Here is a 72,089-nt window from a genome sequence, read left to right as displayed (position 1 = left end):
TAGACCAGATCGTTCAAACCTGTCCGATAAACAGTAAAATCATCTCAACTTCAGAAAATTTTCAGTAACTCAAATATGATTGTTTCAACATCAGAAAGTGTCTAGAAACTTCGCAAACTGTCATATTATTGAATATAACGTTCATATCATTCTTGGAGACCATAAATACAATACTTTGAATATCAAATATAAGCTTTTGATGAAGATTAAAAGCATGGACAGATTATAAAAGAAAAACAAGCTAAATTGAGAGCAAAGCCCAAGGTGTGAAAAACAAGAAGAAAGATGAGCGTTCACAGTCAAATCCTTCACACCAAACCCATTTTATAGAACACTCTTCCATGTTCAATATCTTTGTATATTAGTTGAAGAGAGCTCACTCACACACATACGAGAGATGTGCTTTGAAAGATTAGTTGAGTGAGAGTCTTAGCACAAAGACCTTAAAGATTGTGTTTGTAGTCTTGGCATAAGAGACGTTAAACATTATGCGAATTGTGAGGTTGAAACCTACAATCGAGTGTGCTAGGAGTTCTTGTTTAGGCAGTGGGTAAGTCCTAGGCCGGATTGGATTTGTACAAAGAGTTGTGTAAATCAAAGTCTTCTAATGGACTCTTCCAACAAGAAGAAGGGGTGACGTAGAAGTTTTATATCCGAACATCTATAAACAAATTTGTGTCTATTTATTTATTGCATTTACTATACTATTGCTACTGTTTTGGATTGTGTTGTTGAAACATTTTATGTGTATGATAAAATACCAAAATCTTGCTTTACAAAGTGTTTGATAAAATGCTTCAACCAAACTGTTTTTATCATTTTAACTTGTATTCTTTTCAAACGATTTTCAATTGTTTAAATCAGTTTCTAGAGGGATTATTTTGAGTGATTTCCGCTTGGTTTGAAAATCAAACTCGATATAATCTCTCGGTGCTCGGTTCATTTTTGAAAATTTTAAAAACGAGTCATTGTAGCTCCAAAATATTTTTAAAGTGTGTATTCACCCCCCTCTACACACGCTTTCGATCCTAACAATATCATAACTTAATTCCCCAAAAAAACCAAAATTATTAGACAAATTAGTCATATTATATGGTCTTCTCTATTTTTAGCCATTAGATTTTATCTTATTTACCAAAATGACACTCGCTATCTTTGTTTGTATTTTTTAATTTTTAGATTAGATAGTTATCACTCTTAAACTTTTAAGTATCTAATTTATCATATGAGTTTTAAAAATAACATGAAAATTAATTAACATAAAAAATTATGTATATGTACGCATCGCGTGCAAGAAATGCTAGTCATAAATAATAACTCAAATTATAGTACCTAAACCTTTTTTTAAAATCATTATAATATCTGAACTAAAAAGTAATTTTAAAACCATAGATTGATGCTTCTATTGATCTCATGCTTACTCCAATTTTTAAAATAAATTATCTATAATTATATTTTATATGTTTATATTTATTTTTCGTTATACCAATTTTTATATCCGCGTACACACATGATATATTTGATTTCAAACTAATAATATGAAACTCAGTAATTTATTTTAATTTATTTTATTTTATTTTATTTTATTTTATTTTTAAGAGTTGATTTTAATATTTTTAAATTGAACTAAATTTTAGATTTAATTTTATTTTAAAAATATTAAAATAACTTAAAAATAAAATAAAATAAAATCAATTATTGAATTTCATATTATTAATTTGAAATCAAATATATCATGTGTGTACGCGGATATAATAATTGTTATAAAAATAAATATTAAAAACAAAAATTATAATGAATAGATAATTTATTTTAAATATTGGAGTAAGCATGAGATCAATAGAAGCATCAATCTATAGTTTTAAAATTATGTTTTATAGTTCAGGACTTCAGGTATTATAATTTAAGCTATTATTTATGATAATAAATTTTAATCATTATTTAAAAAAAATCAATCAATGCATATAAAATATTTTTATTTAGGACGATTATCTAATTTGCATTTTAATATAAAATATGTCAAGTGTTAAATAACTTAAAGTCTTTCAATACATTAAGTTTGATTTAACATTTTATCATCTATTTACAAATTCTCATGCAAATTATAATAAACAAATAAAAAAATAAAAAGAAGACTCTGCCCCTGCCGCACGCTGACAGCGGAGCGTCCCCTGTCAGTATGTGCGGACCCTGAATTTTTTTGTGAGGTTCGTTTTCCGTTTTGATATATTTTTGAAATACTCATAAAATCAAATTTATTTTGAATTTATTTTGAAAAATAAATTTTTAATTAAAAAAAAAACCTCACAGATGACATACTTAATAGTTGAATAATTATCTATACATGAGAATGTATATATTTTTAATTTTCAAATTGATGATTTTCCATATTTTTTTATTTAAGAATAATATAGTAACCTAAAATTTTTAAAATATAGTTAACATATGATTGAAATTATAATATATGGATAAAAATAAGATTGTAATATTTAAAAAGAAAACTAATAATTTAAGAAATTAAAAAATTAATCAATATAGTATGAAAAGTTAGTTAGTATAGATGTATCATCTTTAATTTATAGTATCTTTGCATGTAGCATACTTATACAATTGAAATATATATTTAAATATGATAATTTTTTATTTTCTAATTAATTTGTTTTCATAAAAATTTTAAAATTATGAACTAACTAATGTTTTAAAATATAAATAAATTTCAAAATAGATTAATATTTAAAAAAATGATATTTTCTAAAAAGGAAAAACAATAAAATTATATAACAAAGATATCATAAAATTTAATTAATATAAAAACTTCAAATTTAATTTTAAAAAAAGAAGAAGATAGGCTAGTGACATAAGATTAATTATTTACATATAATAATTAAAATAAAAATCACTATGAAATTTAATGAAGTCTTATTTAATATTATAATTATAATTTTATTGTATGAATTTATAATGATGAGATCATTTGTTTTCTTTCTGAAAAAGTGTTTATTTTAATATTTTATTATATATTTATTTATATTTTTAAAATCAATAATATGTTTATTTGTATTTTAAAAAAATTTTAAATAACTATATTATATCAATGTTAAAGTAAGAAGCTTTCAAGTTTTGGTGATGTGAAAAGTTATCTGGACAAAGACAAATTGACCTGAATGAAAAAAGCAAACAAGGATAAATTATAAGAGATCAAACTCAACATGATAACAAGTTATCTAGACTGAAATGAAAATTGGTCTAATAAGTTGATCCAAAAGAAGAAAATCAATCTAAATATTTTGAATCAATCTAACCAGTACACTAAATTTTAACTTAATCGGATCAGATAAATCTACTCAAAGACGAAGTAGAATAATTTTTGAATATTGGTTATTCAAAAGTGATTTGAATAGTTGAAGAAAAAGACAAATCTTGAATAATGCCGTTGGTTTTCGCATTTAGCTACAATCCAAAAAGTCCTGCGCCACAATACTATTTTTGGAAAAGAAGAAAAAGAAACGTGGCATGACTGCTTCATTGTTGGCTATTTTTGGAACAAAATTACACCGACTACTTTTATAGAATTTGGAATCTTGCCTATAAATACTTGAAGACCAATAATAAAAAAAATCAAGAATTCTCTGCAAATCTCTCGTACGAAGTTCAAAAGCATTCAAAAGAAATCAGCTCAAATTTCAAGATGCTAGCTAGCTCATTTTTACTGTGATATCAGATCAACATTGTGATCAAACCAGGTTACACATCAAGCATGCGAAGCTCTGAAATTGGAATTTGTTGGAGATTTAAGTTTCGGTGTTTTGATATAAATTGATTGGATTTTGATATAGACTGATCAATCCCTTAAACTGAGAGTGCCAAAAAACTGAACTAATCGAATTGCATCGTCAAAATAAAGTGGCCGAATTAAACTGCTCAAAAGATCTACTAAATAGTAAACTTCTCGAATGCACGACTGCAAAATCACATCAGTTTACCAAGTTACTTCAGTTTATCTTTCAAGACTTAGTTTCTAAACTGCTTCAACATTTATCTACTCTAAGTTTATATCTATTACACGAGACTGCAACTATCATTAAGCTGAAGCTCAACTAAAGCCCAATACTCAGAGAATATTCAGGCTTTCTTCCAGTTTACCTCAACAGATAAGTTCTTCCGTACACTGACATTTCTGCAAGAGACCGCCGCATATTCAGAGTCTACTTTTTGCAGAAGATCAATGTTGACATGAAAAATACAAACAGTGCAACGAGAAGATTTCAAGGATTTTAGTGTATATTTAAATTTATAACCGTTAGCACCCAGGCCTATAAATAGGCATCTTGATCAGTTATCTATCATTGCAAGCAAGTTCTCAAAGCGTTTTAAGCTAAACTGATCATGAAACTCGAAGCATACTTTCCAGTTCTTATTTGATCATATAAGGATCAATTTATGCATTTGTAATCGAGTTGTAATACTCTTAAATTTCAATCAATCAAGGACTGTTCTTCGTGTTGTAACTAGGAGTTCTAAGATAGACAATTGTGTATAAGTCCTAGTCTTGGAGTGGGGTTTTGCAAGTTGATTGTAAAATTCAAAGTTTTCTAGTGATATTTCGAAGAGGAAGAATGAATGACGTATGAGTTTTTTAAATCTCCGAACATTCAGAAACACTTGTTGTGTTATACCTTCAGTTTATCATTTCACTTCAGTTATGCACTTTTTTTCACTTAGTGTTCAGAATCTGTTAGTTGACATATTTTCGCACATTTCAATTGTTTGTCAACTTACATCGACACCAAGATAGTAGGAATTCAGTCACTAAACCGATTGAATTCTATTTGTTTTAGTTAAGAAATTTTTTGTTGGTGTATTCACCCCCTATCTACACTCAACTGATCCTATCAAATGGTATCAGAGCACATGATCTTTCTTGACTCTGAACATTATTTCAAAATGACGTCATTCAATAAAATTCTTATGTTCTTCAAAGAAAATTTTGATGACTGGAAAATTAAAATGTAATCTCATCTATCAACATTAGATGATGACATGTGGTATGTCATCACCGATGGTCCCATTACCATCACCAAAGCCAACACTACAGTTGCAATCACAGGAGGAGCTCCGCAATTCATTGAGAAACCAAGGAACGAATGTACCACATAAGACAGGAAGAAAGCCAATCTGGACAACGTTTCTAAGGATATTTTGTACAAAACTCTTGACAAAAACACATTTAGAAAGATCAACATGTGTAAAATAGGGAAAGAAATCTGGGAAAAACTTATTCAGTTATGTGAAGGAAACGAGAAAACCAAGAAAAACAAACTGTCTGTAGCAACATAGAAATTTGACAACATTAGGATGAAGCCTGGTGAATCAATGTTTGAGTTTGATGATGGAGTCAGTAGCATTGTTATTGAACTTAATGCTCTTGGAAAGACTTATCCGAACAGAGAAGTTATATTGAAGTTAATAAGAGGTCTTCAAAAGGAATGAGATGTAAATACTAAGGCCATAAGAGAGTCGAAAGACTTGAACAAACTTGAACTCCACGATTTTTTTGCTGATCTTAAGGCATATGAGTTTGAGTTAAATGTCATGGAAGAATATCAGTCTACCTCGCAGTTGACTAAGGCACTGGTAGCAGTCAAGATAGAGCCTCCAATTCCTGTGGAAAGTACAGCAGAACAGTTTAGCAGTGATGCCATGCCATTGTTTGTGAGGAAATTTGGGAATTACATAAGAAATAATCAAGGAGGGTCTTATAGAAGAAATTTTCAGAAAAAAAAGACTCAGTCGAGGATCCGAGAACATGATTCAATTGTGAAAAGACAGGACACTTCATAGCTGACTATCCAAATCCAAAGAAATATGAACGGAGATCAACTGAGAAAGGAAATAAGCCCTAAGAAAGAGAAGAAGCTCAAGAGATGACAAGCAATCATCCAAAAAGAAGCATGAAGCTCTTGTTTCTGAAGAAAGAAAAGCCAAATGGGCAGACACTGACAGTGACTCATGCGAGTCCGACTGGTCCTCAGGCTCAAGCGATGATGAAGAGAAAATCACTTGTCTCATGGCAAATGATCAAGAGCTGGCATCTACCAGTGAACATGTATTTGAAGAATTTACATGAAATGATTTAATTATTGCAATTCATGAAATGGCATATGAGTACCAGAAACTGTCCATATCTTAAGAAGATGTCAAAGCAAGGAAAAATGATCTGAGAGACACCTCAACTGAGCACAAATGGGAACAGTCAGTCGAGAAAATAAGTCTTGAAATAGAAATTGCTAAACTTCAAACTGAGAATGAGCAGTTGAGGACAGATCACTTGAATCTTACTACTGAGAATCAAAGATTAACTAATTTAGTAAGATCATGGAGTAAGTCCTCAAGCCTGCTGACAGAAATGCAAGATTTACAGAAACCCGCAGGAGACAATAGTATGGTCTAGGGTTTGGTAATACTGATTGCATTAGTGAATCTAGTACTCTCCCAAAACTTAAATGTGCAAAGGTAAATACATACACTTTGTAAGGTCCAGTATGACAAATGAACATGGAAAAATCTATGAAAACCCAATCCTTAAAATTGGAAGGCCATTTGAGCAAACAAACGGGAATAAGTTTGGAATTGGGTTCAATCCCAAAATGTTAAAGTTGAGCCAAACAAAATCCCTAATCGGATCAGTAGGGCTCAAACAAATCCTATGATAGGAAATCAAAGCCAATATTATAACCAACAACCTGATCAAAAGCGATAAGAGAGTTCAATAATGTGGGAAAGGGTAAACAACATTTTGTATCAACTGCTTCTCATACACTGTAAGACCCGGGATTAATTAAATTAATCCGAACTTATTTAATTTTAATTCGAGTATATTTAATTTGGGAATATTTAGAGTTTTTATTTAAATTCTAATATTCTTAAATTATTTAGGATTGAAATTAAATTAAAAAGAGGGCCGAGGACTGAATTGCAATTTATGAAGTTTTAGGGACTAAATTGCAATTATTTGAATACATATCCAATTTTTAATATATGTATCAGCATGTCACGTGTGAAATGCATATTGAATTCAGAAATCTACAGAAGCAATCCGATACCCTTCTCTTTTCTTTTGATTTTCCGATTTTTAAATTGCCGTATCTTTTGATCCGATCGTCCGATTTTGATTCCGTAAATTGTTCTGGAATCCTTGTGACAAGGGATTCGATCTCGTTTTCAGAGTTTATTCGGAGACTATTGACTCAAGAACCTCAACTTCAAGTTAAAGGGAGAAGTGACGAAGATTTGAAGTATTCCGAACCGAGAGAAACAAAGGTATAATGACGACATAGCAAGTCAGGGATTTGAAACTCGAGAATGACGCTTCTTGAGTTGTCTCGCCAAAATCACATACTTGTTTATCGCTTTGATTTTATATGATGTTGTCGATCCATCACAGGTAGTGGATCTTTGAGTTTGAGTCGATATGATGATGATATGATATGCTGTTGAATTGATTCTATGCCAAGGTCTGAGGCGGCCTTATTTTCGAGTCAAGAATGACTACGATAGATGGATATCCATGTCAAGATTGTTTACGAATCTTGATGGAAACGACGTTTTATGAATCAATTCTAGATCGATATATGCGTTATTTACTCTATTGTTGAGTCGATTATGAATAGAGTTGATGTGTTTATTTAACGCTTTATATGTTGATTATACTAAGAATGATTTCTTACTGGATTTTATCCGGCTGTTGCTTTGTTTTGTATGTGTGCATGGCGACAGAGGGGGCAGGAGCTGGTCAAAGACGACATTGATAGCTTGGGAGAGAGTTTAGAAATTATGGACTCGGGTTATAACTGAAATTAGAATGTTTAGAAGCATCAAACATGATATTATATTGTAGTTTGAAGTACACTTTTGAGAATTGCGATAATTGTGTCGTTTATTGCTTTTTGAACGACTAGTTTGATGTAATAATCGCATGGTTTGATGCTGGGAACTTACTACATGTATATATGCATGTTTTAGATTTTATAAATTATGATATGAGTTGGGTTTTGATTATTTTGGATTGAGTTTTCATAGTTCACAGCAGCAAAAGTTCTGCAGATTTTTCTGGAATTGGAACGCGCTCGAGCGCATGAACTCACAGGATCGAGCGCGGCCCTTGATTTTCAAAAACAGAAAATTATGTTTTTGGAGTGCGCTCGATCGGACGAGTACGTGGGATCGAGCGCGGCCTGAATTTGAAAAACAGAAACTTTGAACTTTTGCGTGCGCTCGATCGCACGAATTGCTCCGATCGAGCGCAGGGCCAAGTTTTAAAAAAAAATTTTGATCCTTAATCCTTCCTTGTTTAATTAATTGTGCTTATTTATTAATTATCCCTTAAGATTTGAGATTAATAATCCGAGGCCCCACAACAGGTGGTATCAGAGCTTAAGTTTCTCGGACTAAGAAAAGATGAGCGGGTAGATCGAGTCTTCTAGTTTGCTTGTCTATTTATTCTTGAAGCATATTTATTATCTGTAATGATTTACAGCTTTAAGAATTGCATGATATTTGTTATCTGATATGATTGGAAGCATGTTGGACTGCGTATGAATCAGAAATCGATCTCTTGACTACGCATGAAAATGCTAATCAGAGGAGGAACTTAAATAGAAATATGTTATGATATGATAATGAACTGTACACTAATCTGTTTGATTATCAGATATGCCTCCCCGACCAGCACCGAGAGTTAGACAGGCATTGGCAGTAAATCAGCCTGAACAGACTAATGCTACACAGATACCAGTGATAGCACCTGAACCTGGACAGAGTAGTACTTCTGCTGATGTGTTTGGTGATGCTAATCAGATGGAGAAACTTCTAAAACGATTCCATTCATTCAAACCACCAACGTTGAAAGGAACTGAAAATTCTGTTGACTGTGAGAACTGGTTAGAGGACATCGAGCAGTTATTCGAGTCCCTAGATTATACAGATGATCGTCGGGTTAGACTAATAATTCATCAACTACATGGTCTTGCGAAAAGTTGGTGGATAGCGACAAAGAGAGCATTTGAACAACGAGGTACTGTTATTACTTGGGATGTCTTTAAAATTGCTTTCTATCATCAATTCTTTCCTGTTTCTTTTCGAAAGGACAAGGGAGCGGAGTTTGCAAGTTTGCAATAGGGACACATGAATATTGAAGAATATGTTGCAAAGTTCACCAGTCTACTGAAGTTTGCACCGCATATCGCTGTAAGTGATGAAGCTCAAGCCGATCAATTTATAAATGGCTTGAATCCAGATGTGTTCACTCTTGTAAACTTGGGAAGACCGAATACCTTTGCTGATGCTTTGAATCGTGCAAAAGGAGCTGAAGCAGGTATATTGAGGCAACGAGGAGCACAGTTTGTGCCACAGCCGATGAAACAAACACAAGAGCAGCCACAGTTTCCACCACCACCTCGATTTAATTCTGGAGGTAGCAGTAGTGGTAAGAAAATTTTATTTAAGGGAAAGAGTAAACAATTTAAGAGGTCTGGTAGTAGCACTTCGAGTTCGAGTGGGTCTAGGCAGTTCAGAGGTGGACAGAAATCCGGTACTTCTGATGCGTACTGTACTAAATGTGGAGGACGCCACACCAATGTTCAATGTAGAGGAGTGTTTGGCACCTGTCACATTTTCCAGCAATCGGGACATTTTGCAAGAGTATGCCCACAACGAGGTTCTGGAAGTACTCAGGGTGTTGGATCATCTCGATCAGTGACACAGCCAGAGAGGCAAGCATCATCAGTGCATTCATTCCAACCTCAGCCATCATCACAGAGCCATACTGGAGGAAGTAAAGCTGGGAGCCAGCAGCAGAGGCAACAGGCTAGAGTGTTTGCATTGACTGAAGAGCAAGCACAAGTTGCACCAGATGATGTGATTGCAGGTAACTGCTTTATTTCTAGTTATCCTGCCTATGTTTTATTTGATACTGGTGCATCACATACGTTTATTTCCGAGCAATTTGTTGCATTACATGAATTGCCTGTTGAACCTTTAGCTACTGTAGTGTCTATTTCATCTCCTTTGGGACGAGGAATTATATCAATGAAGTCTGTCGGAAATTGTACATTGCAGTTTGAGGGTCATGAGATTGAGATTGATTGTATTGTGCTTGGGTTGTCTGATTTTGATTGTATCATTGGTATCGATATGCTAACCAAGTACAGAGCCACAGTTGATTGTTTTTAGAAGATTGTAAGGTTCAGACCGGAGATGGCTGACGAGTGGAAATTTTATGGTAAGGGTTCACGAGCTAGAATTCCTTTGATATCTGTTCTTGCTATGACTGATTTATTGCAGAAAGGAGCAGAAGGATTTCTGATTTATGCAGTAGATATGATGAAAACTAGCCCGAAATTGGCTGACTTGCCAGTGGTTAGTGAATTCTCTGATGTTTTCCCTGACGAGATTCCGGGATTGCCTCCATTTCGAGAGGTAGATTTCAGCATAGAATTGATGTCAGGTACGCAACCAATATCGAAAGCACCTTACCGTATGGCACCAATCGAATTGAAAGAACTGAAAGAACAGCTTGAAGATCTGTTAGCCAAAGGTTATATCAGACCGAGTGTCTCCCCTTGGGGCGCTCCGGTATTATTTGTAAGAATGAAAGACGGATCGATGAGATTATGTATTGACTACCGGCAATTGAATAAAGCAACAATAAAGAATCGATATCCTTTACCTCGTATAGATGATTTATTTGATCAATTGCAGGGTTCGTCAGTATATTCGAAAATTGATTTACGATCTGGCTATCATCAATTGAGGGTAAGAGACGAGGATATCCCTAAGACTGCATTTAGAACCAGGTATGGCCATTACGAATTTATAGTCATACCTTTTGGTCTAACGAATGCACCAGCATTGTTTATGGGATTGATGAATAGAGTATTTCAAAAGTATCTAGATGATTTCGTGATCATATTTATCGATGATATTTTGATATACTCTAAAAATTTGTGTGATCATTCTAACCACTTGAGAATAGTTTTGAAGATGTTGAGAGAAGAGAAACTGTATGCTAAGCTATCCAAATGCGAGTTTTGGTTGAAACAGGTGGTATTTTTGGGTCATATTATTTCGGAAAATGGTATTTCAGTTGATCCAAGCAAAGTGGAAGCAGTGATCAGTTGGCAGAGACCGACATTTGTGCCATAAATTCGAAGTTTCATGGGCTTGGCAGGATATTATCGTTGATTTATTCAAGACTTCTCGTCTATTGCAAAGCCTATTACGCAGCTTATACAGAAAAATGCACCGTTTGTGTGGTCTGAAGCATGTGAATCTAGTTTTTTCGAGCTGAAGAAAAGATTGACTACAGCACCAGTCTTGACAATCCCTTCAGGTACTGGTGATTTTGTTGTTTATTGTAATGCTTCTCACCAAGGTTTGGAATGTATTTTGATGCAGATAGGAAATGTTGTCGCTTATGCTTCTCGACAACCGAAACCACATGAAGTCAGATATCCAATTCATGATCTTGTATTGGCAGCTATTAGCTTTGCATTAAAGATCTGGCGACATTACCTGTATGGAGAAAATTTTGAAATCTTTTCTGATCACAAGAGTTTGAAGTATCTGTTTTCACAATCTGAATTGAATATGAGACAAAGAAGATGGCTCGATTTATTGAGATATTTTGATTGTGAAATCAAATATTATCCAGGGAAATCGAATGCAGCGGCAGATGCCCTAAGTAGGAAGGTATGAGCTTTATCCTTGTCTACTATAGGTGTATCGAATTTGATTGAAGATTGCTGTATTTCTGGATATATATTTGAGACAGATAGGAGACCGATGAGAATTTGTGCTATCAGTGCTGAGCCAGAACTGTTGATTCGAATCAAAGAAGCGCAGAAATCTGATTTGAATATTCAGAGGTCGATTGAAATGATTAGATCAGGACATCAGTCTGAGTACAAGGTTAGTGATGATGATATCTTGTATGTTAATAACTGAATTGTTGTTCCCGATCTTTCAGAATTGAGACAGAATATTTTGAAGGAAGCTCATTGTAGTCGATTCAGTATTCACCCTGGAGGCAGGAAAATGTACAATGATTTGAAAAATCAGTACTGGTGGAAACAAATGAAGTCTGATGTGACTGAATTTGTGTCAAAATGTCTAAATTGCCAACAGGTGAAGGGTGAAAAAAAAAACCAGGTGGCTTATTACAGAGTTTGTCTATTCCTGAATGGAAATGGGACTACATTTCCATGGACTTTATGACGAAATTGCCACGATCATCCCGAGGATGTGATGCTATTTGGGTGATCATTGACAGATTGACGAAAGAGTGTTCTTGAAGATTTCACCATTCAGGGGCACAGTTAGATTTGGCAAGTGAGGGAAGTTGTCTCCGCGATTTATTGGGCTGTATGAGATACTCTAGAAGATAGGCAATCTTGCTTATCGACTCGCTCTTCCTATTTCTTTATCTGGTATACACGATGTATTTCATGTCTCAATGCTTCGAAAGTATCAACCTGATGAATCCCATATCTTGCAACCGGATGAAGCTGAGTTGGATGAAACTCTTAGCTATATTGAACAGCCGATTCAAATACTTGATAGAAAGGAAAAGCAACTCCGAACGAAGACTATTCCATTGGTAAAGATTCAATGGAGTCGGCATGGAGTTGAAAAAGCGACGTGGGAAGTTGAAGAAGACATGAGGCAGAGATTTACTTATCTATTCCACTGATGTGAGTTCTTATTCCATTTTCTGTTATTCTTTATTCTTATGTGTATACAGACTGCATATCTAGATTGTTTATGAATTCGAGGACGAACTCATGTCTTAGTGGGGGAGAAATGTAAGACCCGGGATTAATTAAATTAATCCGAACTTATTTAATTTTAATCCGAGTATATTTAATTTGGGAATATTTAGAGTTTTGATTTAAATTCTAATATTCTTAAATTATTTAGGATTGAAATTAAATTAAAAAGAGGGTCGAGGACTGAATTGAAATTTATGAAGTTTCAGGGACTAAATTGCAATTATTTGAATACATATCCGATTTTTAATATATGTATCAGCATGTCACGTGTGAAATGAATATTGAATTCAGAAATCTGCAGAAGCAATCCGATACCCTTCTCTTTTCTTTTGATTTTCCGATTTTCAAATCGCCGTATCTTTTGATCCAATCGTCCGATTTCGATTCCGTAAATTGTTCTTGAATCCTTGTGACAAGGGCTTAGATCTCGTTTTCAGAGTTTATTCAGAGACTATTGACTCAAGAACCTCAACTTCAATTTAAATGGAGAAGTGACGAAGATTTGAAGTATTCCGAACCGAGAGAAACAAAGGTATAATGACGACATCGCAAGTCAGGGATTTGAAACTCGAGAATGACGCTTCTTGAGTTGTCTCGCCAAAATCACATACTTGTTTATCGCTTTGATTTTATATGATGTTGTCGATCCATCACAGGTAGTGGATCTTTGAGTTTGATTCGATATGATGATGATATAATATGCTATTGAATTGATTCTATGCCAAGGTCTGAGGCGGCCTTATTTTCGAGTCAAGAATGACTACGATAGATGGATATCCATGTCAAGATTGTTTAAGAATCTTGATGGCAACGACGTTTTATGAATCAATTCTAGATCGATATATGCGTTATTTACTCTATTGTTGAGTCGATTATGAATAGAGTTGATGTGTTTATTTAACGCTTTATATGTCGATTATACTAAGAATGATTTCTTACCGGAGTTTATCCGGCTGTTGCTTTGTTTTGTATGTGTGCATGGCAACAGATGGGGGAGGAGCTGGTCAAAGACGACATTGACAGTTTTGGGAGAGAGTTTAGCAATTGTGGACTCGGGTTATAGCTGAAATTAGAATGTTTAGAAGCATCAAACATGATATTATATTGTAGTTTGAAGTACACTTTTGAGAATTGCGATAGTTGTGTCATTTATTGCTTTTTGAACGACTAGTTTGATGTAATAATCGCATGGTTTGATGCTGGGAACTTACTACGTGTATATATGCATGTTTTAGATTTTATAAATTATGATATGAGTTGGGTTTTGATTATTTTGGATTGAGCTTGCATAGTTGACAGCAGCAAAAGTTCTGCAGATTTTTCTGGAATTGGAGCTCGCTCGAGCGCATGAACTCGCAGGATCGAGCGCGGCCCTTGATTTTCAAAAACAGAAAATTATGTTTTTGGAATGCGCTCGATCGGAAGAGTACGTGGGATCGAGCGCGGCCTGAATTTGAAAAACTGAAACTTTGAACTTTTGCGTGCGCTCGATCGCACGAATTGCTCCGATCAAGCGCAGGGCCATGTTTAAAAAAAATAAAAATTTTGATCCTTAATCCTTCCTTGTTTAATTAATGGTGCTTATTTATTAATTGTCCCTTAATATTTAAGATTAATAATCCAAGGCCCCACATACACCATGATCCCAAGCACATAATTATGCACAATCTTTTAGGAATACTGAGACTGGTAAGTTAGTTAAACTGATCTAGATTTGGGTTCCTAAAGGATTAATCCCTCGTGGACCCAAATAGATATGGGTACCAAAATCATTCAACTCTGTGCATGCAGGTAACATGAGTTTAAGAATCATATGATGCAGTTTTGTACCTGGACAGTGGATGTTCTAGACATATGACTGGAAACGCTCAATTACTATCTGAATTAATTAAATGCTCTGGACCCAAGATCGCCTTTGGTGACAACTCACAGGAAAAAACCGTGGGTAAGGGTAAGATTATCCATGGTAACATCATTGTTAAGGATGAATAGTTAGTTGAAAATTTGAAATACAATTTGATAAGTATCAGTCAACTGTGTGACTATGAGCATTTAATTGAATTCAAGAAACACTCATGCCTTGTCAAATATCTTTCTGGTAATATCATTTTGATAGGAAACAAGTGTGGGAACACTTACAAAGTATGCTGGAATTCTTAGTCTACAAAACCAGTTTGCCTCATAGCTTCCAATCTCAATCGTAATTGGTTGTGGCACAAGTGACTAAACCACCTTAACTTTAAAGCTATTGTCAGTCTGAGTAAGCTTGAGTTAGTAATAGGCCTAACTAAAATTGAGTTTTCTAAAGACAGTATGCTCAGCTTGTCAGTTTGGGAAGCAAGTTAGGTCTTTTTAAAAAAAATAAAGGGTGTAATTCATCAACCTGATGCTTGGAACTGTTTCATATGGATTTATTTGGTCCTATACCAGTAACAAAATTAGGGAGAATGAAGTACACTCTTGTAATCGTTGATGACTACTCTCGATTCACCTGGGTCATCTTTCTAAAATCTAAAGACCAAAATGCTCCTCAACTGATCAAGATTTTCAAAAGAATTTTCAATGAAAAAACAAAAAAAAATTGACAAAATCAGGAGTGACAGGGGAACTAAATTTGTAAATCAAAATTTACCTTCATTTTTAGAGCAACATGGAATCAGACACAAGTTCTTGGCAGCTAGAACACCACAGCAAAATGGTGTTGCATAAAAGAGAAATCGAACTCTAAAAGGAGCTGCTAGAACAATGTTGGCTGACTTTGGGGTGTCTCAAAGGTTTTGGGCAGAGGCAGTGAACATAGCTTGCTACACTCAGAACAGATCGATGATATGTAATAAACATATGAAAACTCCATATGAGCGACAGTAAAACTAATTTGACTGATTTACCAGAAAAATATCTCTAGACTTTATTGGTCCAATCAGGATGTTGAACAGTAAATAAAATATAGTACAAACTAGCATTGTTGTTATATGGACCCAGTATCCACGATATATTCTAGGTATCACTGTTGTAATGATTTATGCAATCATCCAAAGTACAGTTGATACAAGTTTTGACATGTGTAGAGAGACCTTATTGACTACCGATGATTATTTGGATTACAATGAGATATTGGAAAATGATATGAGAGAATAATAACCTGTTGTTCTTATTCAAGTTCATTCGGTACTTAAGATATCATTTCGATGATGAAATATCTTAAGTGGAGGAGAATGTAGTAGTCCGGTTCTATTTTACAAGATTAATTTGCTAATCATGTTTAGATTTAATAAAACATGGTTAAGAGATTTTTTATATATGATTAAACGGACCAAGAAATCAGACCCAAAACACCCAAAAGTGGTTAGTGGACCTAATTGGGCTCGGAGGGTTTGGATGGTCCGAACCTAAGCTCTTGATGATCGGATGATCCGATGGAGATCGGACGTTCCGATCAAGAGATCGGACGGTCTGAACTCTAGTGGACAAATGTCCAAATCTAGTCAGATGGATGATGTCATGGCTGACATCACTTGACCCGATCGGACGATCCGAAGAGGGATCGGATCATCCGAACTTGCATGCATGCGACGTGGATATCATGCAAAGATCGGATTGTCTGAATTGGGGATCGAACGATCCGAACTCCGTCTATAAATAGGGCAGAGATTTCTCAGTTCAGATGCAAAATTGAATCTTCTCTCTCCCGTCATGGCTCTATTTTAAGGGTTTTGAAACTCTTTCTTTAATATTTGTAGTAGGAAGTAGTATTTTTATAATGGACAGTGTCCGTAGTAGTGGCCAAGCGGCGGAGCTCTGGCGAGGTTTGCAGGAGTCGTAGCAAGGCTGTGCCCAAGCTCTGGGACATTCGAAATCAGCGGGCTGACGACGGATGAATGTATAACTCTGACTCCTTATAGAAAATAGGGAGTATGTCATAGTTTAATTAGGGCTTTTAGGGCTTGATAGATGATATTTGGCATGATAGATAATGCATGAGTATTTTTGTATTGTAGTGCTGCATGGTAGGCTTGGAACCTAGATGGGAGTTTATAGGATCTGCCTTAGAAAGGTACGATAGTACTGTTTGAGATACCCTGACTGAGTATGCATGTATTATGTATTGCATTGTTTATTTGACATTATTTTATCTGCATATATTATGACATGTTATTATGTTGCATGCATGATCATCTTGAGCTTGTATCATTGTAATATTCTGTAGTAGGGTGTTTACCCTATCCTGTTAGTGGATGGTTGGACACATGGACTTGTGTCAGGTCACCATCAGTTGGGTATGTAGGTCACCTCCTGAAGCGATGGCACAACGTGCTATATACCCATGACCCAAGTCTGTTCTTGATCAGATATTCTCGACTTCGTGTCTTGGTACCCGTACACATGCATACATGCACATATAATATTGTAGACTCATATTCTCGTACTGAGCGTTTTATGCTCACGTCCTCGTACTGTTTTTGGACATCCTATTCGACGGAGCAGTTGCAGGTAGTTTTCCTAGGGATTTGGAGATCGGGGGGTGACCAAGGCAGGGTTGCAGGGTCAGCCACTAGGTTTTACCATGTTGGTATTTTAGTTATTTTAGTTTTCGCAGTTTATCTCTGATTATATTTGATTATTGTTCAATTGCATGCTTAAGCTTCTGATTAGTAGGTGATCACGGTGTGGGTCACTACACTGAGAGTGTCGAGGAACTGAACTAATCAAATTGCATCGTCAAAATAAAGTGGCCGAATTAAACTGCTCAAAAGATCTACTGGATAGTAAACTGCTAGAATGCACGACTGCAAAATAACATCAGTTTACCAAGTTACATCAGTTTATCTTCCAATACTTAGTTGCTAAACTGCTTCAGCATTTATCTACTCTAAGTTTATCTCTATTACACAAGAATGCAACTATCATTAAACTGAAGCTCAACTAAAGAGCAATAATCAGAGAATATTCAGGCTTTCATCCAGTTTACCTCAACGGATAAGGTCTTCCGTACACTGACATTTCTGCAAGAGACCTCCGCATATTCAGAATGTACTTTTTGCAGAAGAATGTTGACATGGAAAATACAAACAGTGCAATGGGAAGAATTCAAGGATTTCAGTGTATATTTAAATTTATAATCGTTGGCACCTGAGCCTATAAATAGGCATATTGATCAGTTGAGAAATCTCCCTAGGATTTTTGAATACTCACGCATTATCTATCATTGCAAGTAAGTTCTCAAAGCATTTTAAGCTAAACTGATCGAGAAACTTGAAGCACACTTTCCAGTCCTTATTTGATCATCTAAGGATCAATTTGTGCATTTGTAATCAAATTGTAATAATCTTAAATTCCAATCAGTCGTGGATTGTTCTTCGTGTTGTAACTAGGAGTTCTAAGATAGGCAATTGTGTATAAGTCCTAGTTTTGGAGTGAGGTTTTGCAAGTTGATTGTAAAATTCAAAGTCTTCTAGTGCTATCCTTCCGATGAGGAAGAAGGAGTGACGTAAGAGTTTTTGAAATCTCCGAACATCCAGAAACATTTGTCATGTTATACCTTCAGTTTTATCTTTTCACTTCAGTTCTGCACTTATTTTCACTTAGTGTTCGGAATCTGTTCATTGACATATTTCCGCACATCTCAATTGTTTGTCAACTTACATCGACACCAAGATAGTAGGATTTCAGTCACTAAACCGATTCTATTTGTTTTAGTTAAGAAATTTTTTGTTGGTGAATTCACCCCTCTCTACACTCAACCGTTCCTATCAAAATTGTTGTTGTTCTCATAATTCTATCAGGAAGTGTTCTGATTAGAAAGAGTCTGTTTAGACTAATTTATTAGGAGTTATAATCGAGAGTCAATTGAACTGAGTTTATATAAGAGGTTGTATAAAACCAAAGTTTACTAGTGGAAATCATTAATTCTAGAAACAGAAGAAGGAGAGATATAACAGCTTAGCGTTCTAACTTCCATAAAAAAAATCCTTGTGTTTTTACGTTTACTGCATTTCAGTTCATTTTACTGTGATCAGTTCAACTTTTGTTGCAAAACTTTTTTGCACTGACCAACTTATTTCTTGCACAAATTTATTTGTTGAGTAAACTAAACTTTCAATTCGGTCACTTAGCTTAATTGTCACAAAATTCAAAAATATTTTAAAAATGTTTATTCACCCTCTCTATGTTGGAAAACGTGTTCAGATCAATTAAGAATTGATACTCGGTGCAGCGAAAGTTTAAAAATTTTTATTTTTCTATATGAAACGATTCCATATCATGGGTATCAAAACTTTACGATTAAATTATGCAAGTAAAAATAAAATCACAATTAAATTTTTATCTCTTCAAGCAACGGCTTGATTATGGACACCAACAGAATTTAATCTGCTCTTCTTGTATATCCCGGGAACCGATGGCTTCACGATCAATCTCCGGAATAAGGTCCACGAACAGAAAACAGAAATCCTCTGATTGATTGCACTAAAAATCAATCAGATGTTTATCGATGAGAATAAACAGATTTGATCTGTTAATTCAGAATGTAATTTTTTGCAAAAATCACAAACCGAATTTTCTCAAAAAGGAGCAGAGGATTTTCGAAAATCCCCTTGAATTATTTTATGTGAATTTCGAAAATTGCTAGAATTAATTGTGTCAATTTTCGAACACTACACATGTATTTATAGATAATTTCTAGACTAGATTAAGTTATAATTGTATTAGGACTCTAACTTCTTAGGGCCCACAATCCATAACTTAAGCCCAACAAGCCAAGCCCGTTATTATAGAAATTAATATAAAATTCATCATGACTCCGATTGATAAACCGATTTCACCAATGTGCACAGAAACCATTTCTGCACCTTTTAAAGTCAAGATAATTTTTCTGAATCCGAATTCAGTGATTTCCAAAAATGCCCATCCCTATGTCATTTTAGGAAATTCCACTCCCTTTTAGTTAAGAAGTCCAACTTCTCTTTCATTAAATTTAATTCTTTAAATTTAGCTATCTTAACGGGGTTTAGTAATCCATTACTTGTGTGACCCTCAATGGTTCAGGGATACAACTAGCCGTGGGCTCACAACTCCTTGTGACTCGGAACAAAAATTTCCGACTTGCCCAACGAATCATGGTAAGAGCGTCTAGCAACATCGCCCCATGATTTCCTAGGTATCACTGATAGTGCCTGCAAGAACCAGTAGATTTTGGTTAGCGTACAGTACGGTCCATTCATCCATATATCCCGATCGAATCAACAACCATTGGTGCATCGAGAGTCGTTCGAGATTCGATAACTATGCATTACATCTTGGAGATCAAATAGTGACATCGCATGTGTTACTAGGAAAATCGAGTAACCTAAAACACATCATGTACTCTGGCCAGAGATTCGTCACACTAATATCTCCTCAGGTCGCATAGGATATCCACACTCGCAAGTATATGGTGAATCCTTGACAACAAAGCATCGACTCCTATATGTGTCGTAACTGTACCCAATCCCGACATCTGATGACCCCAATAGAGTCGGTAAACGAGTCAAAGTACAGTACTAGCATATAGAGTCTCAATGATGTTTCAAGTAGTAAGGACTAATGGTGTACAACCAAAAACCGCGAACTTTATCCACTCGATAAGTGATAACCACTTGGAAAGTCCGAATAGGGTAGTTCAATCATTCATCATATGAATATCCATTTGCATGCTTTGAATATCTCCATGGCCATTACCAATGAAACGTGGTACTTGGCATTACAAATGCTAGTCTCAATCTCGAACGATCCTTATCCTTATTAGCGGACGGCTCAATTGACTAAGAACTGTTTAGAATATACAGTGACTATAAGATGTGTTTCATAATAGTGATCTCTCTTTATTCACTATCTCATCTTACTTACACTATAGTATATTCAAGGTCTTTATCAAAACATCAATATTATATCACAATATAACAATATGAAGAAAGATAAAGAAAATGCCATTAATGAATGTAAATTATATTAAACAAAGATTGTTTATACATAGAGTCATAAAAGCCCTTAGCCACAAGTTGGCTAACCGGACACCCACTCTTTCAATCTCCCACTTGCCCTAAAGCCAACTAATCACACTACGCAATCCCATTGCTTCGCGATGTTTGTCAAACAATGGTCCTGGCAAGGGCTTAGTAAGTGGATCAGCGATATTGTCTGTAGAGGCCACTCTCTCGACAGTGATGTCTCCTCTTTCCACAATCTCCCGGATGATGTGGTATTTCCTCAGTACATGTTTGGATCTTTGATGAGACCTTGGTTCTTTTGCCTGAGCAATGGCACCAATGTTGTCGCAGTATACCGGAACTGGACCAACAGCTTCAGGAATTATGCCCAACTCTTGGACGAAATTCCTCATCCAAACGGCCTCTTTAGCAGCAGCTGATGCTGCAATGTATTCTGCCTCAGTGGTGGAATCCGCTGTGGTGTCTTGCTTGGAACTCTTCCAAGAGACAGCACCGCCATTGAGCATGAATACAAATCCAGAGGTTAACTTCGAGTCATCCACGTCGCTTTGAAAGCTAGAGTCGGTATAGCCTTCCAATTTTAATTCTCTTCCTCCATAAACCATGAATATATTCTTAGTCCTTCTCAAGTACTTAAGAATATCCTTCACGGTTTTCCAATGCATTTGACCGAGGTTGGCCTGATATCTGCTCGTGACACTCAGAGCAAAGGCTACATCCGGTCTGGTAGATATCATCACATACATAATACTACCTATGGCTGATGCATATGGTATGTGTGTCATTTTCTCTATCTCTTCGTCAGTCTTGGGACACATAGACTTGGATAGAGAAACTCCATGACACATAGGTAGATGTCCTCTCTTGGACTCATCCATAGAAAACCTTTTCAATATGGTGTCGATGTAGGTTGCTTGAGTGAGTCCTATCATTCTCTTAGATCTATCTCTATAGATCTGTATCCCTAGAATATAGGAGGCCTCACCCAAATCCTTCATCGAGAATCTACCTGATAACCATATCTTTGTTGACTGCAACATCCCTACGTCATTTCCAATTAGTAGGATGTCATCAACATAAAGCACTAAGAACGTCACCGCATCCTTAACTACTTTCTTGTACACGCACAGTTCCTCCGGGTTTTTGATGAAACCAAAGTCCTTTATTGTTTCATCAAATTTCTGGTTCCAACTTCTTGATGCTTGTTTGAGACCATAAATTGATCTCTGAAGCTTGCATACCTTATACTCTCTTTCCATGCATGTGAATCCCTTGGGCTGCATCATATAGATTTCTTCCTTAATGTTTCCATTAAGAAATGCAGTCTTCACATCCATTTGTCATATCTCATAGTCATAACATGCTGCTATGGCAATAAGGATTCTTATGGACTTGAACATTGCGACTGGTGAAAAGGTTTCATCATAGTCAACTCCTTGTCTTTGAGTATAACCTTTTTCTACCAATCGTGCCTTGTAGGTAAGTACCTTACCATCAGGCCCAAGTTTTCTCTTGTAGATCCATTTACACCCTATTGGAACAATTCCATCGGTAGGATCTACTAAAGACCAAACTTGGTTCGTATGCATCGAGTCTATTTCCGACTGCATAACTTCAAGCCATAAATTAGAATCCGCATCAGAAATTGCTTCCTTGAAGTTTCTTGGATCACATCCAATGTCGGGTTCACTTTGATCCCCTTCAAGAAGAAGACCATATCAAATAGGAGGTCTAGAAGTCCTCTCGGATCTCCTAGATATAGGCGTGTCCGTTGAAGGTTCTTGAGGTGTGTGGTCGTTATTTTGTATCTCGGGTTCTTCTCGAATTTCTTCGAGTTCCATCATCTTGCCTTTCTTATCTAATAAGAACTCCTTCTCCATGAAGGTGGCATTCCTCGAAACAAACACTTTTGTCTCATAAGGATGATAGAAATAATATCCGATTGAATTCTTCGGATATCCTACAAAATAACATAAGGTGGATCGACTATCCAACTTATCTCCCACTGTCTACTTTACGTAAGCAGGACATCCCCAAATCCTTAAGTACGAATACTTAGGAGCTTTGCCATTCCATAACTCGTATGGAGTTTTATCTACTGCTTTAGTGTGGACATTGTTCAACAACAATACCGCCGTTTCAAGCGCATAGCCCCAAACCGAAGGTGGGAGCTCAATAAAGCCCATCATAGATCGAACAATGTCCAACAAAGTTCGACTGCGACGCTCCGAGACACCATTCAGCTGAGGTGTCATAGGAGGAGTCCACTGAGAGAGAATCTCATTCTCTTTTAGATAGTTCAAAAACTCGGTACTTAAGTATTCTCCACCTCGATCCGATCGAAATGCTTTAATACTTCTACCTTGTTTGTTTTCTACTTCAGCCTTGAATTCTTTGAACTTTTCAAATGATTCAGACTTATATTTCATTAAATATAAATACCCATACCTCGAATAATCATCAGTAAATGTAATGAAGTAGGTGTGACAAAATTTAGTACCGATACTAAATGGTCCACAAACATCTGTATGGATCAAATCCAACAGATTTTGACTACGCTCAGGCTTCCCTTTGAAAGGAGATTTAGTCATTTTTACTTTTAGGCAGGACTCACAAGTAGGTAGAGAGTTAATATCAGACATATCAAACATGCCCTCTTCCACTAGCTTGTTCATCCTCCTTGAGGAAATATGACCTAGCCTAGCATGCCAAAGGTATGCCGGATTTTGACTATCGTTTTTCCTTTTATTTGTTGTTACCGGCTTATCAACATAATTAATTGGAACGTTTTTTAATTTTAAGTTATATAGATCGTTTTCAAGTTGTCCATTTCCAATCAAACATTCATTCTTGTAAATATTGCAAATCTCATTCACAAAATTACAAGAAAAACCATTTCTATCAAGCATAGAAATAGAAATAATGTTTTTAATCGAATCTGGCACAAATAAAACGTCTCTCAAAAATAACTTAAAATCGTTCTGCAAAACTAAATAAATGTCTCCTATAGCTTGGGCTTCAACTCTAGAACCATTTCCGAGTCTTAGCTGGGTCTCACCCTTCCTAAGCTTATTACTTCTTGTCATCATTTGCAACTCATTGCAAATGTGAGATCTACATCTGGTATCCAATACCCAAGAAGTAGTATTAAGTAAAATATTTATTTCAATGTAAAACATACCCTTTGCAGTTACGTTTCCAATGACCGGGTTTCTTGCAGTGATGGCAAACTTGTTTAGACTTGTCCAATTTTGCATGTAACATTTGGCCTTGAGATCATGGTCCAACCATTTCTCTAGTTCGGCCAACCTTTCGGCAGTTACATCAGCCGGGGCTGTTTTCGGAGAAGCCTTTTCTAACACTTAGAAAATCTTTTCCGAACTCTGGACAATCTTAACTTATTGAACCATTCCGTATAGTTGCGCCAGAAAGTTTATTTTGTTCGAGAATTGAAACATGTGGATTACGAAGATTCATCATAATGATATACTGAGATGAAACAGACAATAATCGATGATTGTTTAATTAATTTACTAAGACATAAAATATGGCGAATTTTAATTTTATGAATTACACTCCCACTATTTTAACGATTTCACTACCCTCTAGTGAAAACGGGAAACTCATTTCCTTAGTGGGAACATGGAGTCCAATTGTCAAATCATAGTCCCAAATAATATCAGTCAACCATAATTTTCAAAAGGTAGAGCCCAATTACTTCCAAAGTAACCCCCATGTTTTTACCTCATGTCCAATAAGGGCCCAATAATATGATGCCATTTATTGTGACATGTCAAGATAACCCATCAATATTAAGTTGTGATAGACGGTCGCCATGTGGATCCCCCAATAATATGAGCCAATCCCATGGGAGTTCCACTCAACTTACAACATGTGTCGATCCAATGTACAGCTTTCCGACGAACGGGCCCCCCCAATAATATGAGCCGGACCGTATCCGCGGGTAGCATCTCATACATTGATCGTTGATGGAAGGTAGGAACATTTAAACAATATTTAAATTTCCTTTTATAAATCTTGATATCAATTTTAAATCATATTTAAAATGAGGGATTTTAATTTTTGAAAATTTGTCTCATCATGCAATTTATGTATGCTTGCGGGATTCATACAATTTAGTCTAAACATGCATACATCAATAATATCATATATTATTTAAGGATGATCGATCCCATTATCTAATCGACCCGTGGTTGCCAATCATGAGTCTAAGTCCAATCCTAGGTGATATGCAAGTATGCAATGCAATCCTATTACATTGAGCTTCCATTTACATTTCTTCGGTCTTTATCGTCTGCTGGGCCCACCATTGTCTTCAAATTTTTATCTCCCACTAAGTCTAACAAATTTACAATAAATTTCGATGACAAGTAGGGGATACATATTTAAGGGGTGAGAACGGGCCATAAACCAAGCCCACTTTTTATTACAAATGACAATTCAAATTGGGCTATAAACCAAGCTCATTAATAAAACCCAACAACAATAAAACCAAATGTAAATAACCTAACATACACCTACAAAATTGATCATGGCAATCGATCATCCTTTTATCCAATAATTAATTCAATAATTAAATAATTGGATAACATGCAATGGCATCAAATTTAAAAAGATAAAATCAAATTTTATCTTATCCTTTCATAAGATCATATCTTATCATCAATTGTATCAAAATAATTGATTTTATAAAATCTAATTTACCGGATAAAATTTATAAATTTTTCAAAAATTCAAATTTATCCAAAAATCAATTTTAAAAATTTCGGACTCGAACAATTCGATTCGATGCCTCGTGAACCAATCAAAAACAATTTTCGATCGGACCAAAAACTAAAATTTCAAAATATTAAAATTTTAATTAAAAAATCAATTTTAATTTTTCCCGGGCTACCCGGTACAATCCCGGGCAGCCCACGCCCCAAAAAGGGGCCCGAGCAGGGCAGCAATCAAATCGCTGCCCTGGGCAGCGATCCAATCTCTGCCCGATGTGCCCATTAAATTTTAATTTAAAATTTTGTTTTTTTGTTTCAAAAACCCGAGGCCAAAAATTTTGTACAATCGATTAATTTAATCGTTTGATCTGAGAGCAACCTTGCTCTGATACCACTGTTGGAAAACGTGTTCAGATCAATTAAGAATTGATACCCGGTGCAGCGAAAGTTTAAAAATTTTTATTTTTCTATATGGAACGATTCCATATCATGGGTATCAAAACTTTACGATTAAATTATGTAAGTAAAAAAAAATCACAATTAAATTTTTACCTCTTCGAGCAACGGCTTGATTATGGACACCAACAGAATTTAATCTGCTCTTCTTGTATATCCCGGGAACCGATGGCTTTACGATCAATCTCCGGAATAAGGTCCACGAACAGAAAATAGAAACCCTCTGATTGATTGCACTAGAAATCAATCAGATGTTTATCGATGAGAATAAACAGATTTGATCTGTTAATTCAGAATGTAATTTTTCGCAAAAATCACAAACCGAATTTTCTCAAAAAGGAGCAGAGGATTTTCGAAAATCTCCTTGAATTATTTTATGTGAATTTCGAAAATTGTTAGAATTAATTGTGTCAATTTTCGAACACTACACATGTATTATAGATAATTTCTAGACTAGATTAAGTTATAATTGTATTAGGACTCTAACTCCTTAGGGACCACAATCCATAACTTAAGCCCAACAAGCCAAGCCCGTTGTTATAGAAATTAATATAAAACTCATCATGACTCCGATTGATAAACCGATTTCACCAATGTGCACAGAAACCATTTCTGCACCTTTTAAAGTCAAGATAATTTTTTTGAATCCGAATTCAGTGATTTCCAAAAATGCCCATCCCTATGTCATTTTAGGAAATTTCACTTCCTTTTAGTTAAGAAGTCCAACTTCTCTTTCATTAAATTTAACTCTTTAAATTTAACTATCTCAACGGGGTTTAGTAATCCATTACTTGTGTGACCCTCAATGGTTCAGGGATACAGCTAGCCTTGGGCTCACAACTCCTTGTGACTCGGAACAACAATTTCCGACTTGCCCAACGAATCATGGTAAGAGCGTCTAGCAACATCGCCCCATGATTTCCTAGGTATCACTGATAGCGCCTGCAAGAACCAGTAGATTTTGGTTAGCGTACAGTACGGTCCCTTCATCCATATATCCCGATCGAATCAACAACCATTGGTGCATCGAGAGTCGTTCGAGATTCGATAACTATGCATTACATCTTGGAGATCAAATAGTGACATCGCATGTGTTACTAGGAAAACCGAGTAACTTAAAACACATCATGTACTCTGGCCAGAGATTCGTCACACTAATATCTCCTCAGATCGCATAGGATATCCACACTCGCAAGTATGTGGTGAATCCTTGACAACAAAGCATCGACTCCTATATGTGTCGTAACTGTACCCAATCCCGACACCTGATGACCCCAATAGAGTCGGTAAACGAGTCAAAGTACAGTACTAGCATATAGAGTCTCAATGATGTTTTAAGTAGTAAGGACTAATGGTGTACAACCAAAAACCGCGGACTTTATCCACTCGATAAGTGATAACCACTTGGAAAGTCCGAATAGGGTAGTTCGATCATTCATCATATGAATATCCATTTGCATGCTTTGAACATCTCCATGTCCATTACCAATGAAACGTGGTACTTGGCATCATAAATGCTAGTCTCAATCTCGAGCGATCCTTATCCTTATTAGCGGACGGCTCAATTGATTAGGAACTGTTTAGAATATACAGTGACTATAAAATGTGTTTCATAATAGTGATCTCTCTTTATTCACTATCTCATCTTACTTACACTATAGTATATTCAAAGTCTTTATCAAAACATCAATAGTATATCACAATATAACAATATGAAGAAAGATAAAAAAAAATGCCATTAATGAATGTAAATTATATTAAACAAAGATTGTTTATACATAGAGTCATAAAAGCCCTTAACCACAAGTTGACTAACCAGGCACCCACTCTTTCACTCTAAACATGTTTTCGATCATAACAATCAATCAAATAAAAAACATAAATGAATTATTAATTTGAGAAAAATAAAAAATAACGTTTAGATAATTATTTCATCTATATAATCATGCAATATATTACAAATTTAATTAAACATTCTCCCAATTTCTTATTCAATTGTTCATCCAAATTGAACTATTATACATTTTTTTTAATGTCGGTATGAAACTAAAATCTCTCGGTCGAATTTATTGTTAATTTTTTAAACGAGTCTACCTGCCTATTTATTTATTTATTTATTATTATATATTTATATTTATCTTAATATCTTATTATAGTAGAGAGTTTTTAATTAACTAAAGTTAAATTAATTGATGAATTTTGAGATGAAATTACGATTATATCTTAATTTAATTACCAACAAAACCAAAATTATTATACAAATTTAGTCATTTTATATGGTCTCCTTATTTAGCTATTAGATTTAATCTTATTTACTTACCAAAATGATATTTCGCTATCTTTGTTTGTATACTAAAATTTGTAGATTAAATAGTTATCACTCTTAAATTTTTGAATATCTAATTATCACGTGACTTATAAAAATAATATAAAAATCAATTTATATATATAAAAAATTATGTATATGCACACATCGCGTGCAAGAGACACTAGTATTTATCGTTCTGGATAATGATTTATACATAATTACATGCTCTAAACACACACATATAATATTGTTGAGGTGCAATAATTGTCCATGTTGGGTAGAGCGATCGAACCATGGCTATTGGACTGCTGTGTAATTTAAAAGATTTGAGTTGTACCATTACCAGCAGCTATAGATTTTGGTAAAGCGGCAAGCGTCCGGTCCTAAAATTGGTATCAGAGCCAAGGTCATGGATTCGATTCTCATTGATTGCAAGGAATGCAATTATTGGGAGGGAGATTATTGGGGTGTAATAATGGTCTCTGCTAGGTAGAGCGATTGAACCATGACGCTTGGGCTGCTATGCGGTTTAAAATATTTGAGTTGCAATATTACCACCAGCTATATAGCTTTTGATAAAGCGGCAAACGCTCGATCATACAAATATTATACTAGCAAACCACACATGCAATAATTCTCATGCACAGATTTTCACGTGACTAAATATATTTTTAAAATCTTTAAATTTATTTTAAGATAATATTGTTTATGATTAGCAAATCATTTATTTAATTTTAAAATGTACTAAAATATGTTTATTGTAACAACTTTTAGGTAGTGTTTGAGAATGTTTTTAAGAAGCACTTTTAAGCTTTTCATTCAAAATTTGTGAATGAAAAACTCAAAAGTACTTTCTAGAAGCATTCTCATTCCAAAATTTGTGAATGAAAAACTCAAAAATGCTCCTACAAGCATTCTCAAACACTATCTTAAGACCATGTTTGGTTCAGGTGATATGATTATTGAATGATTCGTAAACAAGTGATAAAAAATGACAGATAAGGATGTGTAATATGTGATGATAAAATGCATTATGTTTGGTTTGATTTTTATGAGTATGATTAAGTAAAGAGGATTTGGTATTATGACCAAAATATCCTTGGTTTTTTTTAAAAAAATTAATAAAATAATTTTCAAGCCCTTATTTAAAAATATAATAAGGTCATTGTTGTCAATGGTTTTTTAAATCTAGCAAAATAAAAATTCAATGATGGTTTAAAAAATATTCTCATTCAAAACATATTTATATTAATTAAAATCAACTAAGAATAATATTTTATTTTTAAATTCAGGTTTTATGCAATAATGAATAAGCTAGCTGAGCAATGCTTTTTTTTTTGGTCTCGATTTCTTAATTTGGATATTTATTTTGTAAACATATTTTTATTATCATATGTTTTAATATACAGTTTCAGTGGCCAAAAGGAAATTTCCTATAAATTTGTTTATTATTATCAAGTCAAGGAAATGGGTAAAAAAAAAATGTAAAATAATATGTATTATTATCAAGCCAAACAAAGGACATTTTGGGAAAAAAATTGGATGTTTAAAATAAGGATTCTTAGTCATTGGGTTGTAGGTGTGTTTAATTGTCAACTTTTAGTACAAGTTAGTCTTTTATTGACATGAAAAAATGAGTTTGGGAAAAATTGAATCAAATATGGGTTTAGGCTCAAAACAATCTCCTTATCCTATCTTAAGCCTTGTACCAAACACAAATGAAATAAGGGGTATTTTTGTCAATCCATTAAATTACCAAGGTAATTATTATAAGGGGTTGGTGCATTATTATATAGTATAGTATAGTATAGTATATATAGTATAGATGATATATCTCACGAGTCAATTTTATAAGACAGATGTTAGTTCGATGCATGAAAAAAAAGTTACTTTTCATGTCCATAATAATATTATTATATTTATTTTCAAAAAAAAATTATTATTATTATTATTTTGAAGTTGATAGAGAAAATTAATATCATTACATATCGAATTCGAGAACTTGATACCGAACAAACCGAGATAAAACTCATTTTGGTCCCTCTTATTTTTCGCTTTCCCAAAACGGTCTCTCTTCTTTTCGGACCGCTAATTTGGTCATTAATGTTTCAGAATGTTTTCCAAAATCATCCCTCCCATTAGCGGCCTGTTAAAATAACGGAATAAAAACCCATGTATCCCTTAAATCACATTGATAACCGACGCCTTCACGTTTTTCCCAAATTTAAAACCATATAAACAAGCACGCAATATCGAGGCACACCAAATCGAGAGGATAGCAACTTGAAGACCCTCAACATCTCTCTGGAATAGGATGGTTATATGAGGCTTTGATCGAAATTCTTCAGCAATCGTAACATCAAGCTCAGGTTCGAGCACGACGGATAATTGTTTACTGTCAATATCTGCACTTAGCTCATCCATTTCAGGTACCTTTCGTCGAACCCCAAGTCTTCTGATATCAACCCGATAATTTTCAGGCTCAAATTCCTTCTCTCAACTATGTATGTTGAAAAAAAGATGTTTTTTTTTGTGTGTGGGGGCGACTAGATGTTGCCAAAAAACCGTGGCAAGTTGTGGTGGTGGAAGAAAGTTAATTCCGCGATCTACATTTTTTCTTCGGTTCAATCTAGGGTTTCGATTTGGGAGAAATGATCATGAGATTGTATTTCAAAAACCTTTAATTTAGAGATGATGAGATTTTTTCAGTTAAATTTTAACAGACCACTGATGGGAGGGACGATTTTGGAAAATATTAACGAACAATTGGTCATTCGAGAAGACAAGGTACCATTTTAAGAAAGACTGAAAATAAGAGGGATGATTTAAAAGCATTGTAAAATATTAGGGACCAAATTGACGGTTCGAAAAGATAAAAAAAAAAAAAAAACCATTTTGGAAATAGCAAAAATCAAGAGTGGCCAAAATAATGGTAGATGAGATCCTAGCATATGAGTAATATCCAAACCATGCATCTAACCGTTCGTATTTTTACACATAGGCGTAATTAATTATATATTGTTGACGTGACAAATCATAAGACATTAGATCTATCATTAAGGTATTATCCATATGTTATGTTCTAATCTACCCAAAATAATCCCCCAACAAACCATACGTCATTTATACGGTATATTATAAGGTTCCACTTTATATATTCAATAATTATTTTTTGCTTCAAAAATGAACGGGGATATCTCCTACTCAGCATTAAATGAGTCTAACCAGCATATCTCCTCCTCTGTTTTTATAGTCTCAGTTATCATAGATATTCGCACCCATCTTTATACACTAATAATGGACACCGCCGCCGCTGCACCGGCGCAACCGGAGTTTTCGGCGGACTTGGAATATCAGTCTGGATTTGGAAACCACTTCTCCGCCGAAGCAATCGCCGGAGCTCTTCCCCACGGTCAGAATAGCCCCCTACTCTGCCCTTACGGTCTTTACGCCGAGCAGATCTCCGGCACGTCATTCACCTCTCCTCGCAAACATAATCAACGCAGGTTGTAGGATACGTATCTGATCCTGTAATCATATCTCCGTTGATATTCTTTTTTTTTTTTTTGGTTTTTTGTTTTTTCAAATGATTGTAAATGGCTGGTTGTTCGCAGCTGGCTATATCGCGTGAAGCCTTCTGTCACGCACGAACCGTTTAAAGCTAGAGTACCGACTCATGGTAAGCTCGTGAGCGAATTTAACGATTCAAATAGTTCTGCGACGCCAACTCAGTTGCGGTGGAAACCGGTGGAAGTACCTGAATCTCCGACCGATTTCATCGACGGCTTGTACACTGTATGCGGTGCTGGCAGCTCCTATCTTCGCCATGGTTTTGCGATTCACATGTAATGTTTTTTTCTTGTTCAGATTACTCAATGCAACTGTGTTTCAGCTTCTGATTACTTTGAAGCTATGAATCTGAGAGTTCATATGGTCCATTAAGCATTCTGCTTTTAATCAATTAAAAATAGTCGAATTTAAATTTCAGCTGTGACTGTGAAGTCACTATCACTTTGCTATTCATTTCAGTTCATGATTAAAGTAATAAATACGCTGCCTTGATCAGCACAAGTGTACTGGTCATTTTGTTGAGTTGCAGCGTTGATTTTCCTTTATTTGGCTACTGAATTGTAGGTTTAGGGGCTTTTTTATGCTATGTTACCTTTGCGGAGATATCGAAGATTTTCTGAGGGTGAGAACCTATCAGGAGAGAGATTGTTTGGTATTCTTCCATTTAATCTAGCAGGAAATAAATTTAGTATGCATAATTAAGTAGCTGGAACTTTGCCAACGCACTTTTCCTATATTGCACCCCTTTTGATGCGAATAGAATAACTAGGTATTAAGGCTAAAAATATTTAATTAAGTTCAGAAATTTTTCATAGAGGGGGAAGTTTAATGTAGCTAGACTGCCATTTACTAGTTTTAACATAGCCAACTCTCACCAAGATTCTATTTCCTCCAGTAACTGAAATTATAAAGGATTGTTGTCAATTAATCGAGTTAAAAATGAAAAGTTCATGAAATACTTGGTCTCTCAACTCTAACCATAAACCGAGTGGCTCTTGAATGAAGTCAATGCGGATGAATTTGATGAGTTTAGAGACTCAAGATTTTGTGTTACTTTAGGTACACCGCCAACAAATCAATGGCTGATTGTGCATTCTGTAGTGCTGATGGGGACTTTTTGATTGTTCCTCAAGAAGGAAGTAAGTAGTGCCTAACCGTTTGCCTTTCCTACATATTTTGTTTTGTAATGTCATTACCTGATTGATCCAACCTAGGATGCCATTTGATTTAGTTAATTTACATATATCAGTAATCAGATGTTGGAGTCTGGAGTGGAAATGGCTTTTAGAACATAATTTGATATTTATGTAAAATTTGCATATCCTTGATTCAAATATTCCTAGCACCGGTGCCATCTTGATATTTGTGGATCCAATTAAACTTAAATAATTGCTTGGTTCTCACTTGTTTACTACAATTCCTGGTTTTGCTAATGTACCATTGCACCGTCCTCAACGGCACCCCCCTCCAACCCCAAAGAACTTGCAAACATGTAGAGATGTAAACGAGCCGAGCCGAGCCGAATAATATTAGGCTCGGGCTCGGCTCGTTAAGTATATGTTGAAACTCAGGCTTGGGCTCGGCTCGGGTAGGGATGTAAACGAGCCGAGCCGAACCGAACAGTATTAGGCTCGGGCTCGGCTCGTTTAGTACCCGAGCCCAAACCGAGCTTTTATCATAAAGCTCGGCTGAGCTCGTTTACTACATATGTCGGCTCGGGCTCGGCTCATTTATCGTATTAAACGAGTCTGACTCGAGTTTGGCTCGTTAAACGAGCTGGTTTTTAGGCTCGTTTAGCAGTTTCGTATTCTGACTCGTTAATTGAGCTCGTTTTCGAACTCGTGAAGCCTAAATACAATACAAATTATACGAAAAAATTGCATATATCACTCTTGTGAAATTCCGTGTTAGCTAATAACCCCCTGTGAAAATTTTTTAAGCTAATAACCCCCTATGATTCTAGATTTGTAGTATACACACCCTTTTCAGCTAAAAAATGACGAAAATACCCCTACATAAAATAAATGATAAATTAAATAGTTCATAAAAGTCGAGGGCATTTTCGTCATTTTTTAGCTAGAAGAGGTGTGTATGCTACAAATCTAGAATCACAGGGGGTTATTAGCTTAAAAAATTTTCACAGGGGTTATTAGCTAGCACGGAATTTCACAAGGGTGATATATGCAAATACATCTCTATAAATTAATTATGAACTAAAATTAATTTTTTTTAAATAAAATAAAAATAATAATTTAAAAAAAACGTCTTCAAAAAGTGACTTTTTGGTGTTAAAAAAAGTTCTATGACTTCCATTTGAACACCAAACCGAGATTCTAAACCGATTTATCCCAAAATTCAAATAAACAAATTGTCATTAATGTTAATCACATTTTCAAGTTCCTAGATTAACTCGCCCAAAATTTCTAAAAACAATAAGCATCTTCGCGAACTTAAATACAGGATATAGTTTTGACATGTTTCAGCAGAAAAATCATATATAATCTATATGTTTATCAAATTAAGTTATTCCAACGCCAAATGGAAAACAAGACAAAGCACAACAAGTTTGTTTGTAGTGCACACTAAAATTCTGCATGAATCAAACTCATTCAACTCGATTAATAAACTACATGTAGACTGAACATAATATTAAAGCATAAATCCGAAGCTAACACACTAAACGAGCCGAGCTTGAGCTTTTCAGCTTATTAACGAACATGTTCGCGAGCTAACGAGCCGAACATCCTTAAGCTCAAGCTCGGCTCGTGAATATTTCCGAGCTCAAAATTAAGCTCGGGCTCGGCTTGATAAGCTTAACGAACGAGCCCAAACGAGCCTTTTCACGAGCCGAGCTCCGAATAGCTCGCGAACAGTTCGGATCGTTTACATCCCTACAAACATGTCATTCTACCATGATTAATGGTTCCTAATGGTTAGGTCAAGTAGTTATATTCTGAAAATTACAATCCATCACTTCTCATGTAGGACTGTGGATCACCACCGAATGTGGAAGATTGCAAGTATCTCCTAGTGAAATTGTAGTATTACCTCAAGGCCTGCGGTTTGCCATTGATCTGCCAGATGGACCGTCAAGGGGCTATGTTGCTGAAATATTTGGAACTCATTTCCAACTTCCTGACCTTGGACCAATAGGTGCATAAAAAATTCTATCATTTCCGTTCTTCTCGGGGCTTGTTCATCCGATAAGCTATTTAATGCTGCAATGCATGTAATTTAACATGTCCAGGTGCCAACGGGCTTGCTGCTCCAAGGGATTTTCTAGTTCCTGTTGCTTGGTTTGAAAATTGCTCTCATCCAGGTTTCACCATTGTGCAGAAGTTTGGTGGCCAACTCTTTACTGCAAAGCAAGATTTTTCTCCCTTCAATGTGGTAGCTTGGCATGGAAATTATGTTCCTTACAAGGTGTTTTTTTTTCTCCCATTATTCCAGTCCGCCTCCGGCAGGAACAAGAACCAGCCTGTTTACTTTTATCCCATCTCCTATATTTAATATATTTAATTAATTTAATTAATTTTTCATATTGGTCTGATAATGCTTATTTATATTCTCAGTATGATTTAAGCAAATTCTGCCCATATAATACGGTTTTGATTGATCACAGTGATCCTTCAATCAACACAGGTAGGTTGCTGAATGACCACTTTATCTGCTTATCTTTATCAGTTCTCTTGTTTGATTTGTATTTGCCTCTTACAATAAAAAATACAACTCGGTGGCAAGGTTATCTTTGTTTTTGATTTAACGGTCGGTTACATTCAAATTCAATGAAAATGCAGTTCTTACAGCACCTACCAACACACCTGGTGTGGCGTTGCTTGATTTTGTCATTTTCCCTCCCCGATGGTTGGTTGCTGAAAATACATTCCGTCCTCCATATTATCATCGCAACTGTATGAGTGAATTCATGGGTCTAATTCTCGGAGGATATGAGGTATAGTTGTGGCTCCGTCATTGTTTATGCGAGATTTCTGTGAACTGTTTCTACTGTTGCAATCAATGCGGTTAATATACTCTGGCCACTTTTATTAAGTGGTAAACAACCAACAACGACAGATATAACTTAGACAAGGAAAACAGAGAGAAGCCATTAATTGATTTTCTTCTGACTGCATTTTCGGTAAATTGAATCTTGTTCCAGGCAAAAGCTGATGGATTTCTACCTGGAGGCGCAAGTCTTCACAGCTGCATGACTCCCCATGGTCCTGATACGAAAACATTCGAGGTAAAAGGCCATCTAGTCACACAAATTGGACCCATAAAATCCCCTGTTATGGTTCTTACTAGTATAAAATTTTCCAGTAACATTTGCACACAATGCAAATGAAAAATGCAATAGAAAACCCAGATTGGTTGTAGAACGTGATGGACCCATAAAATCCCCTGTTATGTTTTCATGTGTTGTTTACGGTCTGATTTTATATCCTATTCTGAAATGTGGACCAGCTATATACTGCATGCGATGGGTGCTAACAGTGTTTCTTTTAGAACATAAAGCATTGGTAGTCCCTCTCTACCTTCCATCAAACTTAATGGTATCGGACCAGTAGGCGACGAGTTCAAAACCTTTTGTGCGGCGTTTTTCAAATATTGAATCAAGTTAGTTTTGAGTCCTAATTGTTTGCCCTATATTCAGTCCCCAACTAATATGTTCATGAATACATGGATATTAAATCTGCTTATATTTTTTTGTTGCCCTGCTTACTCGTGAAAGAGCAGTTATAAGAGGCTAGTATTTGTCCACCTTTCATGCGCCCGCCCGCCCAAACTTATTGAGAAACCTGTTTCTAACCGATATTGTTTAATCCTTTCCAACTTCATCAGGCCACAATTGCACGTGGAAGTGATGTAGGACCACAGAGAATTGCTAATGCCATGGCTTTCATGTTTGAGTCCTGTCTAATACCTCGAGTCTGCTCGTGGGCGCTGGAATCTCCATACATAGATCACGATTATTACCAATGCTGGATCGGTCTGAAGTCCCATTTTACCTGCGAACTCGTGAATCAACAAAATCAAGAACTGCAGAATGAGGGTGTAGAGAAGAAGTGATGGGCTTACACTGCTCTGAAGGGGACTTGGAACTCGAAAGGTGATAAATAGTCTAATAGCACTCTGCACTACAAGTGCTGTATCTGAATTGTAATCTGTAAATAATGGTGAAAACTGTGGTGTAGTTGAATGTTATAATAGTTCATTGCAGTTGCCGTTCTATATGAATTAGAGTTTTTTCTCATCTCCGGATATGATGAAGTACATGAATGAGAAACGGGGAACTGTACAAGGTTAGAAATAAAATTCACGTGATTAATATTTTAAACTAAACAGGGTAAATTACGTCCAACGACATTGAGATTTTCTAGTATTACAAAAAGATCCAATTAATTTTAAAAATTACGGCTACCTCCCTTCAACTTTGTAGGAATGTGCAAAATATAACAAAAAAATGAGAAATGTCTATTATATCCTAAATAATTTCATAAAAAATAATAACAAAATAAATTATGATTATCCTATTATTTGATTTTTGCTATACTAATAATTAAAAATATGTAAAGAATATCGAAAATAATCAAAATAACAAGAGTGTATTTTGATTTTTTTTTTCTATATGTAATCTTTTTTATTTTAATTTTAATATATAAAACCGTAACTGTCTTTTTTTTTTAGTTTTATCTATTACTATTAATAAAGCAAGAGCATATTATAATAACTATTTTTGGTATTTTTAAGTGTTCTGACAAAATTGTCCTTCTTTAAAAATTATAATTACATGACTAAAATAAAAGTAAAAACATTAAATACGCATACCTAAATTAGTCCTAAAATTCCACATGTCAACTTCTAAATTCACACACACACGTACATACCCACTAGCATACCCACTAATTACCTTCCAATTTTTTTTATAGTTCATAGTATTTGGTCTTTAAAATAGAGTGCATGATTGTCTAAAAAATTTCATCATATTAAGATTTTAAAAATAATATATATATCAATTTAAAAAATATAATTTTATATACACGCAACGCGTGTGCTTCGTGGCTAGTTATATATAATTTAAGAGATATTATTTTCACACAAATAAAATTAATTAAAATACGTTCACATTTGATAGTGGTAATTCGAAGTTAAATTTGTCAAATATTAAAAATTATTTAATCTAATAATTATTAAAAATTCAAAAACAAATTATGAAAACATTCAGAATTAACAAAGGAATAATAATAATTTAAGTTAATAAAAGAGTAAATTTGGAAGGTGATAGAAATCTTTGACAAATAAAATAATTTTTTTATTAAATCGTTTAATGGAGGGACAATATGTAAGATTAGTAAAAATGTTAAGGGAACGATTGTTATTTTTAAATTTATTTAGGTTTTTTGTAATTGTCATAAACTACAAGAATAATCAACGTAATTATTCCTTTTAAATATCTTCATCTGTGCAGCAAAAAACAAATGCTCTCGTCCATTAAATTATAAAATATTAAATTGACTAGTAAAATTGAAAAGTAAAGAAGAATGCGTAAATATCAAACAAACATATGACTTTGGTTATTGCACTTTGGTACTAATCATTTATATTTATATTAATAATTTTTAAATAATAGTAGAACTATACCAAGAAGGTGTTTGACTGAGTTTATCAGCTCTACAAAACAGCTTATAAGCTCTTAAATTTTGTTAGGTAAAATTTTTTTCAAACAACTTATAAGCGATCAAAATAAACTGTTTAACAGCTTATAAACTGTTTTTAAAAAAGTAAGGGTGACCATACTTTTTTGAAAAATATCTTATTTTAGCATTCTATCTCTCCAAAATATCATTGAATATTTTCATAAATTTTTATAATATCCTCCCCCCATTAAATATTAAACATTATTTTAAAAAAATTCCAAATCACAAAAAATTTTCTAAATTAAAATATTAAAATAGTTTAATTTTTTAATATAGGTTTATTTTAAAACTATTTTTGTATATGTATAACTCGAAACATTATCTTAATAACATTATACCATTTTTGATAATTTTGACAATAAAAAGATCTTATAATACCAAACATATCAAAATCTTTAAGTTGTTTAAAATAAGTTTACCCAAACTTAAAATAAGTTTACCCAAACACTTTAATAACTTATTTTTAAAATAAGTCCTAACAGCTTATAAGTTCATAAAACAACTCTTAAGTGTTAAGAGCTTATAAGTTCTTTTTAATAAGTTTAGTAAAACATCCTTTAAGTGTGATGAGTTACACCTAAAAATTCAACTGAGCCTAAACTCAATCATGAAGGTCCGGTCCAAATATTTTTAAGGCTCAAGCTTATTTAAATATTATATATATTTAATTCAAGCAGACCCTGAATTCTACAAAAGCCCATAAGAGGCTCAAGCCCGTGAAACTCTCCGAATATCTATAAATAGCTAAAGTTCTCTAATTATTAAGGTACGCACTCTATAGTCACATGCTCTAGTTCTCTAGAACTTATATTGGACAAATACTGACTTGAGCGTTGGAGTGTTTTCGCCGGGCAACCCCCGGCGTCACTCACTTTTCTTTGTGATGCAGGTGACAACCCACGAAGTTCGGTATTTGGAATAGTTCGATTATTAATCTGACTATCCAGATCTCCACAAGTTAACCATATTGTCTTCAATCGGGTAATATCAATTTTTTGCTACATTAAAGTGTATGTTTGGCATAGCTTATAATCTCTTGAAAAAAATAGCTTATATATAAGTTGTTTCAGAGCTTATAAACTCTTCAAATTTGTTTGAAAAACTTTTTATATATAAAGTAAATATATAATTATATATTATCAATTCAAAAATTTATACTTTATATAAAATAGTATAGCGTAATTAATTATTCAAGTTATTTTAAACATAAAAAACTATATATTTATTAGCCCCTTCATTTTTCGTGAATTGTTTTTATAAAATATAATTTATTTACTAAAAACCAATCATGGTTAGATTTATAGAATATTTATATTACCATATTTAAGACATTGATATATTAAAGTTTTGTATTATTATTAGCATCATTGATTTTCAATTTTTTTTTAAAACACGAATAAGTTAAAAGATATATAGAAATGAAGATAATGAAATATTATCATACAAATAAGATGTACCCATGATTTTTAGTCATAATCATTTCATGTAAAAATTAGCCCTTTGATGAGAAAATCCTAGATCCGTCCTTGCTGAATCTGTAGTAGACTGCCACAGACAATCAGTCTAGAAATTCAGGAAGTAAATTTGCAGATAGAAGACCGTATGAAGAGCTTTGATAAATGGATAGATTATAGAACAGAGGTTCATTTTCAACATATCAAGTATTTCAAAGCTCTATAGAATTTGGTTTCTCTTGATCAAAAAACATTAGATTGAACTGAAACTAATTAATGTCGTCTTAGAAGCACTAAATCTTGCTACAATGCTAAGGTAAAGTGCACTGCGAGCAATCTAGGACAGAAAAAGGGCAAACTTCGATCGTCGCAGTCCAAAACTGAGATGATGCAGCTGTGATTAATCAGCATGAAATGAATGCTCTAACTTTAGCATCCACAGTGAAAGTCATTAGGCAAGATCTCCAGCTTCTACTACATATTGTGTTGGTCCCAAGTGCGGCATCACGAGATAAAAAATATGAAAATTGAAGAAATAAAATAGACACCAAGATTTACGTGAAAAACCCCTAAAAATTATTAAGGTAAAAACCACGGGCAAGATCAAAAGATTACACTATAATATTTGGAGGATTACAAGCTCTCTTTGTGTTTCCAAAAAGACACTCACTCTCTTAATACAATAGAAAACCTATATCACAAATATATATAGAAATACACTCAAATCACTTGAAGTTATAAACTGAGAAATGAACTCGAATTGGGATGATGTAAATGAGGAATAGAGGCACCTATTTATAGGGCAATTCCTCGGTGTGTAAATGAGAAGGAAAATTATCAACTGAATTTTCCTTATTTGTTGTATGCACACATGTAATCAATTTTGCCTCAATTTTTCCACCTTCCATTTGACTATTCAAACCAACATGTGTTTGCCATTTTATGGCCAATTCTGCCGACATTTCTTTCACTTGGAGATTTGATTGAGAATCAAACACATCTCCACACATTCTTTCAATCTTGTCATTCCCGCTGCTTACGTTTCTGCTAGGCCACATAAGGATCTACACCATTCAAACTTCTTTGTGTTCACTGGCTTGGTCAGAATATCAGCTAAGTTATCCTTCGTATGGATTTTTTTGCATATACACACTTTATTCTTCTATTATTTCCCGTACAAAGTAAAATTGAACTCCAATGTGTTTAGTCCTGGAATGAAAGACTAGATTCCTTGCAATGTGCAAGGCACTCTAACTATCACAAAACAGATGAATCTTTTCTTGTTTTTGCCCAAGCTCCTCCAATAACCTTTTAATCCATATTGCCTCCTTGCAAGCTTGAGTAGCTGCCATGTATTCTGCCTCCGTTTTAGATAATGCCACAACTATTTGCAGTTTTAAAAACCAGCTGACTGCACCTCCTGCAATTGTAAACACATAACCAGTAGTAGATTTTCTTTTATCTGGATCACCTGCATAATCTGAATCCACATAGCCCCTGATTGTAAAATCTGATCCTCCAAAACATAATGCAGCATCCAAGGTTACCCTTAATGTATCTAAGGATCCTCTTAACCGTGCTCCAATTCTCTTGTCCAGGATTCGTCATATACCGACTGACTACTTCCACTGCTTGTGTAATTTTTGGTCTTGTACAGATCATAGCAAACATTAAACTTCCCACTGGTGATGCATATGGTACTCGAAACATCTCCATCCTCTCTGCTTCACTGCTAGGACACATCTCAGAGGATAACTTGAAGTTAATAGGAAGAGGGGTTGAAATTGGCTTACTATCTTGCATGTTGAAGCGCTACAAGACTTTCTTCAAATAATTTTTCTGGAAAAGCCAAATCTTTCTATTACTTCTGTCTCGGTGAACTTGCATTCCTAGAATCTTGTTTGATGGTCCCAAATCCTTCATATCAAATTCTCTAGCCAACTGTGCCTTCAATTATTGGAACCGATCTTTGTTAGGTCCTCCTACCAACATTTCGTCCACGTACAACAATATGATATAATCATCATTTTCAGACCTCTTGAAATATGTACAAGGATCTGCACTGAGTCTGTTGTACCCAAGGCTCATGATATAGGAATAAAATCTTTTGTACCAATACCTCGGCGCCTATTTGAGACCGTACAGAGATTTTTTTTCAACCTGCAAACCAAGTTCTCTTTGCCTTTTTTCGCAAAACCTTCTGGCTGGAGCATATAGATTTCTTCTTCAAGATCGCCATGAAAAAATGCCGTTTTCACATCTAGCTATTCTATATGTAGGTCAAACACCACACACAATGTCAATACTACTCTGACTGTTGTAAGTCGAACCACATGAGAAAATATCTCATTGAAGTCAATTCCTTCTTTCTGAGTATATCCCTTTGACAACCAATCTCGCACGATAACGCTCCACTTGGTTATTGTCATCATGCTTGTTACCGATAGCTTTCCTTCCTCGTGGTAGTGTAACAAGATCCTAAGTTTTGTTCATGTCCAATGCTTCAAATTCTTCCTGCATCGCTGTCATCCACAGGGATACATCCGAGCTTTGAGTAGCCTCATGGAAACTCGATGGCTCACCATCTTTTGTTAATAGACAATATGCAATGTTGCTTTCGGTGACATAATCTGAAAGCCTACCTGGTGGTTTTCTCTCTCGAGTTGACTGCCTCACTTTGGAAACCTCTGACTCAATTGGTTCTTGTTATTCGTGCTCTGGTACTGCTTCACAAAAAACTTGATCTTCGTTTGTCTTTTTTTCCACCTGAATGATAGTAGTTTCTGAATTTAGTGTGCCTTTGTCTCCCTTCACTTTATCTTCCTCGAAGATAATATCTCTGCAAATGATAATCTTGTGAGTAGTGGGATCCCACAAGCGAAACCCCTTTACTCCATCAACATAACCCAAGAAGATACACTTTTTGGATTTGAAATCCAACTTCGATCTTTCTTGTTCATTGTACAACATGTACACCGGACTTCCAAATGTATGTAACCGAGAATAATCAGCTGGCTTGCCAGTCCATACCTCCATCGGAGTCTTCAAATCAATTGCCACTGAAGGAGAACGATTGATGATGTAAGAAGCATTTTTGACCGCTTCTACCCAAAATGACTTGGCTAGACCCGCAGTACTCAACATGGCCCTTGTTCTGTCTAAAAAATTTTTGTTCATCCGCTCTGCCACTCCATTCTGCTGAGGCGTGTAAGTCGTCGTGAACTGCCTTTTCATGCCCTCATGCTGGCAGAATGCATCAAATTCATCACTGATATATTCTCCTCCATTGTCCGTCCTCAAACACTTGATTTTCTTGTCAGAATCAAGTTCAACCCGCGCTTTGAAAACTTTGAAGACTTCAAAAACATCTGATTTCTTCTTGATTGGATACACCCAACATTTCCCAGAGAAATCATCAATAAACGAGACAAAATATCTCGCTCCTCCTAGGGATACCACCGGTGTTTGCCAAACATCAGAATGAATCAGCTCTAATATGTCTTTGCTTTTGGCAGTAGATGTGCCAAACTTTAATCTGTGTTGTTTGCTTGTAACAAAATGCTCACAAAAGGGTAGAGCCACTTTTGTAAGCCCCGACAACAGCTTCCGTTCTGAGAAAATCTTCATTCCTCGTTCTGGCATATGCTCGAGCTTTCTATGACAACACTGTTGATTCTTCTCCCAAACCAGTTAATGCAACAGCTAGTTCTGCCTCTTTGTGTGTTTCTCCCAATAGTACATACAGATTTGCAGCAACCTTTTCCGCCTTCATAACCACAAGCGTGCCTTTCAAAATCTTTATGATCTCATTCTCGACACGAGTTTTGCACCCAATATCATCCAATTGCCCCAAAGACAAAAGATTCTTTGTCAGACCCTTCACATGTCGTACCTCTTGTATGGTGCGAATAGTACCATCAAACATTTTTATTTTGATGGTACCGATCCCAGCGATTTCCATGGCATGATCATTTCTCATGAATACAGTTCCTCCTGAGACTGGTTCATACTGATCAAACCATTCTCTCCATGACATCATGTGCCACGTCGCTCCTGAATCCATAATCCATGCATCACAAAATTTGTGTCTGCCTTCCGCAACTGTTGCTCATTTGCTGAATAATATTCCACCACCGTCTGAAGTACTGGTCACATTTCCTTGAGATCCCTTCTCATTCCACTTTTTATCGTCCGTGATTTCCGTTGGTCTATCTCCAATAGCTGCCAAGCAACGCTCCTTTGTCAGAATTGCTTGCACCTTTAATTTTCACAGCAAAAAATTGCTCCCATTGAAATTTTCTATCTCGTATTTTGCCGTCATCATGACTACAATAATCATGCCTTAATAAAATCTCACAAAATATTTTCTGATGTGGAAGATCAGTCATAGCTGCAACCACGGAGCATACTCAAAATTTTAAGAAATTTATGACAAGACTCTGATACCACTTGTTAGTCTCAGGTGCGGCATCACGAGATAAAAAAATATGGAAATTGAAAAATAAAATAGATACCAAGATTTACGTGGAAAACTCCTAAAAATTATTAGGGTAAAAACCACGGGCAAGATCAAAAGATTCCACTATAATATTTGGAGAATTACAACTTCTCTCTGTATTTCCAAATAGACACTCACTCTCTTAATACAGGAGAAAACCTATCGTACAAATATATATAGAAATACACTCAAATCACTTGAATGTTATAAACTGAGAAATGAACATGGATTAGGATGATGTAAATGAGGAACATTCCTCGGTGTGTAAATGAGAAGGAAAATGTACGTACACATGTAATCAATTTTACCTCAATTTTGCCAACTTCCATTTGACTATTCAAACCAACATGTGTTTGCCATTTTATGGCCAATTTTGCCGACATATTGCATCCATTGCAGCTCAGTCATCAAAACATATGGACGAAAAAGATACCAGAACAATCAAAGTTGGCTGAACAAGTTGAATGAGCTCAAATCGACATTTCAAAGGTTCAATTTAATTCTCAAAACCAGCCCGAGTTACAGGAACCTTATACTCAAGAAGAGCCCGTTGTTCAAATTCCTCTCAAATATGTCTCCTCAGAAACTCATAATGACTTTATTCCTACTGAGCAAGCACCTCTGGAAGATTAGGCTGCTATAGCAAAAGTAAAGGACTTTGTTCCAACTTTATATGTTGATGATACCCCTCAGATCAATTCTCTAGTTATGACTATTCCAACAACACACAATGATTATTCTCCAGTTGCTTCATACCAGAACACATAGAGCCCGTTTGGTTTAAGAAGCAAAAGAGAAAAATTGCTTTTTTTTAAAAAAAAAAATGCTTTTGTTGTTTCAAATGTGTTTGGGTAACTTTGAAGTGCTTTTAAAAGCACTTACTTAAGCCAAAATAAGTGTTTTTTTAAAATCTCTTATTTGTATCTTTTCAAAGACTTTTAACTTAAGAAAGTGATTTCAATCTATTTATCCAAACACAAAATTATTTTAACTTTTACTTAAAAAATTGCTTTTAAAAGCCAACTTAAAAAAACACTTATTTTTTAAAAAGACTTTTGAAAGCAAACGGGATCATAATCTACACGTCTAGAGTCATTCCATCAAGACATTGTTCTTCCTCTTATTTCTAGGAAAATTCCATCAGATAAATTTCTTGAAGTACCTCTCATATCTACTAATGATATGCTGAAGGTCATTGAAGATGTTCTTCCTGAGATCACAATCCAGTCAAGTGCTGTAGTGATCCATCTCGGAATCACCTACTTGATTAATACTTAGGCATTCAATTAACTTAAACAAAAAACATAATCAAACATAACTGTAGAAATTTAAACTAAATACTAACCCGAAAAAATACAACTGAAAGAAACTGAAACCCAAAATAAATAATTATACAAACCCAATAGAAATAAACACAATACCAGAAATACTCTTAAACTAAATCACCGGCAATATCTGCTCCCAAGTACTTGTCACTGACCAAACACTTATCCAAAGACTGATCTACCTACAAACCTGCCTCGTCGAATGGGGTGTTTGAGATAAAAGTAGGGAAGTGAGCGCTAACGTCCACTACGTAAACATGTGTATACAAATTTATGCAATGCATGAAATCATGATACATGAAGGCACTGGAAAACGGGAATCAAACTTTGGAACATCATGTTCATAACGTATGTGTCATCAATATGTGCATGCTGCTCCACGCTGTCTTGGATAACCGCACACGCTGCTCCATCGATTGAGTGGGTCATGGTACCCGATCGTACAAGGAAAAACTATGGCTGAGCGACCCTAGACACAATATGATATCTCGAAAGGATAACATGCTAAACATGGTGTGTCAATGTCGCATGCATAAGTATAATTAGTATAAACATTCATCGCATGAAAAGTAATAATGCAACATATAAACATGTATACTAAGCTGGTTATCTCAGTCTCTACTTATGCACCTCAACTTACTGGTCTTGCAGTACAACTCTTTATAGTCCAAGCCTTCGTCCGTCGTCATCTTGCTAATGTGGAGGGCCCACAACATGATCACAACTCCGCTACAAGCCATTAGCCTCCTGTTAGTGCCCGACCCTCAAGAATATGGCTAGAAACACTCAAAATATACACTAACACACAATTCAAACCTAAAACACACATTAAATTGTGAGAATTCACGGTTAGTTTATAGGAAATGATCGGAAGGTTCGATCCCTGTTCTAAAGTTCCAAACTCCTGCATGCAGTGATGTACTCGACGATATTTTGACACCTTGGTGGATATCTACGTTTGGAAGGCCCAAACTCACCTTCGGAAGGTCAGATATCTCACATGTTGGTGCACTCTTGACACATCACAAATTGCATGGCCTAACTCCTCTTCGAAACGTCCGATCTTGGGTTCGGATGGTGCGAACTCTTCATCTACTTCCAAATTCCATCCAATGCATCCGATCAGTTTGGAGCTTCCTGTAGTGACCCATTTCGGAATCATTTACTAATCAAAATTAAGCATGCAATAAATATCTTAAAGCAAAATAATCAAATAAAACCAGCGGGTTTAGATTATGATATCTTTTGTGATAACCTTTAGTATATATGTTTGAAGTGCTGAAGATAAATATCTTGTGATTTTATATCTTGAAAAGTTTTGATAAGATATCTGCAGGCAAGTAGAATATATGTGGGAGTGGAATGTTATTTTTATTTTCACTTGGTAGTGCAAAAATCATATACATGTTCTACTGCGTGTTGTGACATCCAGTAAGATAAGTTGAGTAAAGTATCACTAAGATATATTCTGAGTTGGTTGTTCAAGTTTGATGGTGGTACAAGATTACATTTGAAGTTTGATACATTCCTCGGGAGAGGAAGGTGATGTTCTTGGGAGAGAACAATCCGCGCATCGAAGGGAGTTTGAAGAAAGCGGAATCAAAGACGAGTGGTGTTCGCCAAATGACTTCATCAAAAGTTTTCTTCATTAAGGAGTCATGAACAAGATGGAGTCTCGTGGTTTTTGATTAAGTCCTTATTTAGTTGTAACACATTGAAACTTTTGTGAAATTATTTGAAATCTAGATGTGGCCTCGTAGACGTAGGTCTTTTGACCGAACTACGTTAAAAATATCGTGTTCTTATTTTATTTTTCCGCTGCATAATTTTTTACATTGTTTACTCCATATAAAATAAACAACTACAATCATATCACATATTACAATTGGCATCAGAGAGGTTCACTTTTTCAACTACTAAAGTGAGATCCTAATAATTATTCTGTTATTTTTGGTTGCAGAGATGGATTTTGGAAGAGAAGGAGGATCTATGAACAAACCTCCACTCTTGGACAAGACTAATTACCTTTTATGGAAAGAAAGAATGAGGGCCTTCATTAAATCTGTCAACGAAAAAGCTTGGAGATCAATTGTAACTATATGGACTCCTCCAACGGAAAAGGACAGTGAAGGGAAAGTGACCAAGTTAAACAAAGAAGACAAGTGGACTTCCAATGAATAACGACTTGAAATTGCTAATGCAACATCTTTAAACGTTATTTTTATTGTTGTTGATCTTAATCTCCACCTGTGAATCTGCTAGGGACGCCTGGAATATTTTGGAGACGGCATATGAAGGGACGACGGCTGTCAAAATATCTAAACTAAAAATTTTGGAAACCAGGTTTGAAGATCTAAAGATGGAAGAAGATGATACTATCAACGATTTCAACACGAAATTGTGTGATATTTCTAACGAAGCTTTTGCACTGGGAGAAAAATATTCAGACGCAACACTCGTTCGAAAAACACTGCGTTTGCTTCCAAAAAGATTTGACATGAAAGTTTCCGCAATTGAGGAAGCTAAAGATATTGATTCCATGCGTTTGGATGAGCTAATGGGATCATTGCTCACCTTCGAACTAAAATTCAAGCAAAAAATAAAGAACAAAGGGATTGCCTTGAAAGCTAAAACTCAAAATGTCGAGGGAAGTGATATATCTGAAAATGAAAATGATTTGGTTGAGTCACTTGCTTTACTTACCAAAAAATTTACTAAAGTGTTAAAAAGAATGAAAAATAAAGGAAAAACCTGGAATCCATCTAAAGCTAACAAATATTATAACTCTCGAAATCTCAGGAAAAACAAGGAGGATGCTGGTAACACTGAAGAGAAGAACAAATTTAAAGGAATACAGTGCAGGGCATGTGGAGGATTTGGACACATTCAAGAAAAATGTGTAAATACCATTAAAGAGAAGAATAAAGCCATGAAATCTACCTGGAGTGATGATGAGTCAGAAGAAAGCCAAGATGATACTGATGGACACGTGAGCAACCATGTTACACTGACTGCTCATACTAATCTTCCAGGGAAAGAGTTGTTGAAAACTCACTGTTCTGGACGTGTTTTACCAGATGTCGCAACAAGCAGTAAAACAAAGACTGAAATATTTGATTCAGAATCTGAAAATGATTCACAAGATGATGAAGGCAGTGGCAAAGAAATAGAAGAAACTGAAGTTTTGAATGCATATTCAAAAATGTATCGTATGTGGAAGATTGTATGCACAAAGAACTCAGAAATGGTAGAGAAAACAGAATTGCTTGATCATGAGAAAGAAGAATGGAAGAGACTGGCACATGAACATGAACAGGATGCTGCAGGGAGTAAAATAAAATTAGCAGATGCTCTACATGAACTTAATTGTTTGAAAGAGCGCATTAAAATGTTTAATGTAGAAACCACTATTCTTGATCATGTCTTATGTTTGCAGAGAAACAGTGGAGACAGAACTGGACTAGGATACCAAGGAAACAGTTTGACTTCAGGAACTAAATTTGTGAAAGAAACAAGAATGAACCATCTTCATGGATTTAGAGGTAAGTCATTCATTCTCATATGTCACTACTATGGAAAACCTGGTCATATAAGACCAAAATGCTATGAATACATCATAGATTATAGAAGAACAAGAACCATGTCCTCTGTACATCAAACACATAGAAAACATTCCAGAATCAAAATTAATCTCTCTCGAAACTCGGGTAAGAAGATTTGGGTTAGAAAATCTGATTTGAACTGTTATGTAGCGTATACCTCTATGAAAATTGATTCTAAAAACTCCTGGTATTTTGATAGTGGCTCATCTAGGAACATGACAGACGATCGTTCATGTAGTAACCCAGATTCCATTTTAAGATAATAATATGTTAAACATAATTAAGGGTTAGTAATTTCGGAGTGTTATTGGACTTCGAAAGAGAATATGGGCTTTTGAGTTTGGGCCGGATCGGAGCTCCAAACCCAGATCGGAAGTTCCAATCCTAGCCACTTCGAAAGCTCATCGGAAGCACAGAGATCGGAAGCTCCGATCCTGGAACGGAAGTTCCGATCTCCTGCTGCCAGCTTTGCCCGATGACTCAGCCGCGAGTTTTGACAAGTGTTGATCGGGGGTGAGATCGGAAGCTCCGATCGTTGGATCGGAAGTTCCGATCCTGACGTGTCCTGCATGCACGCAATGAGCTGGATCGGAAGCTCCGATCCCGAAATCGGAAGTTCCGATCCTGGCCGGGAATTTTGCCTATAAATAGGGCTCATTCGATTTCATTTTGAAATACGAATTCTCGAGTTTCTTTCTACAGTTATATAGTGTGAGATATACACTTGAGGGCCCTATCGGCTATAATAGAGGTTCTGGAATAACCAAGGTGTGGTTATAGTCACCCGGGACTAGCGACTCCAAAGGGCTAACTACGGACGAAGGTATGGTTCGGGAATCTATTTAAGTTATGGGAGTACTTATTAGCTTAGTTAAGGCTTATAGAATTTATGTAGTGATACGGTGAACTTTTGAATATAGGCTTGGAACCTAGGATCCTACTTTACTTGAACTAGCCTAGAGGTACGTACACATTGACTGAGATTGCCAGCAAGTATACATATTTATATGTTGCATTTATTTGGCATTATTATATGGCATGATGTATGCTTTACCGTCTTCTATACTCATATGTCATGTGCATATACACGTTGAGCCTATACCTTGTTATACCTGACTATAGAGTCACTCAGCTCTATACTCGATAGTCTGTCACTGAGAGTACCGCGAAGGCGGGGGCATTTATGTCTGTCTACTCTGGTGTACTGGACGAGTGTGGTTGCACCCAGAGGTTGATCCGTGCGGTGGCAGCACTTATGTGGCACCGGTTCTGAGCATGACTTTTCAGATGACCCTGTACCAGTCATCATGTTGCATGCATTATATACATATGTTTACTCATGTCTATGTACTGGGCGTTAGCGCTCACGTCCTAGTTGTTATCTTGAACACCTTATTTCATGGGGCAGGTCGCCGGATGGACGGAGCTGGTAGTTCAAGGCAGGACTAGGGAGCAGGAGCCTTGAGGATTTTATTATACAGGATTCGATATAGCTGTATAATGTTTAAGTTTTCGATTTGGTTGTATCACTACAGTATTAAGCCTGGATTATTTACTAAGCTGATATGTAAATTATGGATTATGTTTTCGCACGTTTTTACTCTGTTCCATATATTGTTGTATTAAGTTTAATGCATGCTATTAGTTTCCAGTTAGTAGGTGATTTCATGCAGGGTCACTACATTTTTGGTATCAGAGCATGCTTAGATTTTGGGATTAGTACTTGGGATTTAGTTTAGTCTTGAGTAATTCTTGCGCATTTGGGATTTTAATGTGCAATTCTTTTCAGGATATGGCTAACGAGAGTCATGGTAGTGTTGGCCAGGGAGGTGGTCATCATCGTCATCATCGCCATCATGGTGATCAACATCGTCATCATGAGGGTAGACGTCGCTACTCTATTAATAAGTTCATGAAAGTAGGACCGAAACCTTTGGTGGGAGGCGAGAATCCTGAACAGGCGAGGAGTTGGATGTCTAAACTCGAGAGTACTTTTCGTGCTTTCGATTGTACTGAGGATCAGAAATTGGAAGTTCTAGAATTCGTTCTAGAGGATCGAGCACGTTTTTGGTGGGATGCCAAAGCTGCTCAGGCACATACTGAGAGAGGACAGGTGACTTGGGGGGATTTCTGTCGGGAGTTACAGAAATTGTATTTTCCTACGGCTGTTCGCCAAGCACGATCTATGGAGTTGCTTACTTTGAGGCAAGGATCAATGACAATTGATCAATATCAGCAACGATTTCTTGATCTGCTACCTTTCAGTCCTCATATTAATGAGAGTGATGCATCGAAGTATGATATATTTCTACAAGGTTTGAACCAAGATATCTACTCTCAGGTTGTCGTCTGTGATGACCCGGTATCTTTTGAGACTTTAGTGAACCGTTGCCGTCTTGTGGAGACCAGCAACAGACGAGCACAGTTGATGATGCCAGCACAGCCTAGTGGATCTTTTGAGCCTCGAGCTCAATCTGTTGTGCAATCTGGACCTATGTCTTCTTCTACTCCTACTACTTCATCTGGATCTCGTGGTTCACGAGGTATGTTCCATTTTGGGAAGAAGAAGAAGAAGGAGGAGTTTTGTAGCCATTGTGGAGGGAAGCATCCTGCAGCTTCATGTCGGAGAGCTACTGGTGCTTGTTATATTTGCGGTCAGCAGGGACATCTGCGGAGAGATTGTCCTCAGCGCATGGGTTCTGCTAGTGGATCGGGATTACAGGTTGGATCTCAGGCTTCTATTGTTCCACATCAGCAGCCAGCACCACAGAGTTCTTCTGGTTATCGTCCACAGACTCAAGGGCAGGTGTTTGCTCTGTCTCAGGAGCAGGCTACAGAGGGAAGCGATCGCATGTTGGCAGGTACCTTTCTGTTATGTGGTATTCCTGCACTTGTATTAATTGATACTGGAGAATCGCATTCCTTTATTTCTAGTCGCTTTGTTAAGATACATAGATTACCTTATGTATCATTAGATATGGATTTAGTTGTATCTACTCCGTTGGAGCAAGAGATAGTAACTAAGCGTCTAGTGATGGGTTGCCTTCTAGAGTTTGAGGGTAATGTGTTAATAGCTAATTTGATGATATTAGCGATGTCAGATTTTGACTGTATCTTGGGAATAGATATGCTAACTTTGTATCACGCTACTGTGGATTGTTATCAGTGTCTGGTACAGTTTCATCCGGATGAGGGTGATAGCTGGTATTTTTATGGTGAGGGTGCACGACCTTCCGATGCCACTTGTTTCGGCTCTGAAGGCATGTCATGTCTTGGAGTCAGGTGGGGAGGGCTACCTCATCTATGCAGTTGATATGTCCACGAGTAGTACGGGTATTGATCAGTTACCAGTTGTCAGCGAGTTTCCTGATGTATTCCCTGATGAGATTCCTGGTTTTCCTCCGGTGCGAGAGGTTGAATTTGGTATTGATTTAGTACAAGGAACTACGCTTATATCCAGAGCACCTTATCGTCTGGCACCATCCGAGATGAGGAAATTGAAACAGCAGTTACAGGATCTGCTTGATAAGAGATATATTCGTCAGAGTGTTTCTCCGTGGGGAGCACCTGTTTTATTTGTCAAGAAGAAGGATGGATCGATGCGATTGTATATTGATTATAGGCAATTGAATCGTGTCACCATCAAGAATAAGTATCCTTTGCCGCGGATTGATGATCTGTTCGATCAACTATAGGGTACTTCTGTTTATTCAAAGATAGATCTTAGATCTGGATACCACCAGATGCGGGTATGAGACTCAGATATATCTACGACTGCTTTCAGAACCAGATACGGGCATTATGAATTTCTGGTGATGCCATTCGGTTTGACAAATGCACCGGCAGTCTTTATGAATCTGATGAATCAGATATTTCGAGAATATCTGGATAGATTTTTCATCGTCTTCATTGATGATATTCTTGTCTATTCTCATGACAAGGATGAGCATGCACATCATCTAAGGATTGTTTTACAGACGTTACGAGATAAGCAGCTGTATGCGAACTTGAGCAAGTGTGAATTCTGGCTTGATCGAGTAGTGTTTCTCGGTCATGTGATTTCTAATGAAGGGATATCTGTTGATCCTAGTAAGATAGAGGCAGTGCTGAACTGGTCTCGACCGACGACGGTTGCTGAGATTCGTAGTTTCTTAGGTCTAGCTGGATATTACCATCGGTTCATCGAGAATTTTGCACAGTTGGCAAGGCCTTTGACTCAGCTTACACGGAAAGATGTTGCCTTCATTTGGTCCTCGGATTGTGAGGAGTCATTTCACGAGCTGCATAGACGTCTTACTACTGCACCTGTGCTAGCTCTACCTTCTGGATCAGGAGGTTATGTTGTCTATACTGATGCCTCTGGTCAGGGGTTAGGATGTGTTTTGACACAGCATGGACATGTTATTGTCTATGCTTCTCGACAGTTGAAGACGCATGAAAGTAATTATCCAGTGCATGATCTCGAGTTAGCCGCCATTGTATTTGCGCTCAAGATTTGGAGGCATTATCTTTATGGCGAGAAATTTGAGATATTCACGGATCATAAGAGTTTGAAGTATTTATTCACTCAGGCGGAGTTGAATATGCGACAGAGACGCTGGATGGATCTTCTGAAGGATTATGATTGTGAAATCAAATATCATCCAGGTTCTGTTAATCTGACTGCTTATGCCTTGAGTCGGCGGGTGAGACTTTCTGCACTTCAAACTAGTGAAATATCTCATATGATTCAAGAGTGTTGTTCATTAAGTTTTACGCTCAAGCACAAGAAAGGGAGGAATGGGATTCGTTTGTATACTATTCTATCTGAGCCAACATTGTATTCTCGGATCAGAGATGCTCAGATATCTGATGTTAAGACTCAGCGTTTGGCACGTCTAGCCAATGGAGTTAATACATCTGGATTCCATTTTCAGGCAGATGGTTTATTGTGCCTATCTAATCGAGTGGTTGTACCTAATGATGCGGAGCTCAGGAACGATATTCTTTCTCAAGCTCACAGGAGTCGATTATCAGTCCATCCTGGAAGCATGAAAATGTATAAGGATTTGCGAACTAGATTTTGGTGGAAAGGGATGAAGAGGAGTGTGTATCAATTTGTTTCGAGATGTTTGGTTTGTCAACAGGTCAAGGCTGAACATCGACGACCAGGTGGGTTACTGCAGAATCTTGAGATTTCCGAATGGAAGTGGGAGCATGTGACTATGGACTTTGTTACCCACTTGCCTATGACGTCACGTCAGTGTGATGCTATCTGGGTTGTCGTTGACCGTTTGACAAAATCAGCACACTTTATTCCTTATAACCGGGAATATTCTTATGATCGCATGGCACGTTTATATATCCAGGAAATAGTGCGATTACATGGGATTCCAGTGAGCATAGTCAGTGATAGAGACCCGCGATTTACCTCACGATTTTGGGGTAGTTTTTAGGAGTCGTTGGGTACCACTCTGAGTTTGAGCACTGCATATCATCCGGAGACTGATGGGCAGTCAGAGCGGACGATTCGTACGCTGGAGGATATGCTACGTTCTTCTGTCATGGATTTTGGCTTATCTTGGCAGGATCAGTTACCCTTGATCGAATTTGCCTACAATAACAGTTATCATCGTAGTATTGATATGGCACCTTTCGAGGCATTGTACGGTCGACGGTGTCGTACTCCGTTATTCTGGGATGAAGTCGGGGAATGACAAGTCGAGGGTCCTGAATTGGTGCAGCAGATTGTATACAAGGTAGATTTGATCAAGCATAGGATCAAAGTTGCTCAAGATAGACAAGCCATTTATGCTAATATTCGCCGCAGGCCACTTCAGTTTGAGCCTGGTGAATATGTATTTCTCCGAGTATCACCTTTCAAAAAGGTGATGAGATTCAGCGTGAAAGGCAAGTTGTCTCCTCGTTTCATTGGGCCTTTCCAGATACTGGAGAAGATCGGAGATGTTACATATCGTTTGGCTTTACCGCCAAATCTTTCCAGTATACATAATATTTTTCATGTGTCGTTACTTCGACAGTACATAGCTGATGAATCTCATGTGATTCAGTCTACTGATATTCAGCTAGAGTCAGATCTGTCTTTTGTTGAACGACCAATCCGTATCCTAGACAGGAAGGAGAAAGTTCTTCGAAACAAGACTATACCACTTGTGATGGTACAGTGGCAGCGCCGAGGCGTTGAAGAAGCAACTTGGGAAACTGAAAGTCGTATGCAAGCGGAATATCCTGAGTTATTTGCTTTGTACTTTTGATTTACCATGTAAGATGTAATTACAGTTGTTGTAATAAAACATGGTTTAATGTTTCATATTGTTATCTTGATTTTGTCTTTAGATGTTATTTCACGGACGAAATATCTAAAGGTAGGGAGAATGTAGTAACCCAGATTCCATTTTAAGATAATAATATGTTAAACATGATTAAGGGTTAGTAATTTCGGAGTGTTATTGGACTTCGGAAGAGAATATGGGCTTTTGAGTTTGGGCCGGATCGGAAGCTCTGAACCCAGATTGGAAGTTCCGATCCTAGCCACTTCGGAAGCTCATCGGAAGCACAGAGATCAGAAGCTCCGATCCTAGAACGGAAGTTCCGATCTCCGGCTGCCAGCTTTGCCCGATGACTCAGCCGCGAGTTTTGACAAGTGTTGATCGGGGGTGAGATTGGAAGCTTCGATCATCGGATCGGAAGTTCCGATCCTGGCGTGTCCTGCATGCACGCAATGAGCTGGATCGGAAGCTCCGATCCCGAAATCGGAAGTTCCGATCCTGGACGGGAATTTTGCCTATAAATAGGGCTCGTTCAATTTCATTTTGAAATACGAATTCCCGAGTTTCCTTCTACAGTTATATAGTGTGAGATATACACTTGAGGGCCCTATCGGTTATAATAGAGGTTCTGGAATAACCAAGGTGTGGTTATAGTCATCCGGGACTAGCGACTCCAAAGGGCTAACTACAGACGAAGGTATGGTTTGGGAATCTATTTAAGTTTTGGGAGTACTTATTAGCTTAGTTAAGGCTTATAGAATTTATGTAGTGATACGGTGAACTTTTGAATATAGGCTTGGAACCTAGGATCCTACTTTACTTGAACTAGCCTAGAGGTACGTACACATTGACTGAGATTGCCAGCGAGTATACATGTTTATATGTTGCATTTATTTGGCATTATTATATGGCATGATGTATGCTTTACCGTCTTCTATACTCATATGTCATGTGCATATACACGTTGAGCCTATACCTTTTTATACCTGACTATAGAGTCGCTCAGCTCTATACTCGATAGTCTATCACTGAGAGTACCGCGACGGCGAGGGCATTTATGTCTGTCTACTCTGGTATACTGGACGAGTGTGGTTGCACCCAGAGGTTGATCCGTGTGGTGGCAACTCATGTGGCGCCGGTTCTGAGCATGACTTTTCAGATGACCCTGTACCAGTCATCATGTTGCATGCATTATATACATATGTTTACTCATATCTATGTACTGGGCGTTAGCGCTCACGTCCTAGTTGTTATCTTGGACACCCTATTTCATGGGGCAGGTCGCAGGATGGACGGAGCTAGTAGTTCAAGGCAGGACTATGGAGCAAGAGCCTTGAGGATTTTATTATACAGGATTCGATATAGCTGTATAATGTTTAAGTTTTCGATTTGGTTGTATCACTACAGTATTAAGCCTGGATTATTTACTAAGCTGATATGTAAATTATGGATTATGTTTCCGCACGTTTTTACTCTGTTCCATATATTGTTGTATTAAGTTTAATGCATGTTATTAGTTGTCAGTTAGTAGGTGATTCCATGCAGGGTCACTACAGTTCACTTCTTACAAACTATAGGGAATGCAAAAGAAGGGAAAGTAACTTTTGGTGATGGTTTGAAATGAAGAGTTTTAGGAGAAGGAACGATTAATGTTCCAAGATGTCCTAAATTCAAGAATGTGATGTATGTTGAAAGGCTCAAAGCAAATCTCATTAGTATCAGTCAACTTTGTGACCAATACATACTTACATTTGAAATTCAATAAAAATGGTTGTGAAGTACTTGATTCAAATAATGTCAGTGTTTTGCAGGGATCTAGATCTGGGGATAATTGCTATATCTTATCCGTCTTAATCTCTAAATCTGCACCAGTATTGTGCCATAAGACAAGAGCAGTTTGAGGAATTCCAAAGCTAGGGAAGAAAACTCCTGGAATATGTGGACCTTGTCAACTCGGAAAACAAACGAGATCTCCACATAGTGCAATACACAACTTCACAACAACAAGATTACTTGAACTTGTTCACATGGATCTTATGGGACCTATGCAGGGAATTAGTCATGAATTTTCAGCCCCAAAGACTCCGCAGCAAAATAGGATTGTTGAACGGAAGAATAGGACACTTCAAGAAATGGCTCGAGTCATGCTAAATTCAAAAAACATCCCCATGAAACTGTGGGCAGAAGCCGTAAACACATCATGCTATACAATAAATAGAGTCTATTTGAGGCCACATATCACAAAAACTCCGTATGAAATTTTAAAAGGTAAGAAGCCGAATCTTAAGTACTTTTATGTGTTTGGCTGTGTGTGTTACATTCTCAATGATCGAGAACATCGGGGTAAGTTTCAAGATAAAAGTGATCAAGGTGTGTTTATTGGTTATTCCTCAAATAGTCGTGTTTATCATATTTACAAACTGAGATCTCAAACCATTATGGAATCAGCTAATGTTGTGTTTGATGATGGGAATGACTTGAGTAAATACTCCACTGAAGATGAAGAATGAGATTTCACGGTAGATTCACTGGAAATCAAAGAAAAACCTTCTGATCAAGAAGATGTTCCAGAACCTATCAGGACAACACATGAGACAGAAAGCTCGCAGAATACAAACAAACTTGATGAATCATCTCGGGATCAGTCATTCACTTCTGAAAAGGAGCCTTTGTCCAGGATCAAAAAGAATCATCCGTCTTCATCAATAATCAGTGATCTCAACGAAGGTATACGAACTCGAGATGTGCTAAGACGAAGGCATGATAACATGGTCAGCCAAAAGGATTTGAGAACCCGTATCATCCTGATCATGTGTTCAACATCAAGCGAGCTCTGTATGGTTTGAAGCAAGCTCCAAAAGCTTGGTACGAGAGACTGACTCAGTTTCTCACCAAAAAGGGCTACAAGATAGGGTTGAAACAAATGAATTTGTGGATCAAATGAAAGCTGAATTTGAAATGAGCATGGTTGGCGAATTAAATTATTTTTTAGGCTTACAAGTGAAACAATACGAGGACGGGATCTTCATTTCACAAACAAACTTTGCTAGGAATCTGGTGAAGAAATTTGGTTTCGAAATGCAAAACGTATGAAAACACCAATGGGATCAACTGAAAAATTGACCAAGGATGTGTCTGTGCAAGATATCAAGCCAATCCAAAGGAAACACATCTGAAGACTGTCAAGAGGATTATTCGCTATATTAATGGTACAACTAGCTATGGAATTTGGTTTTCAAAGGATACTAATACTTGTCTTGCAGGATTTAGTGATGCAGATTGGGCTGGTAATTCAGATGACAGAAAAAGCGCAACGGGAGGATGCTTTTATATGGGATGCAAACTCGTCTCCTGGCATAGCAAGAAACAAATTTCCATCTCTCTGTCAACTGTTGAGGCTGAATATATTGTTGCTGGAAGTTGCTGCACACAGTTACATTGGATGAAACAAATGCTAGAAGACTAAGGTATTTTACAAAATACTTTAGTAGTTTATTGTGATAATATGAGTGCAATAGATATCTCTAAAAATCCAGTTCAACACTCTAAGACAAAGTACATAGAAATTCGTCATCATTTCATACATGATTTAGTTGAATGCAAAAAGGTTGTCTTGAAACATGTTCCAACAGAAAAATAAATTGCGGATATATTCACTAAGGCTCTTGATTCTGTGAAGTTTGAAAATCTTAGAAATTCTTTGGGTGTTTGTACCATATGATTTTTTTTCCTCTCTCAAGTTTAGAATAACGTTTTTCTGACCTAAATTAATTTTTGAGTTTTGTTGTCATTGTGAACCTGTCCTCAACTCTCAACATGAAATGAGAATCTCTAGCGACTCTAGATCTTATCTTAGCCAAAAATATTATTTTAAGAAAGGTTGGAAAGTGGTGGTTGGAAATGGTGGTTGGAAAAAGCTACCTAAAAAATCCAATGGAAGGTTTTCTTAGAGTGTGAGCTACCAACATGCAGAAAAAAAAAGAAAAAAAAAGGGTGCATAATTGGGAAAAAGCTACCTAATCAACCCTTGTGAATGTTGTTTTAGTGTGGGAGCTACCAATGCACTAAAATTTGGCTATGAGTTTGAACTAGATTTTTTTATTTTCGTTTTTGACACGATGACGGTTATCTTTGATTTCTCGCTTCTAAAAATTAAGGAAAGTTAGGATTTCGTGAAGTATAGACTTGTTGAGATATGGTTTGCCAAAATTCTTTTTTGTACTCACACAATTGTCTATTTTTGAATTTCTTACTCTCGAATTTGTGAGCCAAACGTGAATATTATTCATTTTTTTTTTGCCTTAGCATGTGCTTTGTCAAAGTCTACTGGACAATTAAAAGATATTTCTTATTGGGCCTCTTTATATTTTTATTTCTCCAAGCCCTCTTTGCACTCATCTTCTTCATCGTAAAAAATTAGGGATTTATCTTTCAATTGTTTACATCTCTTCCTCTTTGCTCTCACACTTGATCTTGGCCAGAATCAGAATATTTCAGTTTCATTTACTCAAATCATGGTGCTCACCAGAGGTCAAAACTCGAACAAAGGCTTACAGGGCAATGAATCCGACTCAAGAGGGGAACCGTGGACTCTTATCCCTTGCCGTCGTCGCCGACTAGTCAAAAATGGAGAGCCAGTGTTGCCTCCAACACCGATTTTGGTTATTTTTCCTTATCTTGATATGGTGGTTTATCAGCCTAAGCCAACTCCGGGGCAGAAATCACAAGGGACGTCGACGCTACCCCTCGAGACCGACCACTAGCCACATGAATTTTTCTCAAATTACCAGGGCTTTAGAACTCAAAGAATCCGATCGAGATATGGAATCGAGAGCATAATTCCTTGAGAACACTGAGTCCAACAATAATTGATGAGTATTTTGGTCGTGCACTTGCTGAATCTAATGACTCCATTGATGAAGATATTGGCTATTTTCTCTTTTGGATTGGTAAGGGCTTGAAACTCAAGTTAGGTGAGTCTATTTTTAATCAAATAGTGTCACATGCTGATGATGAATCCCTTCGCACTCATCTTGTGTTTCCATCTCTGATTTGCCAATTTTGAAGTCTCAACGTGATATTCGCCTAGGATCATGAACTTTACATTCCTGTGTCCAAATTTCACATTTTCACTGATCGTTTCTTGGAAGGGAGACATATGGTTGATATTCAGGGGAGGATCACCCTGGACAGTCTCATAGTAGCAAGGATCAAACTCCTCGTGTTGATGCTGAGATACACTCACTTTATGATTCCATTGCATGTCTTGATGCCAAACTTGATAAAGTCTTAAGTCAACAAACTCAAAATAGTCGAGCAACAATGAAAGATTTATGAATTTCTTGTTGATGTGATCCAACACAAATAGAATGCGTCACTTTGAATGTTTCGACACAAAGGGGGAGTACTATAATTTTTGATGAAATATGCAATATTGTGTTTGAAAGATTGTGTCCAAAACAATCCAAAGGGGGAGATTGTTGACCGTTGGTTTGTTGGTATTTTTGTGCAGCTGAAACTTCTAACTTTTAGATTAGTTTTGTTAGTTTTGGATTGCTTTGGAACACCATATCTGATGATATTATATTTCTGTTTTGGTGCTGATTAATATTTCATCTTGCTAGCCTTATCTTTGAGTCTTTTGATATATTCAAACTTGTCTTGATTAGGTTTAGATGTTGATATATTTTGTGAAAACCTTTAGTGTATATGTTTGAAGTGCTGAAGATAAATATCTTGTGATTTTATATCTTGAAAAGTTTTGATAAGATATCTGCAAGCAAGTAGAATATATGTGGGAGTGGAACGTTATTTTTATTATCACTTGGTAGTGCAAAAATCAGATACATGTTCTACTACATGTTGTGACATCCAGTAAGACAAGCTGAGTGAATTATCACTAAAATATATTCTGAGTTGGTTGTTCAAGTTTGATGGTGATGCAAGATTACATTTGAAGTTTGATACATTTCTCGGGAGAGGAAGGTGATGTTCTCAGGAGATAACAAGCCGCGCATCAAAGGGATTTCGAAGAGAGCGGAATCAAAGACGAGTAGTGCTCTCCAAATGACTTCATCAAAAGTGTTCTTCATTAAGGCGTCATGAACAAGAGGGAGTCTTGTGGTTTTTGATTAAGTCCTTATTTAGTTGTAACACATTGAAACTTTTGTGAAATCATTTGAAATCTAGCTGTGGCCTTGTAGACGTAGGTCTTTTGACCGAACTATGTTAAAAATCTCGTGTTTTTATTTTATTTTCCGCTGCATGATTTTTTACATTAGTAACTCCATATAAAATAAACAACTGCAATCATATCACATATTACAAATAACACGTTGGTCGTCGCATCAGGAGGTGTTTCACATACCAGAAAGAAAGTGTGGATGTATACACCCAGACCCGAATCCATGGAATCCAACCATCCACTCAATAACTTGGGATTGAGCGACCTCACTACTGGTAATATCAAGGTACAGGCTCAACATGATATTGCATGCAACATAATAATCGTAACATAATATATGCACATAAGTCATGCCATAGAAACCATGCAAACATAGAATATGCATACTCGATCAAGATATCTCGGATAGTACGTCTGTACCTTTAATCAACCAACTCAAGCTACCTAATCACTCGGGTACTCAAGTCCAAGCCTATAAGCAAATAATCAACATATCACTTACAGTCTACCAAAAACCTTAACTAGACTAATAGCTACTCACTGTAGCTAATCAGAGTCTAGACTTATACATGCGTTTGTCGTTAGCCCTTTGATGGCGATGGCCTCAAAATCTTGGCACAACTTCGCTACGATCCCAGTAGCACATTGCTATCAACTAGCTTTCAAGACGACGCCTGGAAGCCCTCCAAGACCACAAAAAACGAGAGAGAGTTGAGTGAATTTCTAGGGAAAAGTGAGGCTCTCGACCCCCTATTTATAGACAATGTTCGGAACTATCGATCTATTGTTCAGAGCTTCCGATCTCTAGCCACCAAACTCGTGTCTCTGATTGGAAAGCACGCTGCTGTCGACGGAGTTCAGACCTTTTGAAGTGGGGTTCAGAGCTTTCGATCTATCTCACGTTAGTTCACCAATCAAAAATCTCATACTTTCTTATCCAATGGCGATAGGACCTTCTGATCTTGAGTTAGGAGCTTTAAAACTCACCCTCTGCCTCCGAAGTACAATGATGCTTCCAAACTACTCTTCGGAGCTTCCGAACTGTCAAATGACTTGAAGCCCTTAGAACCATTTCTAATCGATCTGAATCCGATTTTCAACTCCTTTAATCCAATTGAAATCTATTAATCATGTTTAGGCAGTTGACTAGCTTAATTAGGAATCGGGCTACTACACTTCCGATTTCTACTTCGTATGGCCCTCACTCTTCGAAGGATCCGATGCTTATTTCTTTTCTTTTTTTTTTTTTGAACTGTTTAATAACTTGGATAACTTATATAATGACCCCTTAATCATGTTTTACTATTTAATCTCGTAAAATAGAACTTGGGTACAACAAGTGCTTTGACACTTCAGCACAAGCTTTTGATGCCATCATCACTGAATCCATGTTCGAGGAACAAGAACATCCTAAGAGTACTCGATCACCAATCAATCAAACTTCCTTTGAAACAGATCTACTCAAACCCAACAGAACCAGTTTTGGAGATAGTTCTACCTGAAATTCCTGAGAATTTGAAGTTTTCTTTAATTGAAGTCAAGCAAAATTCTGCTATTCATGATTCCTTCTATTCAGATCATGTCACTAGTCCATGACCCTTGGGAAAATCACTGAAACCATCACAACTCTTCAAGATGATAGATTATCATATACTCTTGACTTCGACGATATCAAGAATAAGCTGCTCATACAGCTCTTTGAGTTTCTTAAAGCAGTTCACTTGTCTGATGCAAATATAGATCTTCTCCGAATATCACAGATTCGATCTACTAGTGATCTCACTTGTCGCATTTATAAAGTACAAACTGAACTAATTTCTTAGTTCAATACTACGCAGTCAACTTTTGACAGACATCTGACAAAGATCATGGAATTTCTTCAGAGGCTATCGCCACATCTGAAAAACCCATGTAGTAGTAGTAACCAAGGTCATCAAAGGAAACATGGAAACGGAATTCATCATATCACGCTTCCTCCCCCTCTCCCCCTCAACTTTGTTCCATCTATAATATGTTACATTTCAAATTTGAAATAACATTTTTTTTTCTAGATGATTTACACAACTGCTAAAAAATCATTTTCGACCCTCTTATTTTGAATTTTCGAGCTCCGTCTCCCTCATCCGATAAAAAAAATCATTTTCAATCCCCTTAATTGAATTTCTTGGCTCCGTCCTTGCCCAAGTTTCAAAGCTATGTGTTAGACTCTGCTCATAATTGGGTCACCCATTGTCTTGTAAACTTCACAATCTAGATGTTCATTTTTTAGTGTGAGGAGGGTGTGCTATGTTTTTTTTCTTTATATGTATCTTATTTAAAACACATATTTGATGGCAGTATAAATATGTATTGAAATTTAATTAATTATTATTAGTTTTTTATTGTGATAGTGAAAGAATTGTGTCCAATTCTTTTGCTTATTATATTTATCGTCGTTTGTTTATTTATTATAATTGATAAATTTTTTAAGCATAATATTTGATTCATTTTGAAAATTAAAATTTATATTAGAAAATAATATAAAAAATATGTATGTGCACCCAAAATATCTTTTTTAAATTCTTCTTGTTTTGAACATCATTGCATTTTTAACTTTTGTAATCCTATATCTCTATATTTACAAGTCCTAAGCATCTAGATCTTTTTAGTGGATGTCACACTATTCTAAATCATAGAGTATTCTAGATTGTCTTACATATTTACATATATTGTAAAATAGTCTGATTTTTTTCCAAAGTCTTCACATCTTGCTAAAATGTTACGGAAGTTTCTAAACCTAACCTTTTCCACAACATTTTAGGTCATTACACATGAACCTAAAATGTTAAGTTTTGTTCATAATGTTCTAGATATTTCCGTACGAACTTAGAAATTTAATGTTCTTTCACAATGTTCTAGGTTTTTCTACATGGACCTCAAACCTTCAATCCTCTTTTCAACTTATATAATAGATTTCGGATGCCACCAAGCCTCTGTTATAGCTTCTTTTGCCAAGTTATTTTCGTGTCACACGTCAAAACTGTTTGGTTTTATGATTTTTCACTAACACATTATATTATATGTTTATATATATATATATATATATATATATATATATATATATATATATACACACACAGAAATATTATCACGCACACTAGGATGTGTAGTATACATGGGTACCCGTACCCAAAATAACTCTGATTACCTTGAAATTTTCACGGTAGGATCATCTCGAAAATACGAAACCAACGATTTATCTTATGATATCAATTTCAATCTCGGTGGTCAAAATCTTAAAGTTGGTCGTAAATAAGGTGAAATATATATAAGCAATTATGTAGATTAAAATGAAATTGAAATGTTAACATAATTAAATATAATATATAATTTTTTCTATTTCTAAATGTTTCTTCTTGGTTTAATTTATTATTTTAAGTTATTATTTGTTTTTAATTGTTCGTTAAATGTATTATATGAAATGAGATTGTAAAAATATAGTATGATATATAATATTTTATGTTTATTTATTTACAAATATATTGTATTAATTTAATAAAATTTATTTAAAATAAAGATTTTTTTAGTTAGTTAAAAATAAAGATTTAATCAGAAATTATGAGTAACTTTTAAGATGTTAACTCTAATTATCTTAATTAAAATATTAAATTATTATTATTTTATTATTTTAATTGTTATCATCTTCCATCAAAATGCTTTTTCATATATCTACTTACCATGTTTTGTATATAATTAATTGGTCGATTGATTGAAATTATTATTAGGATGTCAGTTGGATAATTAACTTTTAGAGAGAAGATTGGTTTTTTAATTTGGTTTTATGATATATTCACCCATATATTATGCTATATACTACATCTGCTTTAATTATATATGTCACGTTTCTTTTTTTTCCCAAATATATAAGCTTGTATTATATTTAGCAATATTTTTTATATTATTTTACTGATATATCTCTGTTAATCATGTCCTGAATTATTTTTTGAATGATTTAAATAGGGATAAAATATGAAGTTTGTATATAATTTGATTTTTCAATGATTTTTCTTAATCAGTGTGAAAAATGTAGAACTATATAATCAGAACAGATAAAATATATAATAAAAAAACAACACAAAAACTCTTGTTAGACGGTCTCACATTCATTTCGTGATCATCCATGAAAAATATTATTTTTTATACTAAAAAATAATCTAAAAAATATTATTTTTTATTGTAAATATAGGTAGGATTGACTCGTCTCACAATCTATTTACTCTTAAAAAATGATGTAGATTAAAATAGTATTCAAAAGTTAATATCGTTAAATATAATATATAATTTTTCTACTTCTAAATGTTTCTGTTTGGTTTAATTTATTATTTATTTATTAGTATTTATTGAAGAGTTTATATAAAATGAGATTGTTAAAATATAATATGAATATAATATTTACAATATTTTATTCGTATTTGTTTACAAATATATTGCATTAACTTAATAAAATTTGATTTAAAAATTAAATATTTAATTAGAAATTATGAGTGATTTTTAAGATGTTAACTCTAATTATGTTAATTAATATATTAAATTATGATAATTAATTTCTTATTCTGATTGTTTTCACCTTTCATCAAAATACGTCGTCATATTGTGAGTGAAATTTTAAATTATATAGTATACAATCTATTAATAATTAATTTTGAGATAATAATTAAATCCATTTTTATTACTCATGATGTGTTGAGGTGTGATAATTGTCTTTTCTAGTTAGAGTGATTGAACCATGACTCTTGGGCTGCTGTACAGTTTAAAAAATTTGAGTTACACTATTACAACCAGCTATACCTTTTGGTAAAATAGCAAACGCGTCCCACAATTGATATATAAGTTGTTAATTTCTTAATTCTTTATGCAGATGTAAAACTCATTGATATCTATGAAGTTTTGGAGACAATAAGAGAATTCGAGAAGATAATCGGTTGTTCATGACTTCTGATTGAGAAGTTTATTTTGTGATCGGAGATTGCAGTAGTTGTGGCCAACCCAAGAATATCCAAAAAATGAAACCGAAGATGAAGAATAGATATTAGTCTATTATATATATATATATATATATAGTATATGATGTTAAACTTTTTATCCAAAAAATGAAACCGAAGATGAAGAATAGATATTAGTCTATTATATATATATATATATATATATATATTATATGATGTTAAACTTTTTATATTTGTAAAATACGAAAGGATGTGAATGAAATATGCATTTCAATATTTCACGTTGAGTTTTAGTGCAAATAAAACGTCTTATTTCTACTAACTTCATGTTCATATGCATGAAATATGTTGAGACGTTTAATTTAATAAAAAAAATACTTTTATTAACATAGCATTATATTAAAAATAAAATATAAAATTTTCTTATTTTAAATAAAATTTCAGATTATTTTTTTACACGAATCTAATATTTCATGGAGAAAAAGGAGATAGAGGCTAAAAAATAAAAAAAAAGTATTGTAAAAGTTTGTTATTAGGCATCTCCAACCCATTACGCTATTTTAGTGTAACACTAACTTCAAAATAGTGTAATTCTTACATCAAATACAACACTCGTCTCCAATACATTAACTCTAAACTCTACACTAAAAGGAATATTCTCGGAATATTCTCTATTATTTTATTCACAACAACTAATTTATTCCACAAAATATTTTTAAACACAATAATTAAAATATCAATATTTTCTAAAATAATATTTTCTACATAAAAATATTAACGAATTAAAAATTTTAATAACATATATTTTCAGAATAATTTTTAAATATTTTATTTTATTTATTTAAATATTTAAACTCATTATTTAATTTATGAATTTTAATTTTATTTATTTAAAGAATTAAAGAATTAATTAGAAACCAAAAAAGAAAAAGAAAAAAAATAATAACATAGTGTCAAGCTACTTGGCGCAACACTGTAGCGTGGCGCTGGGTTGGAGCTAGGGGTGCAAACGAATCGAATCGAACCAAATAATGGTAAAATTTTAAGGCTCAAATTCAGCTCGATAAGAGTATATTCGAGTTCGACCTCGATTCGAAGTTCAATAATTTCAAATATTTTGGCTCGAGCTCGACTCGAAATGAAGTTCGAGTTCGAGTTCGGCTCGAAATATTCGAACCTATTCGTAAACTATTCGGATATTATGGTTCGAAAAGCTCGAAATATTCGAAAAAAGTTCGAAATGTATATATATTTATTATATAATTATATTATATTAATTAAATATTAAGGTTCGCGAACTATTCGCGAACTATCAAACAATATAATTTCGGCTCAAGCTCGGCTCAAAAAAAAGTTCGAACATGTTCGAATTCGACTCGGGTTCGATAAGCTCGAATACGAATCAAATATTTATCGAACGGGCTCGTAAAGCTCACGAACAGGTTCAGTTCGTTTGCACCCCTAATTGGAGCAACAAATCAGGCGCCATTTTGGCGTAGATTGGAGATGGCCTTAGTGAAAAAGTAAATCCCTTCTCCCCAAGATGTCACATTTATTTGTTTTTCATTCCTGAATTTCTTTGATTCCACACCTCCCTCGTAACGCAAATTGCCGTCTACAGACCACACAACAACAACAAATATCATCACTTTAAAAGAGGGTTATTATATTTTATAAGCGTATAAGCAGATTGATTAATCAAGAAACTAAACAAAAGTACAGTATATATTATCGCATTCTTAAATTAAGATAATTTCAAGCGGGAAAACAAGTACAAATAATGCCAGTTTCTGGAGATGGCAACTTCCAAATGTTTTGAGCATCATCAGATCTTCCAAATTTTTCCACATCCATTCAGAGTCAAATAAAACATACATTTTTAGGTTATTTCTGGCAACATCCGAGTTCCATGCTCTTCAGGCGCCACTTGCATACAACCGTGTCCATTCTTTAGCTGCAGGATCGATAGCCCAACAATTATTTTAAATATTGATCATGTTATCAACGGTGCAGATTGCAGCTAAATTTCATGCTACTTTGCTGTAGATCTGATTAATTGTACTATAATAATTAGACAAATAGAAAATATCTTCTCAATATACGAGTCCCGCGGCAGCCAGTTAATATTACAAAGTGTATTCTTAGCACCAAATTCAGTCTTGCGTGTATGACCATTATTGAAATCGCAATGAAATGCCAACCTGTTTCGACGGCTTCAGCCTCATTTGTTTTCCAATGCTTAGCAATGTTTTCAGAAAGTGGATCATCTGGATTTGGAGCGCTCAAAAGTGCTTGAATGCTATTCAGAGGCAAGAAGTTTAAATAAGCACTCATGTTTGTTTTTGGTACAACCAGTACAAAAGTGATATCAAAGTTGTTAAAAGCAGCCGTATAAAAACATATGCCATACAATCATGAATTTCGATACCTCAGAAGTACAGTTCTAATCTGAAGTGCTGGACTCCACTTGTCTTTAAGAATATCCAGACAAATCCTTCCAAGCTGCACAAAGTTCACAAGTTAATATCCACTAACAGTTTGCTCCACAAGAGATCAAAACATCAAACTTGGATGACAAACCTTATCAATGTTTGGGTGGTAAATTTTTGTAAGGAAGCGAACCTGTGCAAAGATGAGGGAACGAAAGAGTAGACAGTCACTAAACCATCATCAATAGAAATAAGGCTCATATTAAACTTCTCAATAAAAAAGTTTCCGCGAACGTAACAAATCTTCAGATATTCAGGCCTTTCGCCTTCTGAGACTTAATGGTTAGCCCAAAAGTTTGGATAATCGTCAACTTTCAGAAGCGAAGATACTCCATTGATTCTCAATATATACCACGGCAGAAGTTTTTACATACAGGAACGGGAGCGGTTTGCTAGTTAGCATTTGGCTAAAGTGAATGAAGTCAAAGGTTCAACAAAGAAACAGCTTCTCTTTTTCCTTTTTCCTTTTTCCATTATAAAAACAACTACGAGAACTTATGACAGTTTTTCTGGTAAGTTAATGGAAAAATTTTGGAGATTCTAAATTATGCATATTTGCTTAACAAGATGAGATATGAACAGGAAAATTCAGTAGCATACAGAGTATTGACCCAACACAACATGAAAACAAGGTAAAATTGTGACAAAAAAACATGGGGAAACAAGTTCACGTACAATCTGCTTACTAGCACATCACAACCAGCTTTGCACTAAAATGTGATGTCTAGTGCTCTATTTCTTCTAGCAAGTTTATTTGAGGAGCATTACTATATAACATGACGGTCAATACCATCATTGGTTTGTCACTTTCAATTGATCTGGATACTGCCCTTAAGCACACCAACGCAATCCACTCTTGATTTCATATGGAAGTTTTTTGGTAATAAGAGAGAAGAGATGGGTATAAAATGGTTACAAAATAGGTACCACAACTTACCTAATGTGAAAGGATGCAGTTCAAAACAAATTTCACGGGCACAAGAAAATATGAAAGCGCTCAAACAGGTGAAGACACCACAAAACAGTGTTCTACTCAAAGAATCTCAATTCACTTAAGAAATAACAAAAGCAGACTGAGAAGGGAAGAATAGTTGGTAATATCAAAACAAAAACAAACATTTTACTTGGTGGCTCATTGCTGAGTTTACATATTATGCAAATGAATACCAGATTACAAAGAAGCGATTGCCAAATAAGAAGTAGCAATTAAATGCATGAAAAGACAGATCCGTGATACTTCATGACAGAGAAGAAATTGGAATATGTAAACTCAATATAGAAAAAAAACGATGATCCGTCCTACCAAATGATGGAAAAAACAACATATAATCTCCGACAGCAGCAGTAGATGATGAAAATCACCATCTCACAAAGTGCTGCCATTCTAAATTACCTTTGGAGCAGCCATTGGGTATTCTTCTGGTAGAAACAATTCCAGCTTAAAAACGCCACCTGTACAGAGAAAATAAGATGGTAAACAAGACAAAATGCAGATAAAATCACTAGCTGGCAAGGAAATCTCAACGTTCATAGTTCTGTTACATAGACTCAATAACGTAGACTTAACAAACAATTGAAAATGGTTTCTAGTCAACCACAATTGGTAATTTCTGGTCACTGTCAACAGCAATTAAGAATGAATCCATGTATATCAAAACCACTCAGGAATTCTCCAATACGAACTAAGTGAATGACCTCTATATAATCAATACACAAAAAAAGAAAAAAGAAAACAAAAGAAGTATAATTGCATGTTCAATTAACTTGACAAGCACTAAGCACCACATAAAATCAAGGATCAGCGTCATTTGATTACCAACTGTCAACGTTCTCTAGTAACATCAAGAACGAAAATTACATTCCAAAGAAACAATACAGGACGGCCAGGAAGACAAAAGCGCTATCAAATTTCAGAAACAAGGTTTTCGTTTCAACGATTAATGTTTCCAAATCACGCTGCAAGTAAAGAAGTGATTGAAGGCCCTAATAAGAAGTAAAAAATGGTGAAACATATAACGTACATTTTATAATATTCAATACTTGAAATGCAAGAACAAATTGTACACAATATGCAAAATCAAAATGGCATGGAGCAGCAGCAGCCAGACTGTGACCACAAGAGGAGTATACATGAACATACGATGCCACTTCCAATATTACCTTCATAAGGAGACTGTGTTGGACCAAGAATCATTACATTGAAATATCGCATATTGTCTTCTGATGGAGATGCACTTATTCCTGGAGCTGCAACACAACCAAATAACAACTAAAATCCCTTGCATTTGTCCATGAAACCCAAAAGAATACAAATATCACGCCCCTAAAAGCCAAAAACGACTATAACTAAAATATCAGGACACAATTACGAGGTTGCACTCAAAATCTAATGGTTCATATCATATTAGTTACATTCCCCACAAATTTCACTGTAATAACATTTCTGTTAGCAACTAAAACTAATTAAAAACTTCAAACGGGAACAAAAAAACTATTCAATTATTTGAACACACACAAAAGACAAGGTAGTGTTTGGGTGAGCTTCAAGGAAGCACTTCTCATATTTTCATTAACAAAAATTTTCCCAAACTTCTCGCCTTTTCATTAACAAAATTTTCCTAAACGCTACTTAAATCTATCCGAATCAAACATATAGTGATGGGAAATGGAGCTAGGAAAGTGCAGAGATAACAGCCTTCATGTGAT

At 35.4% G+C, this 72,089-nt stretch overlaps 2 protein-coding genes and 1 long non-coding RNA gene across 5 annotated transcripts in view; 2 read left to right on the top strand and 1 right to left on the bottom strand.

Annotated features, from left to right (window-relative positions):
• Positions 1 to 30,436: 30,436 nt before the first annotated feature.
• LOC140881725 (homogentisate 1,2-dioxygenase) lies at positions 30,437 to 37,104 on the top strand. Of its 3 annotated transcripts, none has more exons than XM_073287260.1 (10): positions 30,437 to 30,681; positions 31,566 to 31,818; positions 31,927 to 32,157; positions 32,942 to 33,021; positions 34,868 to 35,035; positions 35,130 to 35,305; positions 35,455 to 35,524; positions 35,680 to 35,834; positions 36,042 to 36,125; positions 36,725 to 37,104. In XM_073287260.1, the coding sequence occupies exons 2-10, from the start codon at positions 31,610 to 31,612 to the stop codon at positions 36,950 to 36,952; spliced, it is 1,401 nt and encodes a 466-aa protein (XP_073143361.1). In that variant the 5' UTR covers positions 30,437 to 30,681; positions 31,566 to 31,609; the 3' UTR covers positions 36,953 to 37,104. The 3 variants fall into 3 exon arrangements, with proteins under 3 accessions (XP_073143361.1, XP_073143360.1, XP_073143359.1); XM_073287259.1 differs by having other exon boundaries at positions 30,437 to 30,741; XM_073287258.1 differs by lacking the exon at positions 30,437 to 30,681 and having other exon boundaries at positions 31,498 to 31,818.
• A 23,016-nt stretch (positions 37,105 to 60,120) lies between these two features.
• Positions 60,121 to 61,916, top strand: LOC140883775 (uncharacterized). The gene is made up of 2 exons (XR_012150460.1): positions 60,121 to 60,677; positions 61,658 to 61,916. It is a non-coding gene; the product is annotated as an uncharacterized lncRNA (long non-coding RNA).
• Positions 61,917 to 68,601: 6,685 nt separating this feature from the next.
• The window catches only part of LOC140880113 (ubiquitin-conjugating enzyme E2 36), a 4,143-nt gene continuing 655 nt past the window's right edge, over positions 68,602 to 72,089 (bottom strand). The window contains exons 3-8 of the mRNA XM_073284231.1: positions 71,544 to 71,630; positions 70,777 to 70,835; positions 69,475 to 69,516; positions 69,323 to 69,396; positions 69,096 to 69,193; positions 68,602 to 68,848 (exon numbers count right to left, since the gene is read on the bottom strand). Coding sequence (XP_073140332.1) covers positions 68,811 to 68,848; positions 69,096 to 69,193; positions 69,323 to 69,396; positions 69,475 to 69,516; positions 70,777 to 70,835; positions 71,544 to 71,630 — 398 coding nt within the window. The 3' untranslated portion in view covers positions 68,602 to 68,810. The remainder of the gene's footprint in view (positions 68,849 to 69,095; positions 69,194 to 69,322; positions 69,397 to 69,474; positions 69,517 to 70,776; positions 70,836 to 71,543; positions 71,631 to 72,089) is intronic.

This window comes from Henckelia pumila, chromosome 2 (assembly GCF_033568475.1).
Source record: "Henckelia pumila isolate YLH828 chromosome 2, ASM3356847v2, whole genome shotgun sequence".
Classification (NCBI taxonomy): domain Eukaryota; kingdom Viridiplantae; phylum Streptophyta; class Magnoliopsida; order Lamiales; family Gesneriaceae; genus Henckelia; species Henckelia pumila.
This window is presented reverse-complemented; position numbering and strand designations above follow the sequence as displayed.

Coding starts and splice junctions, on each gene's coding strand:
- LOC140881725 (XM_073287260.1), top strand. CDS start 31,610: ATGGACACCGCCGCCGCTGCACCGGCGCAACCGGAGTTTTCGGCGGAC. Junction 33,022..34,867: donor GATTGTTCCTCAAGAAGGAA/GTAAGTAGTGCC, acceptor CTTCTCATGTAG/GACTGTGGATCACCACCGAA. Junction 35,835..36,041: donor TAATTCTCGGAGGATATGAG/GTATAGTTGTGG, acceptor ATCTTGTTCCAG/GCAAAAGCTGATGGATTTCT.